This window comes from Leptonychotes weddellii, chromosome 9 (assembly GCF_054177405.1).
Source record: "Leptonychotes weddellii isolate Sample4059 chromosome 9, ASM5417740v2, whole genome shotgun sequence".
Lineage (NCBI taxonomy): Eukaryota > Metazoa > Chordata > Mammalia > Carnivora > Phocidae > Leptonychotes > Leptonychotes weddellii.
In genome coordinates, this window is record NC_138377.1 from 87,108,715 (window position 1) to 87,180,302 (window position 71,588).

Genomic DNA, 71,588 nt, shown 5'->3' on the forward strand with positions numbered 1-71,588 from the left:
AAGACAAGGATCATTACTTTATATTGACAAATGTTTCAAAAGAAGGCCCAGAAAAAAAAAATAAGAGGAGGCCCGGAGAAGGCAGGTGGTTTTGCTCACGATCACCCAGCTTGGTTAACGCTGGAGCCAAAGCTGAGAGATGGGTTCCGAATCCACTGCTCTGACACTGAGTCAACAGGTTTAGAGGTGACTTAATTTCACCTGAAACTTTGAAGATATTTAGTCTTCCTGACTTTCTGGCTTTTTTGAAAGTCATTTTGAAGATTTGGTGTAGGTTCCAGAAAAGGAAATTATGGAGTTGGAAGAACCTTAAGAGCTTAGGTATTAATGGAAGGAGAAGCCAAAATCTATTCGCTCTGAAGGCTCTTTATTAAGAGCTTGGCATTGAGCCTCTTCCTTTTGAGCCTCATGAATCTCTCCTTGTCTGTGGCCCTCAACATAGTTCTTCCCCCGAGGGAGACAGCCCAGGAGACAATGATGAAGGACGGAGACAGGACAGAGACGACATTGGTGAAGCACCTGGTGTCGCTGGGCGCTGTTAACTGCTTTCCACATGCTTTGTGTAATGTGGAGGCTAAGAGCGGAATCAGACTTGCCCAAGTTTGAACCCTAGATCTGCCTCTTATTAGCTGGGTGATGCTGGGGAGCTTTCTTAGAATTACAGAACGAGGATGGTAGCTCACCTACATGTGTGTGACCGGGCAGTGAGAGTGCAGAGAACGTGCCTGGCATGTTTCTTAACCTCTTAAGTTAATGCCCTAGGAATTAGATTGTCTTTCTCCCATTTTATAGATGGGCAGACTGAGGTTCAGGGGCATGAAGGAGCCTGCCCAAGGTGACAGTAGAAATGGGTAAGCCTGAATTCAAAGCCTGGGCTCTTAACCACTGTGTTTGTGGGAAGGACGAACTGTGTTTTCATGTACTCTGTGTTTGGGGAGCTGCCTATAAAAGTCATGGCCCACAGGGACCTGGGGGTAGATTCAAGCTCAAGAGTCTCCGTGTGGGGACAGCCGAGTAAATGGGCACTTGCCCTGTCCCCCTCCTGCCTTCCTCTCCGCAGTCCCTATGTGCAGCTCCAGCCTTACGATGGGACGTTTCTAAGAACTTCCTCCCAAATCACAGCTCCCTGTGGGAGGAATCACACCTTCTTCCCCAGTGAGATCTGAAGCGAGTGTCCTGGTGGGAGCCCGTGGGTCCAGAGAGGGGAAGAAGATGCTGACAGGAGAGGCAGTGCCCACCAGCGCCCCCCCACACCCTGTGCCCCTCAAGCCAGCTCTCCTGCTAGTAGATTATGAAAGCACAAGGGGATCCTGTGCGTAGAGAACAGCATTACACACGTGGGGGCTTTAATGCTCGGTTCTTAAGCCCCTCTTGCCCAGACCCTGAGATGTGGATATTAGTCCACATAGTAGATTTGGTGGACGATCCCAGGAAGCCCCAGTAGAGGAGGGTGGGGGGATGAGTCAGGGAGAGGATGGTGCCTTGCTGAGGAGGCTGCCATCGTGGGCAGCCGCAGCTCACTCCCACTGGGGGGTCTCCAGGAGACGCTACGCACTGGCCTCTTGAGTTGTCCTTACCTAAAGGTCAGAGAGCTGGGCCTTGGTCCACTGACTCCCTCCTGCCATTGGTTGAGGCCTGCTCCTGGGGGATGCGGGCAGCTGTGGCCGGCCCTCAGAGCCAGCCACAGTCAGGTGGTTAGAGTTTATTTCTTTGTTGTTTCTGTTCTTATTTTTTATATCTTCCCAGGGCTGTTTTACTAATTTCAGTGTGTTCTTAGAGTTAACATCATTTTAACACTTTCCAGACAGGTGCAGGGATCTTTCAGATCCAAAGGAGACAGAATAACTTTTCTGAGTAGCTAAGGTCAGAGGCTGCTGATTCTCGGGGGGACGGGGGTACACTCAGGATGAGGTGGCTTCAAGGTGATTCAAAGTCAGGACCCCTTATCATCGTGATGCACTGACCTAGTTTTCAGAACTATTAAGAACTATGTATTCCCTATTAATATTTTACCCTGCTTTATTGGGCCAGGTAGATAGATTTCATCTCCTAGGAGATGAGAGGTTGAGTTTGAGTACTTGGTTTTCCTCTTCAGGCTGCTTGCCTAGTTTATTACGGTACAAACACACTGTGGACTGTTGGTTCCTTGTTAACTGTATGTACCTGCTAATGGCAGTGGGTCTCTGCCCCTCCTCCCACCTGGTTCTTGTAGGATTACCAATGCCAAGCAGTCCTTCCGTGGGCCCTAACGTCCTGGGATGGCCTGACTTATAATTCATTTTGTAATTCTTTCTTACTCGACACAAATTTTATAAACAAACATATAATTAATACTCTATAAAAGAAACTACATCACCTTATATATTAATGCTTTCTAGTTTTTTTTTAATGCTTTCTAGTTTTAAAAATCAATATAAATTGTGACATAGCTTATTATGGTCACCCTTTTTTCTCTTAAAACTATCTTTGTGTACACTCTCTATTAACTTTCCCTTTGAGAGACACTGTTGAACATAAGGTATTTCTCAGACCACCTTGTTTCTGTAATAATAATTTCCTTCTCCTCCTCCTTTTTTTGATGCCCAAATTGTCACGACTCAGCTGGCGAGAGTTCTCTTCCATCAGCTTCTTTGCCTCTATCGCAGGGTTCCTGATGCTTCTGGGTTCATTCTTGCCATCCTCGTTTTTGTCCGGTTTCAAGATATGGTATTGGCTTGTCTCCAAGGAGGCCTGGTTCATTTTAGTGGTGAACTATGTTGAAAACTACCTGGACATGGGAACTGGTCATGGCTAAAGCACTGTGTCTACTGTTAGGCCGATTTTAATCACGACAGAATTGGGGGCAATATGTGTCTTTCTGAGATTATGAAGTCACACTGACATTTTCCAAATTTAATTATATCACTTTACAATACAGGGTTCTGTTGGCCACTTAGAATTTCTATGCTCTTGGCCTGTTCTAACACCAGTCCTTTTTATACCACAGCTTTCCATCGCCTGCTTTAAACCAGAATGATGCCAAAAGTGGTATTTCAAATATCCTTGCGAAGTTTTGATAGACATATCTGGTAACCTCTTATATTCCATCTTATTAATAAAGTAGCTACCTTTTATTAAGGGCCTAATTGCGGACTCTGGAGATAGGCTGCCTGAATTCTCAGCTCTGCCACGTACTAGTTATGGGATCTTGAGCAAGTTACTTAACTGCTCTGGGCCTCTGTTTGCTCATCTGTTAAAGGGAGTCTTCTCTAAAATGGTGTCTTCCCCCATAGAGTTGTTACGAGGATTAGTTAATATTAAGTGATTCGAAAAGTACATGGCTCACTGTAAATGCCATATGTGTTTACTGTTTTTCCAATTGTCTGGGCCCCAGGGTCTCCTTTCATTGTCACTGATACACATTTCTTCCTCTTCCTTCTCCTCCCCACCTTCCTTTTTAAAATAGAAAATGTGGAACATTTTGGTCTCTGAATCCATCATTGGTATTTACTGATGCTTACTCATCAGATTTTGAGCCCCTAGCCCCACCAGATCCCTAGAAGTTTGCTCAAGCCTGGCCGCATCAGACTGCATTTTCATCAAGCAATGCAAAATCTTCCTGATACAAAAATATGCTCATTCTTTTTTCTTTTTCTCCCAACAATTTATATTTGCCTGCCTCCTGAAGAAGGAATATCCCATTCCCTATTTCCGATATAGAAACTGTTACTGAAATAAAATCATAAGTATATACCTCCGTAAAGTAGATCAGCTTTCTGAAACTCTGAACTGATTCCATTCCTTTTTTCTCTGCTGAAAATTCTGAAGTTACAGCAAAATTTAAAGGTCAGAGGAAAGGAGTCTCATGTCCCGGTTTTGTTCATCCTGCATGGAATGTGTGTTGTATGGTACGTAAACCTCTCAGCGTGTCCATTGTGCATTCCTGGGACGATTATTAATTTTCCAGGGTACTAGCGGGGCGGCAGCTCCAGGCACCGGGGCTCCATGTCCGCATTTTATTGGATGTACATTCTTGTTTAGTGCATGTGCTACAGCTCCAGCCGCTCCCTCCCCTGGGTCCGAGAGAGTTGAGGGAGGAGGTGGCTGCTGTACATTTGTGATGTAATTTCCAAAAAATGCCAAGAGGTGCAGTACCAGGTCCTTGGTTCCTGGAAGGCATGCAGCCTCCTGAGCTGCATTTCACATCTGAACACAAGGGGGCGGTGTTTGAAAGCAGGAGAACCGTGGAACTGGAGGCTCAGTCCCAGAAGCAAACAACCTTGTAGGGAGCACAAAGCCAGGCAGTAGTGAGGCTGCTCTTTGTGGGTTCGCTTTAGGTACAGTCTGTGGGACGGAGTGCAGAGTCTCTGTCTTCCTGGACTGAGTCCTGGCACTTTTCGGTTTTAACTATTTCTTAATCTGTCCCTCTTCTAACTTGTCTCCTACTGCCCATATTCAGGCTCTCACCTTTTTTTTTTTCCTTGTCAACCTTGTGTATTCAATTACATAAACCTCATCCGTGTAAAGTGTATAGTGATAGATGGGAACTAGACGTATTATGGTGGTCATTTCACAGTATATATAAATAGCAAATCATTTTGTACACCTGAAACTACTATAATGTGATCTGTTGATTATAGCTAAAAAAAAATAGTGTCTAGTTCAGTGACTTTTGACGGTTGTATGTACCTGTGAAACCACCACCACAATCTAGATACAGAACAGTTCCACCACTTCCCAAAGACTCCCTGTTTCCCTTTCTCTGTTCCACTCCAGGCAGCCAGTGATGTTTTTGTTTTTTTTTCCAGTGGGAGGGGTCACTTTATCACTTTTTGTCACTATGGATTTGTTTGCATTCTCTGGTAAATGAAATCCTAGAGTATGGGCTCTTTTGTACTCGTTTGTTTTTAGTTTTCTTATTATCGAGTTTTAAGAGTTCTTTTTATATTCTGGGTATCAGTTGTCAGATACATGTATTGTGAATATCTTCTCCCATTTCATGACTTGCTTTTTTCTTTTTTTTTTTTTAATTAAGTAAACTCTACCCCCAACATGGGGCTCGAACTCATGACCCCAAGATCAAGAGGCACATGCTAACTGAACCAGCCAGGTGCCCGTCTTTTTCATTTTCTTGAAGACATGGTTTTTGGTTTTTATTTTTGATAAAGTTCAGTTTATCAACTTTTTCTTTTATGGTTTATGCTTTTTGTGTGCTAAGAAATCTTTGCCTACTACAAAAAATCATAGAGATTTTCTCCTAGGGTTTTCCCTAAACATTTTATAGTTTTTGCTTTTTAATTGAGATCTGTAATCCACTTGGAGCTAGTTTTTGTCAAACAGTGTGAAGTAAGGAATATATTTTTTTCCACATAGATATCCAGTTGTTTCCTTTTAGCTTCTCTTTGATCCCTATTATTTGTACCCCCCTTTCTTTGATCAGGCTAGCTGGGGGGTTATCAATTTTGTTGATGTTTTAAAAAATTAGAATAGTTTTTGGCTTTGTTGATATTCTCTGTTGTGTTTTCTATTGTATTGAGTTTTGCTCTGATATTCATTATTCCCTTCCTTCTAATTAATTTGGTATTACTTTGCTCTTCTTTTTCTAGCTCCTTGAGGTGGACATTAGGCCATTGATTTTAGAGCTCTGTTCTTTGTTACTATCAGCAGCTATAAATGCCCCTGAACACTGTTTCAGCAGCACCCCTCAAGCTATGATAGGTTGTATTTTCATCATCATCCAATTTGAAATATTTTCTAATTTCCTTTGAGATCTTCTTTGACTTATGGATTATTCAGAAGTGTATTGTTTAACCTCCAAATATTTGAGGTTTTCTTAGGTATATTGTTTTTGATTTCTAATTTAATTGTTACGGTCAGAGAACATATTTTGTATGGTTTTAATTCTTTTAAATTTATCAAGACTTGTTTTATGGCTCAGCACATGGTTTCTCTTAGTGTAAAAAAAGAGGCATGCTGCTGTTTTTGTGTTCTATAAATATCAGTTAGATTTAGGTGGTTGGTAGTATTGTTTATCTGATTTATGTTCTTCCTGATTTTTGTGTAATTGTATCAGTTGCTGACAGAGGGGTGTTAAAAATCCATTATTATGGTTTTAGACCATCTATTTCTTTGTTTTTTTTTTACTTCATATATTTTGAAGCTCCGTTATTAGATACATATACATTTTTGATTGTTATGTCCTGGTGATGAATTGACCTTTTCATTATTATGAAATGTTGGTCACTTCCTTGTTCATATTCCGTCTTGAAGTCTCTCTTATCTGGCATTAATATAGCTGTTCCTGCCCTCTTAAGTTTACTGTTTGTATTGTGTATCTTTTCCCACTCTCTTTTCTTTTTTTTAATTTTTTTTTAAAGATTTTATTTATTTGCGACAGAGCATGAGAGGGAGGAGGGTCAGAGGGAGCAGCAGACTGAGCAGGGAGCCCGATGTGGGACTCGATCCCAAGACTCCAGGATCATGACCTGAGCCGAAGGCAGTCGCTTAACCAACTGAGCCACCCAGGAGCCCCCCCACCCTCTCTGTATTTAATGTGCATCTCTTATAGACCATACATAGTTAAGTCTTGTTTTTTAAAATATATTCTGATAGTCTCTTTTATTGGAGTGTATAGTCCATTGACATTTAATAATTGATATGACTGGATTTAGGTCTGTCATTTTATTATTTGTTTTCTGTTTACTCCCTCTGGTTTGTTTTGCTTATTTGTTCCCCCTTTCTTGTATTCTTTTGGATTATTTTTTAGAATCCCATTTTAATATATCTATTGGCATTTTGCTGTGTCTCTTTTCTCTAATATATTAGCCATTGCTCTGGGTATCACAACATAATTAACTGTTCCTAGTCCACTTAAAGGTAATATTGTACTACTTTGTGTAAAATGTAGAAATCTTGCAATGATATAGGTCCATTTACCCCTCCCCCTCCTGTCATAGTTATTATAGGTATCATATTTGCATGCATTATAAACCCACAATACATTATAATTTTTGCTTTAGTCATATGTACTTTAGAGAAATTAAGAGAAAATGCAGTCTTTCATATTTACTCATACAGTATCTATTTCTGATGTTCTTCATTCATTCCTGAAAATCTCAGTTTCTCTCTGATACCATCTCTTTTCAGCCTGAAGACCTTTTATGTAGCATTTTGTGTAGTGTAGCAACATGGGGACAAATTCACTTAGTTTTTCTTGATCTGAAAGTGAGCTCTTTCTTTCACCTTCATTATTGAATCATAGAGCGTTCAGGGATGAGTTTCTTTCTCTTAGTGCTGTCTTCTGACTTCTATGGTTCTTGATGAGACATCTGTGGTAATTCAAATTATTCCCCTCTATATATGTAACAAGATTGCTTTCAAGATTTTTTTCTTTGTTTTTTAGTAGTTTGACTAGGATGTGCCAAGGTAGATTTCTCTTTGAATTTATTCTGTTTGGGGTTTGCTGAGATTCTTGGGGTTTGCAAATTTATGTCTTTCACGAAATTTGGGAAATGTTTAGCCATTATTTCTTTGACTATTTTTCCTGCTCTAGTTTCTTTATCCTTTCCTTCTATGATTCCAGTATCCCTATGTTAGGCATTAGAAATTGTCCCGTAGTTCCAGGAAGCTCCATTTATTATTTCCAATCTTTGCTTTCTTCATTTTATTCTGATCAAATGATTTTTTAAAAAGATTTATTTTAGAGAGAGTATGGCAGGGGAGGGGCAGAGGGAGAGAGAGTCTTAAGCAGACTCTGCGCTGAGCATGGAGTCAAATGTGGGGCTCCATCTCATGACCCTAAGATTATGACCTGAGCTGAAACCGAGAGCTAGATACTTAACTGACTGTGCTATCCAGGCGCCCCTGATTGAATGATTTCCGTTAAGAGGTCTTCAAGTTTACTGACTCCTTCGTCATCTCCATTCTCTTCTTCAGTCTAGTGATTTTTTAAAATTTCAGGCAATGTATTTTTCTGTTCTAAAATTTCCATTTGGTTCTTTTTTTATATTTTCTCTTTCTTTGTGGATTTTTTTTTTACTACATCAGTTAGTAGCATATTTTCTTTTACCTCATTGAGCACAGTTATATAATAGCTGCTTGAAAGTCCTTGTCTGAAAATTCCAACATCCAAGTCATCTCAGGATTGGCATCTGTTGATTCTCTTTCTCCTTGGAAATAGGTCACATTTTCCTGACTCTTCACAAATTTAGTAATTTTGGATTATAATCGGGACATTGTAAAGGTTCTGTTGTGGAGACTTTGGATTGCTTTATTGTTCTGAACAGCATTGAGGTTTTTGTTTTAGCTAATGAATTTGGTTAGACCCACCTCCACCCTGCCGTGCTGTTGTGGGTGATGGCTCAGATCTCAGTTCAGTTCTTGAAGCCTTGGCTACAAACTTCTTTCATTTAGCCCAACACATGCATGGTTCGGGGGGGCGGGGGGGGGTTCCTGCCAGAGACTTGAGTCTATATACAGAGTTTAAAATTTCTGCCTTCTCTAACTCCCTCTTTGGCTTCCCCTTTACTCTTGGCAGTCCTGGTTATGCTGGACTCCTTCTACTATTTTGTATCTACCAGAAAGATGATCTTTCTGTTGAATTTCTAAAGTATCTGTGCTGCTGCCACGACGACTATACTGTTTTTGGGCAAAGCTGCAAACAAAAACAAACAACTGAGTCACAGAGAACCCATTCTAAGCATGTCACAGCCCCTCCAGCTTGCCTGTCCTTGTTCAGTATCCAAAGACCGTAATAGATGTTTTTTTTTTTCCTGTCCAGAGTTTATAGCTATTCTTTGTAGGAGGATCCATTGGTTATGTGCCCCACTCCTCAATGCTATAAATGTGGCTCTCAAGCCTTGAACTAGGAAATTGCAGTGGCCTCCTTGACTAATCAAGGAGTCATATTTCCTTTTGCCCAGATTTTTATTTCCTTCCAAGACAGTTTCCACCTGGAAGCCCAGTGACTGAAATAAAAATCTAGTGTTGACTCTGGGCTTATAGGGTTGGGTATAAAGTCCTTGTAAAGGCAGATGTAGCCCTTTGTAACTCTTGCTACCTGTATACTGCAGCAAGGTGCTTGTTCTCAATCTGGTATGTTCCACAATCCTGGAATACTCATCCCTTTCTCTTCCTCTCTTTCCCTTGCATAACTCCAGCAAACCTTCATGGAGTTCATGCATTTTCCCTGTCTTGAGTTCCACGTCCCCTCTGAGTTCTCCCTTACCATTCTATGGGTCTCTCTGGCATGGGATTTATGACTTTGTTATTTTCTGCTTGGTTGTCTGTACCCCCACAAGACCAAACTCAGGGGTTGCAAATCATGCCCCAATCTTTAACTGCTACCTAGCTCCCCTCACCTAACTTTACACACTACCTGATGCATAGTTTTTGAAATTTTTTTTTTGCATTGAAATTTAAGAGTACAGGTTTTTCATTTCAGCTTTTAGTGGGTATCTGCTGTGCACACATAGAGTTCCTCTGAAATAGAACAAAGGATTTGTGGCTCCTTGTTCACCATTCACTGTATTCGTTGTACCAGTAGGGCATATTTACTAACCTTGTCTTTCTTTCATGCCCCCTAACTAGAGGTAGTTAGCTCAGAATTGTGTGAAATCCTCATTATTAAACTCTACACTGAGAAGAGACAAGGCAGTGGGGTTTTTGGAGCTTGTTAATGCGCAAGCCTCTTCTGTCCGTGTCTTTCCTAATGAATGCGAGAATCCAACTATTGCTGGGAAAGCTGTGTGTACGTGTGTGCACTTGTGTGTGTAAATGTTGTACCTCAGGTAGCAACATTCTCCCATCCTGAGCGTTAGGTGATAGATTTGGAGCCCATCCATCTGCCATGGCTCGTCAGCTGCTGGGGAATCTGGAACGCATTCTCTCCCTATCCACCATTTCCCGTTTTTCCTGAAGGGATCCACAGACCTTTACAGAACATGAGTTTGTACGACAGCTGCTGCTCTGCTCCTTAGTATCACCTATTCAGAGCAGGAGCTACCGAACTGCACCCCACACTCTTTCTTTTGAAACAAATTAGTTTCTTTTTCAAAGAACTTTTCAACTTTCAGGTGTTAATCTAGTGTCTTAGAGGAGTGATTTAGCTTCAGGTCCAACTGAAAAGACAATGCTTTAATTTTTTTCTAATCATGCAAATTACATGCACCTTATAAAAGTATTTATACATTTATTTATTCAATAAATATCTTGCATCTCTGACATGCTATGCTCTGAGAATATAGCTAAGAAGATAGATATGGTATTGCCTCATGAAAATTTAGTCTTACAACAAGTGTTGGTGAGGATGTGAAGAAAAAGGAACCCTCTTGCACTGTTGCTGGAAATGCAAACTGGTGCAGCCACAGTGGAAAACAGTATGGAGGGTCCTCAAAAAATTAAAAATAGAACTAGCACTACTAGGGTAATCTAGTAATCGCACTACTGGGTGTTTACCCAAAGAATACAAAAATACTAATTTTTAAACTTCTAACTAAAGGGATACATGCACCCCTATGTTTATAGTAGCATTATTTACAATAGCCAAAATAGGGAAGCAGTCCAAGTGCCCATTGATAGATGAATGGATAAAGAAGAGGTGTTATATATTTATACAATGGAATATTATTCAGCCATAAAAAAGAATGAAATCTTACCATTTGCAACGACATGGATGGAGCTAGAGAGTATAATGCTAAGCGAAATAAGTCAGAGAAAGACAAATGCCATATGCTTTCACTCATGTGGAATTTAAGAAACAACACAAATGAACAAAGGAAAAAAAAGAGACAAACTCTAGAGAACGAACTGATCATTACCAGTGGGGACGTGGGTTGAGGGATGGGTGAAATAGGTGATGGGAATTAAAGCGTACACTTCTCACAATGAAAAAAATAAACTAGTAATATACAAAAAGAGAAAATTTAGCATTACAGAAAAATATAGAAGAACTTCAAAAAACTCAATACCCAGAGATAACCACTGTTAACCTCTTTCTGGATTTTGTGTATGTTTGCCCTTTAGGTGTCAGGCACCATTCCTTCTTCTGTTTCCATTCCAATAACCTCAACCTTCTTGCTCCTTTGTCCTTCATTTCCCCCATGGGGCAAATTTCCAATTCCTAAGCATCTAATCATCAACCTATGTAATGTTTGGCTCTGGCCTGAAAAAAAAACTATTTAGAATGCTAATTTTAATCCCAAGGAGCTTGTTCTACTTTATATGTTTGAGATTCTGAATTTTCCAAACCTATGAAATACTAATTATTAAGTTATAGAGGTATTTCCCACTAAATTAAATTAATAGACTTACTCATTTTATAGTTTAATAAGGGAGTATTAAAACATGAGCTGTACCTTATTTATAATTGCAAGAAGTGATAAATATCTAAATGCCATCAATAAGAGACTAGTTAAATAAATAACGTACATCCACACAATGGAATGCTATGAACCCATTAAAATAGCTTGTTGACATAAAAAGAAAACTAATAAACATGGCAAGATATTCACAACAAATTGCTGAGTGAAAAAACCCCAAATTTAGCACAGAACAGGGTATTTTGTTTGTTTTCACGGATGTAAAATTGGATACATATGTATGTACATGCACAGAAAACTATCTGTAAGGAGGCAAACAATCTATTTAATTCCTACTATGTCAGAGATGCTCACTAAATACATTATGATAGATATCCATGTCATAGGGGAAAATTGGATAACACATATTATCACGCATGTTTGTGGGGGAACCTATTTGCTTGACTAAAAGTACTTTTTTTCCTCCTCCCTAGAATAATGAACTACAAAGCAGGTTGGACTATTTAACAGAAACCCAGGCCAAGCCTGAGGTGGAGACCAGAGAGATTGGAGTCGGCTGCGATCTTCTCCCCAGGTATCTGGAAATTTCCTATTTTTCTGACTCAAATTCCTCTCCTGACTTAAGAAAATACTTTACGGGGCTGTGATTATCAGAATTGCATTCTTTCTATCAAAAATATTTTTGCAAAGATAAATGGCAACTGCCGAGGGGTCTGGCTCGTTCCTGTGGGAGCGGGGGCATTGTGCAGGACAGAGGGGGTAGTGAAGAGAAGGCTGGGGAAGCCACGTCTGAGAGGCACAGGCCCTGTCAGGAAGTGCATGCGTTTGATCCCCCATCCAGTCATTCATTCACTCAGCAAACATCTGTTGAGTACCGTCCCTGTGCCAGACGCTTATGGAGAGGAATGAGATTTGGTTCCTGCCCCACATGCAGTCTGGAAGGGGAGACAGACTTGGAGGCAGACATTTACAACAGTGCGAGAGGGACCTGCGAGGGGCTTTGGTAACATAGAGGAGGGAGGGTCTAAAGCTTCAAGAAATTCATCTCTTCCCCGGTGCCGGGACACAGTCTAGCCAAGCACTGGCTCAGCGTCACAAATAAATCGATCTGTTTCATTCACAACAGATGAACGGTAACCACAACCTCGTTTGTTCAGTTGCGTTTCTGAGCTCGAGGGCTGACCTGTTTGTCTTTAAGCTGCTCCCCATACCCATGCCTGGGTCTCTCCCTAATAAGATTAGAATCTGTGATCCAGTAACCAACCCACCACCTCTAGGTGCTCGAAACCATGCTCGGCCCGAAGAGGACATAAAACAAGGTGATGATGAGGATGCCAATGGCATGTGGCTTGTGATTTAGGTAACCAAAGTCACAGAGTACCTCGTATACTCTGTGTAGGAGGGTGAATTCCTGTGTGATCAGGGGCATCCTTGTGTGTTGTGTTTGATATTAGGCCAGAAAAATGCAGAATCCTGGAACCTTGAATGGTTAGATCTGGTGGGAAATGGGGGTGAGCCCATCACCAAGCTGGGATGTCAAATACCTTGGGTCTAGTCCTCCTCGCTAGCAGCAGGGTGCATTCAGGTCGGAATGTCTTTGCTGGGGCCTCCGTTTCCCAATTTGTAAAAAGTCAGTGGTTTTGAGTAGATGATTTCTCAGGTTTAAGCAGCTTAAGCAGGGAAAAAGATACGTAAATAGACTTGAGGTCTCATCAATATGGGGGACAAAGTCCATGATAAAAATATAGCCAAAAAAAATGGTCATGTCCAGGGACTCTCTGAAATATAAATAGTTTCGCCATTTCTCTCCTTTTTTATTTTTCAGGAACCAAGTGGTTTAGTCCACTTTAATTGCCCACATAATAAATCTTGTTTGGCTTAAGACGGGTACAAAACTGTGTCTGAAACCAATAAATTGTTTTGTTTTCTAATTCCCACATTTTGGCTTAAAACAAGGTTTTCAATTTGCATGCCGAAGGATAGCCTGAAGCAAACTTTTATGGCTAAGTTATGAAACCACAAAGCGGTTTTCATAATGGAAGTGCTGACAGACCCTTAACTTATGGCCATGGTGAACCTGGAAGCCACTTCAGCATCTAAAAGCAGCTTTTCCATAAATGTAACATTTGGTTTCCCCCAGGATCCATCTTAGCGCTTTCACTGCGTAGGTCAGTCAGCAGAGGAAATGAAAGCTACATATCCGAGTTTCCGAAAAGGCAGGGTAAGATTCCATTCGTTTCCTCTCCGATATTTATTAAGTGCCCACTATGTGAAAGGGGCCACGCGGGATGGAGTGGCAAGGAGCACGGCGTCGTTAGATTTCACAGCAGTAGTTTCTCACCTGTGCTTCTTGGAGCTGCCTTGCTGGGCTCTGGGCTCTGTGCTTGGGGCTCAGGGAGAGGCCTCCGGATGCCTCAGGGGGCACAAGGTGAGCAAGGAGCTGGCCTGCGGGGGGGACCCTCCCCCTCCTGAAAAACAAAACGACACAAAACTGAAATACTCAGCTTTTAGTGTGTTTTAGATGTTGGACCCCAAGTACGATTTTGTTTGAATAAAGAAACTGGAACCCCCTGGTGGAATTTAATCCCCATGTTTTGATAGAGAGCAAAATCGTGGCTCAGAGAGATAAATGATTCACTGAAAGCCACAAAGCCAGGATTAGAACCTGGTGTGGTACTTGTGTCGTTTTAAAATACTCAACAGAGTTGCTAAATTGTATTGTGTATGTTCTAACAAAATTCCTGGTTCTTACTTGGGACTTTGAACTTGCATCTAATACAAGATCTTATGGTGTTTTCCAGAATATTTTGAAATGGCCTCCTCTGAAATGTTTTAGATGAATAAAAGTATTGCATTAAGCCTTAATTCTGCAGATGAGTTTTGTTCTCACTACCTGTTCTCTTACAAAGAACCTGGCAGTGTGGTCCAGTTGGGGAGCCTCAGGCCGTGGGGCTTCGCTGCCCAGCTAGCTGTCAGCCGAGCACAGCCTTGGGCGAGCTACTTAATCGCTCTGAAGCCTCCATTATTTCATTCTTAAAATGGGAATGAAGAGGACAATATCAAATCTCATAGGGTTTCTATGAGGATTAAATGAAAACATGTATATACAGCATTTAGCATGGTAACTGGTTAAGTACTTACTTAAGAATAGCTATTATTAACTACACCAAAGCTCTGATTTTTCATGTAAGACACCAGATCAAATATAAGTGAATTTGGGTGTGCTAAGACAATTTCATTAACTTATTAGTGATTTTGTTCAACGGATTGATAGTGCTTCAAGCCCATAATGCTTCAGTATGCATTAAGCTCTCCAATTAAACTCTCTGTGGTTTGGAGCCCTCTAGACAGTGCATAAAACTCTGGAAGGCCCCGTGGTGGATGAGGCCCCTGTCAGCTGAGATGTCAGAGTGGTCGCTGCGTGTTCCGGGTGCTTGCGCACGAAGCCTCACGGGGGGAGGAGTGAGCTACCTCGGACTCATTTCTCCCTCTACCTGGAGGGCTTTCATGCTGTGCTGCTAACAGCGTCTGACTTATAATTATTGCTGCTTGATTTTTATGCTGGAAAAATTCGAAATCAGCCTTTTCTTTACTTACAGAGCCAGTAAACCCCTTTTGTGACCTCCTCCCCACATCACCACCACTTCCCTATTTGTGTCAACTCTGTGGACTCCAGTGGACAGGGACCCTGGGCTCTCATCCCCTAGCCTAGCACTTTCTTGATGCTCCATAAACATGTGTTGGCTGATCTGCCTCTCGCTATATCTACAGCTTTGGGCAAATCCCTAATCTCTTTGAGTCTCAGTTTCTCAGCCAGAATTGGAAGATTCTGACAGTAATTACCTGGGTGGCCTGCCGGGCTGGTGAAGTAGGATACAGGCATAAAGTGCCCAGCGGAGTGGGTGCATTTTCCTATTTCCATTGGGCTGCCACGACTTTCCCGGGGCCCTGAGGTCCGTTCTCTTAGGACACCTGTGCCCCAGGACAGCCTCAGTGCCTGTACAGGGCTGTCCCCCTTTAGTCCCACTGCCACCAGGCTGCTGGAGACCTGGGTTCTCTAGGTCTAGGCGACTGAATACCACCTTCTGTCTCCAGTTTCTCCTCAACTCCTTCCTCTCTTCATCTAACCCTTGCATTCCATTCGTTTCTAGACAGCAAGGATCTTACAGCAGAGCAAGGAGGGAGGGAAGGGGTGAGAAGGCACTCACTGTGATTTCAGAGACTTTTAAACACCTATTTTTTTTTTAAAAGACTCAAGAGTTTGATTTAAAGGTTTGATACAGGTTAATGAAAGCCGCTGAGAGCAATTTCCAGTCTGCTAGCCTGCCTTCAAAGAGAAAGATGAAAAACAAGAAACAAAAAGAAAAGAAACTTTTTCTCCTTGCCCCTTAGTGACACTTGGTTTCCAGCAAGCTCATAAATTATGTCTTAATAGGTGTGATGTAATGAAAAATATTCCCCATCGTCATAAGTGCCGGGCACATAGTAAGCGCTTTAAAATGCCAACATTTTTATACTTCTGTTGTAGAGACCAGAACACAAAGTAGCTTTTTGTCAAAGCTTTATTTGCTGACTCTGCTGTTGTTTCCCCCAGGAGACCTGCCCCTTTATGGAATAATAAAAGGTTACCAATAGCCTTAAAGAAAATGGTTGAATTTCAGTTCTGTGGTTGAAATTATTTGTGTTCTTGAGATCCTAGTGATCAATCACATAAAATACCTCACTTCTTTTTGAAAGGTTGGGATATCTGGAGCCTGTTTTTGAAACCCGGAAAGCTCACCTTTATAAATATTTCTGCATTTTACGGGCTTTTAGGATATTATCACCAGAGACCATTTCCTCTACGTGGAATTTTCAGTGGTTGGCAAAATCACCATCTGGCTTCTGCCCCGGCACTCCACTAACCTGCCTGGTCAGGTCCCTGGGGACCCCTGAATTCCCAGATCTGTGGCAGGTGACACTCTGACCATTCACTCCTGGAAATCCCTTGTCCTCTGGTTTCCTTCCTCATCCATACATTTAGTGATAGTTCTGTGCCCGGCCTGAGTGAGCTGCTAGAGTCATGAAGAGGAGTGTGGTTTTCAGCCTTCAGGAAATTGTGACTAGCAGAGGATGTGTAGACCAGAGGGGACAATGGGGTGCTTCTAGTGGTATGTCAGAAGCCTAGGAGTGCCTGGGTGGCTCAGTCGGTTAAGGGTCTGCCTTCGGATTATGATCTCAGGGTCCTGGGATAGGCCCCCATCCAGCTCCCTGTTCAGTGGGGAGTCTGCTTCTCCTTCTCCCTCTCCCCCAGCTCATGCTCTGTCTCCCTCTCTCACGTGCTCTCAAATAAAATCTTTTATTTTTTTTTTTAAGATTTTTATTTATTTGACAGAGAGAGATACAGCGAGAGAGGGAACACAAGCAGGGGGAGTGGAGAGGGAGAAGCAGGCCTCCTGCCAAGCAGGGAGCCCGATGCGGGGCTCGATCCCAGGACCCTGAGATCATGACCTGAGCCGAAGGCAGACGCTTAACGACTGAGCCACCCAGGCGCCCCATAAATAAAATCTTTTAAAAAAAACAAAAAGGAAGCCTGTATGACAGTCCTTCTCAAGGTGTATGTGGGGAGATAGTTTGGAGAGCATGGAAAAGACATACTGAATCTCTTGGGGAGACCAGTGAAGTTTAAAATTTCCCCCAAGCTTCTAATACACCCCATTAAGAAGCTATATGCCAACTACAGTTAAAAATCACTGCAGCGTAGTGGGAAGTGTTAACTGCCGGGAAAATTTTGCAAAAGTGGACCTTGTGGAAGCAGAAAATTGAGCACCACTACTCAAGGGAACAGACAAAAAGAGGAATGCTCATTTCTATCACTGCGGTGGGGAATCTGGGAAATTGTCATATAGGAGGTGATATTTGGTTTGAGTCTTGAAATATAGGCAGGAATTCATCAGATCCATTGGATTGGGGAAGCAGTCAAGGCAAAGGGGATAACATGAGAATGGCAGTGTGGCTATGGTGACGACTGTGTTTCTTAGCAAGGCCAGATGGGAGATACGACAGGAGACAGCAGAGGGCCTTTAAGACCATACACAGGAGCTTAGACTTCATCCCAGAAGCAATGGGGAGACTTTGAAAAGTTTTAAGAATGGTATTATACTTCAATCATCAGGAAGATCTCTTTGACAGCAAGCTGGGTAGAGGATTTGAGGAGGAGGAAGACTCTGCCAACACCGAAGGGAGGGAGACCATTTAGAATACTATTCCAGGATTCAAAGATAGATTCTGAGAGCCTGAACTAGGCCAGGGGCTCAGGGAATAGAGAAGGCACATGACAAAACAGTAGTTAAGGAGGTAGATTCCATATCACTTTGTGAATGAGAGGCTATGGGCCGTTCAGGGAAGGGAGCTGACTCCTATCTCACACACGCAACTGGTCACTGCATTAGCGGGGAGAAGGAATGCAGCTGCTGTAACAAAAAGCCCACAGACCTCGGCTTAGCAAAATCAAGACCGATTTCTCATGTTACAGTGCAAGGCCAGTTGGCATGGGCCTCACGGCACATGGTCATTCAGAAGCCCGGATTCCTCCAGCTAGTCACCCTGCCTGGGCTTTGGAGTCCTCTTGAGCCCTCCACTATATTCTCTGCATGAAAGCGAAGAGACTGGGCATGGAGGATTATGTAGGAGAATTTTATGGGCTAAACCTGGAAGTAATATACATCATTTCTGTCCATTTAGTCACATGGCCCATCAAATTGCAAAGGACACTGGGAAAGGTAGTTGTGTGTCCAGGAGGAAAAAGAGATGGGAGATTTTCTCCATCTCAGCCACCAAATCCTGGTTAATTCTACCTCCCCAATATCTCCCTACCCTTTCCTTGATACTTCACCTCCAGTGTTACAGTCAGAATTCAAGCTCTCATGATCTCTCACCTCCTAAATATAGAAAAAAAATCTAACTCACCTTCTGCCTCCAGACTAACCCCTCTGCAGTCAACCCTCAGTGGTGCCAAGGAACCCTGCTAGAATAAAGAGATGAGCATATCCTGCCCCTCCTTACAAATCTTTAGTGGCTCTGGGTCTCCTTCTAAACTCCTTAGCAGGGCACACAGGCCTCGTCTTCTGCCACTTTCCACCAAGAGCTCTTTGCTCCAGTCCTACCAAACATGTCTCCTTTCCACACCCATAGCCCTTATGCTCACCCTTTTTGGCCCTTGCACACCCTATCCCTTCCACTTGAATTCCCATCTCCTCCTTGACCACTTGAGGACCGCCTAGGCACCCTGCAAGATTCCCCTCTTTGTGCACAGTTCCAGATGCCCTCCTAAGTGCCGCTAACTTGTTCTGCCCTCAGTGTGCCCATAATATGTTAATTCTTGTATTGCTCGGGGTCCTGACAGGACAGGAAGACTGAAGAGACTAGGATGAAGGGACTATTTATGAAGGTTTGGGCAGCGCTGAGAAAAGTGAATAAGGGACAGTGGCGTACTCTGGAGCTGGCACAGTGGAAACTGTTACCAGCCTGGGCCTGAAGAGGCAGGGGGAGAAAGCCGGGAGGACAGGCAAAGGGGAGAGCTGTAAGCTGTGGTCTTTGCTAGGGCAATGCGGCCAACTTCCAAGCTGCAGCCTGGCCAGAAGGGAACAAAGGTCCTGACCTCTCTGTCCTTGCAGTCTCTCATCCCCTGCTACCAGTTCCCAACTGCTCAGAACCCGCTGGGAGCTAAAGGGTAAGGGAACCCATGGACACTGACCTTCAGGTCAGCTTCCCAAGGGCACAGAGTGAGGTGGAGACAGGGAAGAGTAATCTGAATGGGCAAATGGAGAATATCCAGCACAGCTCATTATGTGTCTCTTATTACAGTTATTCATGTACATCCCTTTCCCACCAAAATAGGAGTTCCTTAAATACATGGTTTTTTATTTTTCTGAATTATCGATGCTTAGCACAACCTTTGAAAGTTGCTAAAGGGTCGCTTGCATGGCTCAGCCAGTTAAGCGTCTGATTCTTGATTGCAGCTCAGGTCATGATCTCAGGGTCCTGGGATCGAGCCCCACGTCGGGCTCTGTGCTCAGCAGGGAGCCTGCTTAAGATTCTCTCTCTCCTCTCTCTGCCCCTCCCTCCTCTCAGCTCTCTCTCAAATAAATCTTAAGAAAAAAAATTGCTAAAAATAAAGGCCCCTCTTATAATATTTGAATGGAAAATTCAACTGACACTATCAGTTTATAAAATTTTAGGCTGCAGTGGTGGCAAAACCACTTCCCAGAGTTGTCTTACATGAAGAATATGGAGAGTTTTGTTCCATCTTCCTGACCTGCCTTTTCTCATTTCTCAGCCCAACAGGTAGGACGCGTGAAATCTCAATGCCTTCCAGGAACTATACCCCATACACACGGGTCCTGGAGTTAACCATGAAGAAAACACTGACTTAGGCACCTGGAGACACACACTTTGTACAGATGGACAAAAGCCCTAGAACCATTCGTCTCGAGGTCTGGGAAGGGTGACTACTGCTTCCTCCTATGTAAGTTTCAGCCAGAAAGGAGACTGCTGAGGTTCTGATCTACTTCTAAAACATGAAGGAAAAGTGAGGTGGAAGGGGAGGGCAGGAGAGAGAGCTTTCAAGGTCATATTTCAAACACCCAACCACGCTTTACTGGGCCATCGTTAGCTTTCCGAGTAGACACTGAAATTCTGTCAGAATTCCCTCACAATTTATTTTCTGGTTTATGAGCCTTTGGTTGGGAGGAAAAAGGGCATTAATTTGAAATTTCATGTTATTCACACCAGGATCATTTGTTACAGCATGAAGGTTTTATTCACCCATAAAAGTATTAGAGGCGGTGTTTCTCTGGTGCCCAGAAGCCTGTCCACAGGCGCAGGGGCACCTGGGGAGACCTGACCCTGCCAGGGAAGGGTGCTCTCTCCTCTTGGTGGCCAGGATCTGTGTGGGGTTGTGGGAGCCACGGGTGGAGACTGGCCTCTTGCAGGCACAAGTGCCTCATTCTGATATGCTAATCCCTTGGTTTAATTTGTGCCTTATGCCTTCATGGGGCTCACTGAAATCAGTGTGTTTATTTCACCTGTGATTCTTCTTTTTCCCTTTCTCACTTTAACTGAAAGAGAATTTTGTATGTTGTGGACATGTAATCATTTCATGTTTTCAGTATCAATTGGTGTTTTTGTTAAATGAATAATTTGTTCATGCATGCTCTACTTTGATATTAGAACCTGTGTCACACGTTTAATAAATGCCATATATTTTGTTCTACCTACGTTGTCTCTGGATTTCATCCATGGCCAGGTAGAAGGGGGTAGAGAGCAGAATGGGGCTTGGGAGTGTCAAAGTCAGGGCCCCGGGATTTTTTGGTCAGTACAGTCCACAGAAGCATTTATAAACCATAAGATTGGGGTGTGTGTGTGTGTGTGTGTGTGTGTGTGTGTGTGTGTGTGTGTGTGTGTAAAACATCTTTGTATGCGAGCTTTTGTCCTAAATAAAAAAAATAACATCCTAGGTGGTGCCTGGGTGGCTCAGTCGTTAAGCGTCTGCCTTCGGCTCAGGTCATGATCCCAGAGTCCTGGGATCGAGCCCCACATCGGGCTCCCTGCTCTGCGGGAAGCCTGCTTCTCCCTCTCCTACTCCCCCTGCTTGTGGTCTCTCTCTTGCTGTGTATCTCTCTCTGTCAAATCAAATAAATTAAAAAAAAAATCTTTAAAAAAATAAATAAAAAATAACATCCTATAATAATGCCTCTATCAAAATTTTCATTTCAGTCCTTCTTGGCTTTCTTAAAACACACACACACTATTTTGTTTTGTTTTTAAAACACATATGGCACTACTGAGAAGCAGAATCGTGGTATTTAGGAACGTGGGCTCTGGAGACTGAGCTCAGTCACTAGTGTGTGCTTTGGGCAAGTTATAGAACCTCTTCAAGCCCCTATTAGATGGGATCCGTGATAGTTCTTTCCTAACTGGAGTTGGTGGGAAGATGAAATGACTTAATACCCATTAAGTTCTAAAATAGTGCGTGGCACACAGTAGGCACTTAATAAGTGCTACTCTCATTACAGACTTTGTAACCTCTTTTCACTTACTATATTATGATCATTCTATACAGATATGGATATACAGATCTATGCCACTGTTTCTTACAGTTAACTGGATTCCGTATTATTGATGTACTATGATTTACTCGCCCTACCCACTCATGTTGGAATTTGCGAAGTTGTCTTTACTTTTCTTAAGCAGTCCTCTGATGAATCATCTTATACATACACCTTTGTACACTTGCCTAATTACTTTCTCAGGATAAATCCCTACAAGAGGAATCACTGGGTCGGGTCAAAAATCATGCAAACTTCAAGTTTTTTGGTGCATATGGTCCAGCTGGGCCTGTTGCCATTTGTGTCCATGTAAATTCTTACAACAGGATGAGAATGAGGTTTCCTGACCCCTTTGCCAACACTGGGAATGAGAAATGAAGGAGTGTATAAAGTTGCTTGTTTTAGGCAGACCTGTCCCCCAAACAGGCAGTGAACAAAGTTCCTCAGGATATTGCCTTCGGATCCCTGAGCTGAGGGACTGTGCAGGTGTGAGCTGCAGGCCTGTAGGCGTCCCCAGGGCCCAGAGAGAGCATGGGCAGCAAACAGGAAACAGGCCTGGGCTTCGAAGGAGTGGGCTTTCTCCTAAGATCCTGGAATCAGAGAAGGCCTGCTGCTTAGTCAGAGGCAAGAGCCAGCCATGGAGGCAGGAAAAATTCAGGCCATGCGACTGAGTCTGAGTCTGAGTCTGGGTGGGACCTGCCCTGGAGGGCAGGCTTCAGGGCGGGGCAAGAGGGACATTTGGGAAGTGCTTGGAGTTGAGTGATGATGACGTGCCCTCCTCCCACTAGAGGGTGCACCAACCAAGGCTGGCCCCTGAGCTGGTGGTGAGTCTACCCTGGGAACCCTCTTCCTCCCCAACAAATGCTATCTTCCTGCTCCAGGAGCTCCAAGGTGGTCCCCCAAGGGCAAGGGGTGGGGTGGGGGGCATGTGACAGGAAGGGCAGGATTCCTTCCTGTCTTGGCTCAGGCCACATTAGACCACAGCACTCTTGATATCAAGACTTGGAAGCCCAGTTCTGTACAACCAAAGCATTACAGGTGCTGCCTGCCCAACGCGGGGGAGACAGGGATGTGCACCTCGAGACGCTTGCCTCTCCAAAATTGTTCCCGGAGAGTCAGTTTCCTCCTGAGCTTTACTGTCTCTGAATCCCAGGGGGACTTTTTTCCGAGACTTCTCTTGTCTTCTTACACCTAGTGACTGATCATGATGTCCATTTCCTGTCTCTCCCGAGATGTGAGCTCCTTGGGGGCAATTTCCCATAAAGGAGGGGACTCATTTCCACACCTCGATAATCATGAAGAAATCTACAAATGGAAAGTCTTCCAGAAAGAGCCATGGCTGGGGAAATACAGGAGACCAAGAGTTACTGAGGTAGGCCCAGCATATATCCACTAAATCTTTGCAACCACTCATTCTGTGTAAAAGAGGTTACTAGTGCCATTTTGTGGACAAGGAAACTGAAACTCAGAGAGAGATGAAAATTGTCTGAAACCACGCAGGCCTGCTTCCAGAACACAGGTGGGAAGCCTGGAGTCGGTCTCAAGTCTACCACTAAGTCACAATACCCGTTTGGTCAGGCCACTTCAAACTCAGTGCTCCCATAAGCAGTTTTGCCTAGAAATGGAATTACATCCCCCTCATAGGTTGGCTGTGCAGATCACGTGAGAGAGAATGGAAAAATTTTCCAGCACTGCACCAGAGACATGCCAACAGTTGATACTTGCCATTATTACTTTAATTATTGGGAATTAGGTGTTGCATCACGAATATTTACAGATCTAAGATTTCCTCTTATTGGACACAGACTAGAGACTCAGTGAATATTAGTGGGACTGTGCAGGGGGAAATAGGGAAAAAAATGTTCCTGGATAAACAGATTAAATAAACTGTAGTCTCCTTTTCCTCATACGTGAATTTGAGAATAACCCATTTGAATTTGTCAGAGAAGGGAAAGCCCCAAAGGGAGACTGGAGATGTGTTTCCGGGAAGAGAGGCCAGAGGCAAAAAGACCAGAGGGAGACTTGCCGCTAAATTTTGGGGTAATTTGTTGGACAGGATTAGATTATTAATACATGGTGTAGAGTATAAATTGTTTTAGCACCATTTGTTGAAAAGACTACCCATTTTCCCCTGATTCGCTTTGGTACCATTGTCAAAATCAATTGGCCATATTTGCATTGGTCTATTTCTGTACTCATTACTTTGTTATATTGATCTATTTGCCCATCTTATTCTAATAAGCCTTGAAATCACGTGGCATAGGCTGACTTTGTTCTTCCTTTTCAAAGTTGTTTTGACTCTTCTAGATCCCTTGTATTTCCATAAGTTTTACAGTCTGTCCATTTCTATCCAAAGGCTCTGGGACTTTGATTGGCATTGCACTGAATGAATAGATCACCAAGGAGAACACCAAGACTTCACCGCTAAATGGGAAGCCTGGGTGGCTCAGTCGGTTGAGCAGCCGACTCTTGGTTATGGCTCAGGTCTTGATCTCATGGGTCCTGGGATTGAGCCCCACATTGAGCACCGCAATTGGGTTCCCTGCTCAGCAGGGAGCCTGCTTAAGATTCTCTCTCCCCTTCTCCGTCTGCCCCAACCCCCACTTGCATTCTCTCTCTCAAGTAAGTAAATCTTAAAAAAACCCCACAAAAACCAAAAAACCTCACTGCTGAGTGTCAGGCCAACTTGGAGCAATATCACGGCCTAGCTGGTAGTACTAGGTCAGATCCTGAATGGTGGGGCTGTTTCTCCCTTCTTCAGTTGGGAAGGTACCAGGTAAAAATTTCCATAATGTATTTTGATAAAGGTATAGTATAATCTTTGTGGAATTCCGAACAAAATATTCTAAGAAACATTAATTTGTGCCCAAGGGCCATAAAACTCATGTAATTTGAATGCAATAAAATATAAATAAATAGCAAACAGTTCTTAGGGGTTTTCTCTTAATTTTTCAACACATACTTTCGAGTTTTAACGTATAGCATTTACAGCATTCACCTTCCTGAATTAGGGGTGGGAGGGGGTTAAGAAATAATTAGTAGGCAATTTTTTGGCCCTGGAACTTTTCTTGTAAATATTTTCTTTGGCAGCCATACTCTTGAGAACAGGAAGTTACTCTCTTGTTACAGATTTAAGACTTTTCTGAGCCAAATAACAGAAAGCTGGAATAGTTCTGAAATGAAGAGGGGGGAAAAAAAACAACTGTAGGCTCTTGCTGGAGATTAATGACATCTTGCAAATATTTTAATTCTCTGCTTTCCTCTTAACTTGCCACCTCCTAAACAAAACACATTCAGCCTGAAAAAACTTAACTGGTCACTTTGTGGCCCAACCCTAAAATAAAATATCTTTATGGTACCCACGAATTTATTTAAACATTTTTGGGGGGCTGGGGAAGGAATTTAGGACTGTCTCAAGTTAACCTTTTTTGGTCCCCAAATCCCCAAAATGGAATTGAAAATAGAAAATATAGTCATAAAGATGCTGATGTTTCCATGGTGATCATAAAGATTTATCATTTTCTTTGACTGTTTAAAATGTTTAATAGAGAAAAATGTTATATCAAGCTTTGTAAAAAATGACTGAGATGCGTACAAATAATTTTTTTTTTTTTAAGATTTTATTTATTTGAGAGAGAGAATGAGTGAGAGAGCGTGCACATGAGAGAGGGGAGGGTCAGAGGGAGAAGCAGACTCCCTGCTCAGCAGGGAGCCCGATGTGGGACTCGATCCTGGGACTCCAGGATCATGACCTGAGCCAAAGGCAGTCGCTTAACCAACTGAGCCACCCAGGCGTCCCCGTACAAATAATTCTTTAGGAAATGTTCAAAATAACAGAATTATAACCTTTAACTATAGCACTTATTAGTCTGACTATAAAACAAGGCAACTGGTTTCCTCCCAGAAAAGGCTGAGTCTTTTTGAGTTAAAATTTACCTTTTACACTGAATTCTAGAGAAAAAAAAAAAGAAAAACCTGTAATCTCAATGAAATTTATAATCTAGGGGGACATTAATGCTATAAATTATCAGAGAATCATTTGTGGGGATTCTTGTTTTGTTTAAAAATTTTATTTATTTGATTTGAGAGAGAGAGTACTCAGGAGGGGCAGACGGAGAGAATCTCCAGCAGATTCTCCACTGAGTGCAGAGCCCCACGTGGGGCTTGATCCCAGGACCCTGAGATCATGAGCTGAGCCGGAATCAAGAGTTGGATGCTTAACTGACCGAGCCACCCAGGCGCCCCATTTGTTGGATTTGTAAAACATAGAAGACCTTAGGAAAACTGACATTTGGAGGTAAAGAACACTTTACTATAACAAGTATATATCTTGTACTAATGACGTAGAAGTTTCTGTGGGATTAATTGTAGCCTCTCAGAAAAGAAAAATGTTGGGCAAAATTTTTCATTTATACTTGCATGACACACCCAAAGTCAAATGCCCTGGTGGCCCAGGGTCTGCACAGAGGTGCAAAGGTCTGGTGTAGGCTGCTTGGGGGAATGTTCACGTAGATGATAAGTACATGCCCATCTTAAAGTCACTCAAATTCATGATTTTGAGAAACTCGGTCTTGCCAAAAAAATCCATTTGTAGATTGGATGTGGCCACAGACCCACAATTTGCAACCCTTTATTTACCTTATCTAATAGTTTTTTTCCTATGCATTATAAAAAAAAAATACTTATTCCTTCAAAGCACCCTTTTCTCTTGTCTGCTTGAAATGATGTTCCTCTCACATCATTCATTATAGTTTGCTTGTCTTCTATTTTGACAACTCCAGGGTTTTTTTTTAAACTTTATAAACAATCTTAAATTACTCAGAGCCGTCATCCATTAGATACAAAAATTAAATTAAGCTCAAGAATTCTAGGTGATGGAAGACACTATCCAGTTCCAGAAGATATGAGCAAGTATGGGAGTACAGCAAGGGTTGATAAAACCTGAAACATCATCACTGTTGGATGAGTATTTATTTAAAGGGAGCTACCTGCTTCCTGGTTTACTGCATACCAAATATTTCTTCTCAACATTTATGAGCTTAAATAGATGCAGATGTTGCCAAAGAATGTATCATAACATTAATCATCCTAGAATCATATAATTTAAGCGTTGAAAGGCATCTTGGAGTTTGTCTGGTTCAATACCCTCATTTATAAAACAGGAGAAAACGGAGACCCAGAGAAATTAATGGACTGGCCACAAAGTCAGTGGTACATAAACCCTCTCCCCACAAAAACACAGTTGGGGATTGACAACCACCCCTTCGGTTCTTGGATCTGTATCACCTTCACTGTCCTATATACTAGGTTTAACGGTTTTCTCCTCCAAATTTTTAGGAAGAAAATCAAGGACTTTTTCTTTTTCTGAATACTCCCAACTATATATTCCATGGGTGTCCCTTGCGCCTCCCCCTCCCCCCACCTCCCCTAGCTGAAGCTTTTCAGAGCTGTGTTCTTTTTCGTGCAAGACAGAACATTAAAGGTGACCAGACACTTGATTCTGGTCAGGTCTCGTGAGAGGAGAGGCACAGTCAGCTTTCTCTGATGCCATCCTCCTGCCGGCCACCAGGGTCTTTATTTCATAGCTTCTGATAGACATCAGACTCCAAAGAGTGAGATATATGGTGTGCTGACATTGTAGTAGAGTTTTGGTTCTTCTTTCCCTCCACGAAATGCACAACTCTGAACTCCCTGCCCCGTAACACTTGAAAGGAAATTATACCATCTCACCCTTTCATGACTTTGCAAATTACCTCCGTTACTCTCCTTTTCTATTTTCTGATAAATACATGTGCAAACTATCTTTCCTTGAGCACAAGTGTAAACATATCTGAGTGTATTTTTTAATGACCTTACTTTATAGCCATCTTTTGGTACACAGCGTACTCCCAAGTTTAATGAAAGATCTTTGACAAGGTCCATGTATGTATAGGAGGTCTGCCCTCCAGCACGGAATCTGAACAAATTCCAAGCGAAGTTTGGTTTTGACATTCTCCTTTTGCCTGCTCTCCATATTTTCCAAATCCTGGATAGGCGGTCCTCTGGGGTCTTCCTGCTATGTAAACCCTGTTGCAATACTCTCTATGGTCTACTCTTCCTCTCCGATTGCTCAAAATTCTCTCAATTTCCTCCCTTGCCCTCCTATCAAATTCCACTCTTTTAGTGTAGGTTATCACCTCAGCTAGCCTTTTGTCAGATAGCCGTTTGGAACCAATTCATACTCATGTGTAAATGGCTGATAGGCCACAACCCTTTTAGAAATATCAATGGTCTCAAAGGAAGATCCTTGTTAACCTAGTAATCTTATTGCTGGAATTTCAGTCAGTGTCAAAGGGAAGTGAAATAAGTCAAGGGGAGGGGGAAGATATTTTAAATCAAGAGTCTATCTTGATTCTAACAAGATTCTTTCTCCCAAACTGAGAGGAGGGGCCTCAGCTACAATGTCTATATAGTCTGTACCACTTACAAGAACGTGATCTTACAAGAATATTTTTTTCTGGTTTGTGAATTTTTTCATATGAAAAAATCACAGAAAGATGTTATTCAATCACAATTAATCACTATCTAACCAATAATCTTCATTAAATTTGTTAAAGGTAAAATTACATGAAATTTTTGAGAATCAAACATTTAATTATTTTTCCCCTAAAATATCTCTTCCCACACTATCACAAAAATCATAAAACACTGGTGGCCAGAAATGGGAGATTTGTCACCAAATAACACTCAACCATGTGAAAGTCTAAAGAGAAAAGAATTCTTTCCCTTCAACTTGAACCTTATTTGGCTGGGATTTTCTCACCAGAGTCTTCCTATTTTTTTTTCCATGGGCAACTGCCCCCTTGATTAATCCCATTTCCCTCAGTCTTAGTTTTTCCAAGCAGCTGAGCAAACAAAGATGCAGGCGTCCATTTTAACGTGCTTCCTCCCTCAAGCCCTCTGGGATGGCCCGTCTGTTCATCCTGTTCATAAACCAATGGTCTGAATGTGCTTGGAGAAAGCAGCAAGGATCTTCTGTCAGGATTAATTTTAATAGGCCACAGTCTGTTACCCAGGAACCACAGCCCCGGTAAATGGCTTTAAATTACTATTTGCTGATAAAGAGGGAGATATGAGTTGGAAATTTGGTTCCTCATTTCAAACAGTTTGGATAACTAATGCAAGAATTTACTTTTAGTGTGGAGTACATGCACTTTACAGCCTAAGCCCCTGAGTAGCTGAGGAAAACCTTTTGTTGCAGTGGGATCACAGTAAAATACAAAGAGGGGAAATGTGACATTTTGTAGTATAGAATTTTAGAGTTGGAAGGGAAATGAAGAATTTATCTGGGAATTTCTCAGCATAAGGCTTCTGATGAAGCTTTCGGTTTCTGATTTCTGTGCAGAGGAACTTTATCCCTACACTGCCCCTTCCACTGTTCTGTCTCCCTCTTTACCCGTTCCTTTCCTTTCTTCACTCTGCTTTTCTCATGCCTGATTCCACTTCCCTGTTGCCTTCTTTATTTCTCTCCCCTAACTGGCCAGGCTCCTGCCAGTTCTTTGCGAAGCTCTGTGCTGAGGCACAGACAGATAAGGCTACCGGACAAGTGGCAGGAGGTCCTAGCATTCGGGTCTCCCTCTGTAAAGTGGGGCTAGTCTCCACTGCTCTGCTCATCCGCGAAAGCAGTGTGGGGACTGACTGGAGGAGCAGGTTTGGTAAATGGTACACAGATGTCAGCCATTATTATTCAATGAAGTCTAAGGTTTACCATTCTTTAATTTTTCATTAGCTATGGCTGCTATGGTTTGTTTGAAAGTTCAGCATGTTCCATTCCCAAATGAATGCTTGAAAAAAAAAAAAAAACCACGAAAGAAATTTGCTTCAAGCTTCTTTATGACTCGTTTCCCATGTCTTCCTCACATACCCAGCACATAGCAGGGGGCACAGCAAAGGTCAGCTTTCCCTCTCCTCAGTCAGCCCTCTCCCCCTGATGTCATGATGGACCCTTGGTTTTCCTAACAGATTGATGCTATTGGGCTCCATACCAGTCAGAGTTCGTCAGAGAGACAGATGCAGTGGCACGTGTGTGTAGATAATCATGGGAGCCAATTCCTTAAAATGAATCTCAGAAAAAGAGATTTGGCTCACATGACTATCTCTGCAGGTAGGCAGCAGGCTGGAGAGCCAGAGAAAAACCACTAATGCAGTTCAAGTCTGAAGGTTGTCTGCTGGCAGAATTCCTTCTTGCTCAGGGGAGGTCAGTCTTCATTCTACTAAGGGCTTCAACTGATTGGATGAGGCCCGCACACATTATGGGGGGCAATTTGCTTTACTCAAAGTCCACTGATTTGAACGTTAATCTCAGCCAAAAAACACCTTTGCAGAAACATCTAGAATGTTTGTCCAAATATCTGAGCACCATAACCTAGGCAACTGACACATAAAATTAATCATCACAGGTTTTTCGGTGATCATTGTTCCCAGTGACTTTGTCTGGTTCAAATATCTGCCTGTCCTCTCCTTTACATTTTCTTGAGGGACTAACCTCCCACTAACCATCATTCTGCTGCCCAAGTTCCTGCTATTTAACTGGAGCTGGGCTACATTTTTCATTTATGCTTTCATCACCTACCACCGCCATTGGGACCACACACCACTGTCAATTCTAGGCAGAGACTGGGCATGCTTGTGTGTGCCCCTGTGGTGCTCCCCATCTAGACCCTCCAGTGATCCCAACACGGTGGCAGGACCATCTCCGTGAGCTGAGAGGCCCAACAAGTGTGGAACTGAACACTTCCAGTTTTTGCTACATTGATATTGGTATTTCCCTCATCGGTATTCCAAGTGAAGGAAGCAAAATTAGATTTTTTTAAGGAAGAAGGCTATCCAACTGCAGTTAGAAGGAAAAGGACAGATTAGGCCAGGATAGGGAGACCTTTTAGGAATTGTTAGAGCAGTTCGCTCAAGGACTTGGACAGAGGCAATGGAGTCAATGCTGGGTGTGTGGGGAGGTGTTGAAGCAGTGGAAAGAGGGACAGGGTCCAGAGAAGACGGTATTTAGACTGTTGGATTGAGAAAAATAGCTGGGTATGAATACTTAGTTTCTGGCTTGGGCAACTAGGTGGATGGTGATGCCACTGGGGGGAGGGAACATAAGTTCAGCTTCGGACGAGCTGAACCTGAGGAACCTTTGGAACTTCCAGGTAGTAAGGTCCTAACACTGGCTCTAGTTCTGGCCCAAGAGCAAAAACCGCTAGAGCTGAAAATCCTGGAGAAATTGGTAGCATGGAATTTATGTTAGGAGAGTTGTAAGAAGGAGGAAGGGGTCAACAGGTCAGAGGCAGCAAGGAAGAGAGAGACTAAAACCTGCTTCTTGGGTTTGACCCCCCTGCACGAGAGGGTTCATGGCACTGGTGGGAATGCAGAAGATGGAGTCAGAGGGTGCAGACAAGTTTTTTAGGCAGCTCACCCATGAAAACAGAGAAGAGGGTGGAAGACAGAGGAGTACTTTTAACAGCTTCATTGGGGGTATAACAGAGCTGCCATGTACCAGACATTTTAAGTTTACCTTGGGATAAGGTGTGACTTATCAAATGAATACACTCACATAACCATTGCTACAATCAAGATAATGAACACAGCCATCACCCCCAAAAGCTTTCTCCTGCCCCTTCATAATCCTTCCCTGTAGCCTCTGCCTGTCACCCCACATCATTAGGCAATCACTGATCTACTTCCAGTCACTAAAGATTAGTTTGCATCTTTCAGACTTTTATGTAAATGGAATTCTACAGTGTGGACTCTTCCTGGCTTCACTCAGTATAACTGAGATTCACTGAAGTTGTTGCATGTAGGACAGTATTCAATTGTATGGACATACTAGAATTTGTTTATTCACCTACTGATGGATGGGTTGTTTCCAGTTTTCAGACTATTACAAATAAAGCTGCTATCAACATTTATGTACAGGTCTTCAGATAGACACAGGCTTTTGTTTCTCTTGGGTAAATACCTAGCAGAGGAATGGTTGGGTTATGTGGCAGGTTTTCAGGACCTACCCAGTTGTTTTCCAAAGCGGTTGTATTATTTTACGTTCCCATTAGCAGAGTAAGTTCCAGTTGTCCCACATCCTTTCCAACACTTGGTATGGTCAGTCTTTCTCATTTCAGACGTTCTGATAATTGTGTTATAGTTATCTCATTGTATTTTTGTTTTTAAAATTTTGAGAGAAAGAGGGAGAGAGCACAAGTGTGGGGGAGCAGCAGAGAGAGAGGGAGAAGCATGCTCCCCGCTAAGCAGGGAGCCCGATTTGGGGGGGCTTGATCCTAGAACCCCAGGATCATGACCTGAGCAGAAGGCAGACACTTAACCTACTGAGCCACCCTGGCTCTCTGACTGTGTTTCTAATTTGGATTTTCTTAATGGCTAATAACACTGCTCACCTTTCACGTTCTTATTTTTAATTTGTACACCTTCGGTGAAATGTGTTCAAATTTTTTACTACTTAACCTCAGAAGTGACACCCTGTCACTTTCACCATTTGTATTACTTTTTACCATGTAAATTTTTACTATTTGTTAGAAGTCAATAAGTCCATTCCACATTTAATGGGAAGGGATTACAATAGGGCAGGACCATTGGGAGCCCATCCTAGAGGCTGCCTACAACAGATGGCTTCCCATTTCTCTCGGAGCAAAATTCAAACTCCGTATCCTGGTCTAAGCCCTGCAAGATCTGGCCCTGGCCTTTTGTTTGTCTGTTATTTGGATATGCTGAGCTCCCTCTCCTTTTAGTACCTTAGCATTTGTTCTTCCCTCTACTTGGGATGCTTTCCTGTCAGACTTTCCCATGGCTAATTCTTATCATTCAGGTCTCAGCTTTATAAGCTTTATAATTGCCTTCTCAGAAAAACCAACCTCAGCCACCCCTCAATCACCTCAATCAAGGTAGCCTCCCAATCACTCCTTAACACTCCAGCTATATTAATTCTCTATGTGACACTTAGTACCATCTAATAGAATGTAAGTTTCAGCATGGCAGGAGGCTTCTCTGTCTCACTCACCATTATATCTCCAAAGTCTTGAATAGAGTCATACACACGATAAATAATTATTTGTTGAATGAACAAATGAATGAGCTCTCCAAGGAGGCAAAAAGAGATGGGATGCAGATCACAGCTGGAGGAATTAATCTTGATTAATGCTCCTGTTACTGCTGCTATTCAACAAACCACCCTAACCTTAAAGGTATAAAACAATAACCATTTTATTATGCCCCCGAATTCCGTAGGTCAAGGCCTCAGTTTGGGAGCCTAGAAGGCTGTTCCAGTCGGGGGCTAGAATCATTCAAAGGTTTGTTCACTCACATATCTCGAGGTTAATGCGAACTTTTGGCTGAGTCCCCAGTTTAGGCTGACAAAACACCAAACACCCACACAAACTCAGGTTTCTGCATAGCTGGCTTGCTGGCTGGGTTCCCACAGTAGGTACCCCAAGAAAATTAGGCAGAAGCTGCATCACCTTTTACTACGAAGACTGGAAAAATCACTTTTGCTCTAGTCATAGTCTAGTATCCATTTCTTGAGAGGAGGAGAGTTAAATTCACATAGTAAGAAGAATATGTGGGATGGGAAATAGTTTTGCTGCCACTCTGGAGGACCTCAGGCATACCACGGCCAGTTTTGTGGCCTGACAACCAGTGGGAGAAAACAGAGAAGAGCAGCCTGGAGATTCTGAGGATCAATGCTACCAATTTTACAACTGATTTCTAATTTTTATCTTCAACTCTAAGGACAAATGGAAATCTTTCCCAGGTTTTTTTGGTTTTGTCCTTTTTTGAGAGAGCACACGTGCATGCGAATGGGGGTAGGGTGGGGGAAGGACCAGAGGGAGAGGGAGAGAGAATCTTAAGCAGGCTCCACACTCCTCCCCTCCCCCCCACTGCCCCAGCACAGAGCCCCATGCGGGGCTTGAGCACAGGACCCTGAGGTCATGACCTGAGCTGAAATCAAAAAGTCCGATGTTTAACCGACTGAGCCACCCAGGTGCCCCCTGTTCTTGTCCTTTTCAATTGCATTCAAACGACACCTTTAACAGCTTGGTGGCAATGGGATGGCTAAGTCATCCTGGCAGCACTTCACATGAAATTGTCCTCTCCTTTAATTCTTCATTTTGAATTTTTCTTGCTAACAGTCAAATTCATTAGCTTACTCTGAGGATAATTAATACTCTTGAGATTAGTCCAAGTATCATTGGAAAAGTGATTTACACTTTTTTAAAGGGCACTGAAACCCCAAAACAAAAACTAAAAATGCTTGTCTAGCTTCAATTTTTAACAGATGGGCTCTTGATATGCAATTGGAATTCTTCAGCAGAGATTAGCTGCCTGTGGTTTGTGGGCTACGTTTCTTCTCAAGTATTTGCCTGGTTCTGGCTGGAGATAGTTAAAACCTACGGCATTCACTGTTTCTGTTAAAGTTCTCCATTTTACATCACTTCCCCCCAGACACTGCTGTTAAAATCTGTGTGCTAAAACTTATCGTTCCTTTGTTTGTTTGATGGATTATAAAAGAATACTTTGCCTCCTTTCATTCTGAAGTACAAACAGCCTGGTTTTAGGTTTCAAGGTGATGTTTCCTCACTTGCCAAACCTCTTGGTTAGTGACAAAGCTAGTCAGTTTGTGTATGGGTGTTGTTAAAAAATTCAGATTTGTATGAGGACACCTTGAAGTCCAAAGCTATGTTGTATAAAAGATTCTATCCCACACCACTGAAAATATCTTCACAATCACTATGGTTGATACTTAACATAAAACTCTTAGGATTTACATATACAAAAGGGACATTTCATTAAGACGAAGAGGAACATGAGAGAAAGGCTGTGAGAAAAATTAAGAGAGGGAGATTCCATTAATTAATACCTGCCGTATGCATTTGGAGAGAGAAAAGTACAAACATAACTCCCTGACAGAATTCCCTGACTTCCCAACTTTGTTAGAAAGGAAAAAGAAATCACCATGCATGACACAATTGGAGAAGCATAATATGCTTCATATACTGAGGTTTGAGCTCTAAAAGGTATAGTTATGCTCAAAAGAGCGAGCAAATGGGGTTGGAATAATCTAGGAAGGCTCAGGGAGAAGATGAGGCTTGAATTTAGATTTATAATGGGCTAAGGGAGAAGGGAAAAGGGAGAAAGGACAGCTTTCCACAAAAGGAAAACAGTAGGGGGCAAAATTCTGAGTCCTGAGAGAAAGGCATCCTTGCCTCGAGGACACCTGTGGCCCAGGACCAAAAGAAGGGGTTCACTACTGTGGGGTGAATAAAGGCCTCCAGCTGTCGCCTAGGAACAGGATGAGGGAGGCTTTGGGGGAGCTTGCTAGGGACAACTACCTGACTCAAAGGCCTTACTAAAATAGCTCTTATTTAGCAGGCTGGAGCCGGTTCTTGATGTCTTTGAAAGCAGGGCTTACACTGAGAATTTTGATACTTTAGTTAATCTGATCAGAATGGACTAGATTGGGAGGATACAGAAATGGCTTCACCTGGAGTAGTTTCAGATTTTATCTAGAGCTTCTAACTGGGAGGGAACTGCTGTTTCTTATAGCACTCTACATAGGATTGAGAAAATTAAAATTTTCCGTATCAAAGAATAGGGAGGTGGTGTTGGTTATGGGGGTGTCCAAACCTCCCAACTGATATCTGTTGTGACTCTTGTATGCTTCCTATTCTTTCCTTTGGGACACAGCTCTGGCAGCTGAACTGTAAAGAGAAGGTAAGAGCTGTTCGGGATGCTTAAGACACTGCTGTACTATTCTTAACAGCCTGAAAAAAACCTTTTCAACAATTTTAAACATTTGGAAATAGGCATAAAGCGAAGAATGAGATTTTCAAATTGGTGTGGTAGAAAGAGTAGCTGGGCATTTGAGTGAAATCTGGCGCTATCACTAAGTTTTGTGCCCTGGGAATACTTAATTGATTTTGTGCCTCTGTTTTTCTACAGGCAAAATAGGAAATGAGGAAGGAGAGGTTCTCAGCTGGCTTGTCCAGCACCTCCCACCATCATCTCTTGCGGGCCTTTGGAAAGGTGTGTGGACTGGCAGGCCGAGGGTGGGGGGCGGAGGGGGAGGTAAAGGCGTTCTGGATTGTTCCGAGTTGGGAATGCCATAGAACTAGCGGGCGCAAGCCAGACACCAAAGGTCTTGCAATGCCTGAGGCAGTGCCACAAATTAAGAGAAGTCCTGCTCCAAATGCCACAGAGTCCCATTAAGAAATGCTGACAGTCCCTAAGGATCCCTCCAACTTTGAGGACGTCATTAAGCCTTGGGCTACGAGGCAGCACCACAGACCAAGGCCTCTCGAGCCCCGTCCGGCACATTCCCCCAACTTCACCAATGGCTAACCAATTCATCACTCAGCTTCGACTTACAGTTCACTTCTCAGAGGCACTTGCCCTGGTGCCCATACCGATCTTACTATTACACTGTTTCATCATTACCTGATTAATGTCTGCCTCCCTCCACCCCTCGGTAAACTCCATAACGGCAGGAGTCGCGGATATCTGTCGGGGTCACAGTGGCGCTAGCAAACACTTTCTGAATAAACCTGAAGAGCTGACGAACCGACAGAAGACACTCGGCATCCAACGCGCGCCCAGTCGCGGCCGGACGCCCCGGCCCGTAAGTTCCGCCCCTTCCCTCTCCTCCCGGCGCTCCCTTCTCCTTGCCTGTGTCTGTTTCCGGTGTTTGAATAAAGCTCGATTCGGCTCGAAGAAGACCTGTTCTTCCGGGAAAATGGCGGCTCCCGCTCGTGCCTCGGAGTCCACGCCGGCAGCGGATCCGGCGCTAGCAGCGGGGGCTGCCGAGGAAGCCGAGTGCCCGCCGCCTCGCCAGCCTCAGCCCCCGCAGAATGTCCTCGCTGGCCCGCGGCTTCGAGCCCCAAGTTCCCGAGGACTTGGGGCGGCGGAGTTTGGCGGAGCTGCGGGAGATGTTGAAGCGCCAGGAGAGACTTTTGCGCAACGAGTAAGCTTGGGTCCCGCCGAGTCACCGCCAGGCTTCTTCGGTTCGGTCTCCCTGGGACGAGTTCCTTCCCCTCCCCCACATCGGGTTCCCTTCCCTGGAAGGTGACCTTGCCTCAGTCAGATCCGTTCCAGTCCCGCCGGCGAGTGGACGGCCTCCAGTCGCAAAGCGGACCGCGTCCTGGTTTGGCACGTACCGCGCGCGGGTGGAGATGGTTAGCGTGCTGAAAGGCTGCTTAAGAGTTTCAGCTGTTCCCTTAGCTCCTTGTTGGTTTTAATTACCCGGCTACTGAGACGGTTCCCTAAAGGGAGGGTCTGTATCCTAAATCCCTGTGTACCCCCGCCCCCCTTGCCGCCCATGTCGTGCCCAAAACATCTTTGTCAATTTCATTTCTAGATCCTGTTTTTACGGGACCTGTAGGAAAGGGAAAGAATGGGACATAGAGTGGTATATTAGACAAAAAGTTTGCCTCATTCAGCTGGCAGACTTAAAGACTTTATCAGGGGAACAATATAATGAAAGTGAAAGAAGCTTAATTTAGCAGCGTGGAAGGAATGAGAGAAGACAGCTGGAGGACATTTTCAGAGAAGTTCCCAGCAGGGGGGTTGTAGAAGGGTAGTTGTGGGACTGGGAAAACTACATCAGGCATGGAATAATTTGGATATGTATTTGAAGGAGATGGCTGAAGTTTCCAGCTTGCATAGAGAACCACTAATAACAGAAAAATTGGGGGAATAGCTCTGAGGTTGATTTTACTTAGGGAGGGGGTGCTAAGTTGAGGGAAGAGTTAATTACATGTACTTAAAAGTTGGAGAAGGTCATGAGGATCCGGAGAGAGAAGGCTGAGAACATACAGGAATCTCAACTGGAGAGGGATGTTAATGTTGAAACTGTGGGAAGGAATGTAAGTGCGAAAGAAAGAGTAGAGAGCCAGAGGTGTAATCTTCGCTCCATTTCTTATATGAATAAAGAACAGAGAATCCGAAAGGAACTTAAGTCATTCAGCAAAAGGGACAAATGACCATTTGGGAGCTTTCTAGTAGGGACAAGTACTTTGACTTTGTGAGAATGGGTTTTTAATCTATAGCAGCAAATTAACTTTTTGGTCTAAGGACCCCTTTATACTGTTAAGACTTCTGAGCATCCCAAGGAGCTCTTGTTTTATGTATGTTAAATCTACTGATGTTTATTGGTGTGTTAGGAATTACAGGTGAGAGGGGCACCTGGGTGGCACAGTAGATTAAGAGTTCCACACTTGGTTTCCACTAAGGTCATGATCTCAGGGTCATGAGATGGAGCCCCCAAGTTGGGCTCCACGCTCAGCAGGGAGTCTGCTTGGGAATCTCTCTCCCTCTGCCTCTCCTACTTATGCTCTCCATCTCTCTCCCTTTCTCAAAATAAATAAATCTTAAAAAAAAGAAAAGGAATTACAGGTGAGAGATCTTTAAAACACAAGAATACACATGATGAGCCATCAGAGCAATGATATATCATGTGGCCTCTGGAAGACTCTGCTGTATCCATATAAGAAAATGAGCATGGAAATGGCAAATAATGGCTTAGTATTATTATGAAAATAATTTTGACCTTGCAGACCCATCTACTTCCCCTCCCCAGGAAGGTCTTGGACATCACACTTTAAAAACTGCAAATTTTGGGGCGCCTGGGTGGCTAAGTCGTTGGGTGTCTGCCTTTGGCTCGGGTCATGATCCCAGGGTCCTGCTCGGCAGGAAGCCTGCTTCTCACTCTCCCACCTGCTTGTGTTCCTGCTCTCGCTATCTCTCTGTCAAATAAATAAATAAAATTAAAAAATAAAAACTGCAAGTTTTGGAGTATATTATAGAGTATTATATGCTTAAGATACTTTTGCTGAAATTCTAATTAGACAAATGAGGGGTATTCCTTATTCCTGCATCCCCTTGTTTTTTTAGGGTATTTAGATAATGACTGTTACTTCATTCCTGTTTTGAGGCAGTTGGAAATCAGATTTTTGACTTAAAGATAGATATTTCTCCCTTTGAGGATAATGCTTTGTCTTTATATCTTAAGTCTTAAAAACATGGCTCTAACAGATACATGTCTTTTTTCCCCCATTTAACAGAAAATTCATTTGCAAATTGCCCGACAAAGGTAAAAAGATCTCAGACTCTATTGCCAAACTGAAAGCTGCCATTGCAGAATGTGAAGAAGTTAGAGGAAAAAGAGGACTGTTTCATCCTGTTAGTTTAGACTGTAAGCTAAGGCAAAGAGCAGTTGCAGTTGTTGATGTGGACACAGGAAAGGCCCAGAATTCTGACCAGATACTTGATACTTCATCACTAGTTTGTGGCTCTTCCTCTGTAAGTAGCATCAAGTCATCTAAAACCACCTCACAACAGCGGGGACTTGTACAGCCTCCTCCGGAAGGCGATGAAGAGGCTCCAGAGGTTGAGTACACCGTAAGCATATGCCCAACTTCCAGCAGCAGGGCCAGTGCGCCTTCCTCCTCCGAAGCTAGTGAGCGTCTCCCTCAGCATCAGGTTTCAAGGCAAGCAGAAGATAATTCGAGCGGCTCTGACAACCTGTTTATTGATAGGTTACAAGGGATCACAATTGTGGACTCAGGTGAAGAGCACTCAGAAGAGGACTGGAGTGCTGAGAACGTGGCAAGGCTTGGTAGTGGGGCCCAGAAGAAGCCTCATTTCATGGAAGTGCTAGCAATTCGAGCCAAAAACCCGGTGCCCCCACCACATAAATTTAAAACAAATGTGTAAGTATTATCAGAAACAGGCCTGTCACAGGAACATACCACCTGTTAAACTCAAAAAATTGGAAGGATGCTTTCAGATCAGTGGACTTTGTGTGGGACCTACTTGTAGTTAGCAAAGAGCATATTGTGGAAACAGCCTGGCTGGAATGGAGGATGCATGTTGACAAGTACTTTAGTTTTTAGCCAAATAATTGAACAGGTTTCAAATAGGTGGAGTATTAAATTTCAGGGTGCTTAGCCAACATTTGATATTAAACCCAGAGTTAGAGAATTTATTATGACTATTTTCCACAACAATTTTTTGGTATGCAGTTCCCCCTTTGATTAGACTATAAGCTAAAGGAACAGCAGCTTTAGAAGCTGATAGACTTGTCAGCGAAGAATATTTGCTCACTATAGGTAAGCAGCTGGTGCTGGGGTGACACAGAAGTAAAGATCCTGCTCCTCAAAGAGTTCAGGATCTAGATGAAAACCCAAGGCCTACACACTTGGAAGAACCTTGAACTGTATCATAACAACTTGAGGGGGAAGGGAGCTGAGAAGGGGTTAAACTGAAAAACAGATTGAGGCAGGAGGGGTAAACTAACCTTGCTTCTGAGTTCCTTGTCATAGTTTTGTTTCTGAGATCTCCAAAAAAAAAAGCTTTTTGAAGAGAAAAGAATTTCCTTTACTTGTACGCAGATGTAATGTTCACAGCAGGGAGTAGCCAGCGTATTTAGCCTACCTGTCTGTATTTACCAGGAGGTGACATCATATACAAAGTTGAGTCACCACTGCCTTTCTTTGAAAAGCCAAGAACCTCTAGTTAGAAATGCCTAAAACTTTCAGAGAATTATTATAAAGTTTAAAGTTTAAAACTTTAAAGTTTAACCCTGCCATTTTTTTTTTAATTGAAAATATTTTATTTCTTCTCTATAGAAAAACCAGGATTATATTACACTAATTTTTAGGTAGGAATAAAAAGTAATCTTTGTACTCTTGATGTTCAAAGTTAGTAATCTCCCCATCTTGTGTGCAGTGAGGCGTATTTCCTCGCCTCCAGGAAGACAAAACCAGAAGCGTCATCTAGTCGATCAGAGGATACACTGATCCTGGTTCTTTACTGTGGTCATTTAGCTGGAAGTGGCAGTGGGGAGAGCCAGATCCTCCTGTGCAATTAGAGCAGATCGGGAAAGGCTGGGCCTGGACGAGTGTGGCCTGAGGGATTCTGTGCGTGAGCAGCCTTTGACTCCTTTTCTGCTCTTCCTTTAGCCTCCTCCATGCCCTTGTGGCTCCGTGTACCTGGGTGCTAGTGGCTGCCCCTCACCTCCCTCTAGCTTAGGTCTTTCCAGAGCTTCGGATTTGCATGGCCAGTTACCTATGAAACCTGGCTGTGTGGGTGTTCTGTGGCACCTCACATTTATCATGTACAGCATAGAACTCTTTATTTCTTCCCATGCTGACTTCCTCCCATATTCCCTAAATTCATAGTGCCACCACTTTTTTTTCTCCAAGGTGTCTTGTGCTTCATCTCCATATCTGCTGGCTATAAAGACCGACATAATACATTTTGTTGACTTTCATCTCTAATTCTTGTTTTCATCCTCCTGTCAGAGTGAAGGCTCTCATCCCTCTCTTGGGCTATAACTGGCCTGTTCTGGACTCTAGTCTTAACTCCTCTAGCCCATCTTCTCCATTGCTGCTAGAGTGAAATTCGTACGATGCAAATTTGAACCCATTACATAGAACTCTTCGCTGAGGACTGGGCCCGGTCTACTTGCCAGCCTTATCTCGCGGCCTTTCCTCTACACCCCACCCCCTGAACTTCCTTTGTGCTGTACCATGTTGCCCCTCACTCCCAGCTGGGATGCTCTCCTCCCCTCATTTACATGGTGAGCATTTATTATTCTAAGACTCCTCAAAGTTCACTCTTAAAGCTTTTCTGACAACCTCCCTGTCTCCCATTAGAACCAGTGGTTTCCTTCTTTATGTTCCAGGGTACCAGTATGTATAGTACGTATACCACCTCTAGGTAGTGTTACACGGGTGGTATTATGTTGCACGGAAGCTGTTCACAAGTTTATTTCCCTTTACTGGACAGCAGGCCCCTTCGTGCATGTTCTTTGAATGAAAAGATGGAAAGATGGCTTCAGTTCAAGTGTAAGGTTGGAAGAACGAAGGATAATGCAAAGAGCCTATCGGTCTACCTATTTGTTAAAACAGTGGATTGTCCTATTACTCTCCACAAAGGTGCCGGTTTAGATACTCCCCATTTCTGAAGTAAAAATGTTTAAAAACAGGAAAGATTTTTATCTATGAATATAAATATTGGTAAACTCCTTACTATTATCTTTGTAGAAGAATTAACTGCTAAGGTTAAAGGCCGCTTCTGTGTGGGAATGTTGTAAATGTGTCTATAAAAAGAAACAGTGTGATGATACAACAGATTTTTCCCTCCTTCAGATTACCTTCACAGCAAAATGATTCATCTGGTCATTGGCAGAGAGGAGGGTCTCCCGTCTCCTCGGAAGAAAGGCGGCTCAGGGATAAGAAGCATCTTGATGACATTACAGCAGCCCGGCTTCTGCCACTTCACCATATGCCCACACAGCTGCTCTCCATAGAAGAATCTTTGGCACTTCAGAAACAGCAGAAACAGAGTTATGAGGTATTTAGAGTTTTAAATGTTTCTTGTCTCTGTTAGATGCTGCTAAGTCAGAATTTACTCCAGGAAGTTCAAAGAGGACGGGACTTAATAGAAGGGTGCTCGAGAAATGGTCAGCTCATGCCATTCGCTCTCAGATGTGAGCCTCTAGTTTTCTGAGAGTCTTGAAGTTGCTGGATCCGCAGGACACAGCTGGCGATGATCATAGCTGCGTGCAACAGCAGAGCGGTTTTTGCCAGGAAATGTGGGGAGACCACTGCAGAATTCCCCAATCTCTTAAAGCCCGTGCTGTCAGGCTAGTAGAAGCCTTGCTTCTCTCTCTTCCACCTTGTAAGCCCCATGCAAGACGTTCTCAGTGGTAGACTCTAACCAAGAATCAGGGAAATGTTTCCAGGTTTCTGTCTCCTGCTGGACAGGGAAGAGCGTAACATTGGAGGAGTAGTGTGGTGTTAACCAACAGACATTTGGACACTAAGCTTAAAAGCACGATATGCAGGCCCTTGTGAAGACAGAAGAATCGCCTGCTTTTAGTGACTTAATTTAGTATAGCACTTACTTCAAAGATCTGGGAGTTCTGCATAGAACCTTAAGCGTGTATATGGACAGTTTGTGTACAGAATAATGAGATGGGAGAAAATAGGTGTGAAGACTGGAGGGAGAAAAGAAAGCATCCAATATACTTAGATAGTAGTAGTTTGAACCTCCCCGAAAATAGCAGCTTAACTTCCTAGTATTGCTTAGCTAGATTTTAATCAGGTACTAGACACCGGTCAAGACAGAACTAGGCTGTTATTCAGCCTTGGCACATGGATTGGCATTTTCAAGGCACTTCTTTTTAAAAGCCATTTTTCTTCCTCATTGTCTAGTTATGACTACACCCTTGGTTTTTAAATTGTCACATGATCTTAAGTGCCTGTCGTAAGATATCTCTAGGTTGAATTCAACTCCTTCGAAACCAGGTTCCTTGGCAGAGTGGTATTAGCTCCCACTTCATTCCTACCTACCCAGAATAATCATGGCCGGAGGGGAAGGACACAAAGACGTTCAAGTTGTAGGGGCAACAGCATGAGAAAAGCGAAGAGCCAGATTAAAAATGGGCATTGCCACCTGCCATCAGTCAGTGGTCCTGTCCTTGGGTGTCTATGAGCATATTGCCAGTGTCTAAAATTTACTTGGACTTTCTGTCATGTAGTAATTTTCATGGGAACTTAATTTGGAGACGGATAGTTGGCTTTTTAAAAGTATTGGTTTCTTGATTTCATTGTGACGTTGAAATGTAACTCTCAAGCCTAAAAGCCGTGATTTCATCTAGGAACGAAGATTTTTTTTAGAGAATCAACACAGCATTAATGATTTTTGACATTTGATAGTTGAAACTGCTCTGTGAGTGTGTATGTACACATGCATGTGTCCCCATACTTAAAAATCCGTCCACGTTTATAACTGTCATAGCGCTCAGCGGGTTCCTCAGTTTCCCACGGAGAGGTGGCGTATTTCAGTGCACTGTTGTCTGTGAATGGAAGTCTGACCATGACGGTGGCAGGCTAGTAGCCCTCACCAGCAATGTCCCCCCCACCCCCAATCTGTGGTAGGCACAGCCTCAGACTTGCACGCTGCTAGAGAGAGCACTGAGGGGAGTGGTGTGCCCCTTTATTTGCACTTCTCTTTAAATGACTTCTTATTGAAAAAATGGTAGGGAAAAGAATGTGAATGTGTAACGTTTTGCTTTGATTTTTGTTTTAAAGGAGATGCAAGCCAAACTCGCAGCACAAAAATTAGCTGAAAGACTGAACATAAAGATGCAGAGCTATAATCCAGAAGGGGAGACTTCAAGGAAGTACCGAGAAGTGAGGGATGAAGATGACGATCAGTCCTCTGGAGATGAATTCTGAAGATGGGCAATGGAATCATTGCCTAAATCTCTGCCTGTTGAGTTGTCATGATCTTATATCAGACTTTCAAACAAGTATCAAGATCGGTGTCAGACATTGTCGAGGGAAGGAATTTTTTTTAAGTTACACAAAGGTAGCTATAAAAATAGCCCAGTTTGTCTTTCAGAAGATGACTTTCATGTACTTAAGAAGTTTAATATTTGAATATTGTGTTTTAACCATATTGTATTAAAGTTTTGCAGTATGTTGTGTGTTGGTCTGATATTTTAGTACATAGTAAGCACAGTATTTTTTTCCTCTAAGCCAAATGAAGCAGGTAACTGCTCTTTTCCTGATTCTTACCTCTTTGGAATAGCATTTATTACATTTATTACATGTCTTTCAGTGAAATATTTGGTTGCCCCAGGCATCACCTAAAATGAATTAGGAAGATAAAGTTCCTTCCTTTTTCAAGTAATGGAGGGAGCAGTCTAGAGAATTTTATGCATGTTTGCATGGGGTTAATGAGGTGTATTGGATGTGAAATACCTAGGAAGACACTTAATAGAGAATTCTGAAATGTTTGTTTCCTCCTTCTGTCTTCCCTTAGGAAGAATGTTATCTTCTGATTAGGAATAGGAGTACTTTTAGTTGGTGCTAGAGGGTGGATGGTCTTTCTGGATGATCACATTTGCCTGGAGTGACACGAGGTATAGGAAAAGTCTAGGGTGACTGTAGATGAAGGGAGGAGCTGTTCTTAGGCTTGACCTGACTTGAGTTCATTGCCCTAAGAGGTGACAGGTTCAGTTTGGTAAGAGAACCAATTTTTTTTTTTTTTTAAGCTACAGTTGAATTGTCAATGCATTGCCTTTTTTCCCCCCCAAGAGGCATATATAGGCTACAGAAATCTCAGTCTCGTATGTATACACGTTTATGTAATTTTAAAGGATTACATGGTTGTTATCAGAGATTCTTTGTTTAACATATTGGAGATTTTAAACAGTGTTGAAAGGAAGAATAAAATATTAATTAGAGCAACTTCATAATGTTAATGGTGATGTTTTACGGGTGTTTAAGTTTAACTTGCTTTAAAAGAGACTTTCATATATGACATTTTCCTGCAAACAGACTTAGGAGTGCTAGGAAGGGCTCGGTTCTCTAGCATGGACTTCCAGGTACAGCTACTGCTTTCCGTCCCCCTCCCATCCCCTTCCCCCAGCACCCCTCCCCCCAGAAATGTAAAAATATACTGAGCTAACAAATATATGATTTCTGCTTTTAAAAACTAGCAGTAAATGTATTTCACAACATAAAATTATTCTTTAGAGAATAGAAGGATACACATCTGGAAAGCCAAGTAATGTGGAAGTGCTCCCATGCATGGACACACAGTCCCCTGTAGTCGGATCACCCAGAGAGCGCCTCTGTTAAGGTTTGGGTATATGCACTTTACATACTCTTCTATACGTTTCTATTTTCAATAATGCAATCATACTGTACATTGTTTCACAGTCTGCTCTATGTATGGTAAACATTTTCCATAATAGATATTTTGCCTTTGAGATAGCTACAGAATATTCAATTTTATGGGTGTGCCATAACTTTTAAAATCAACTTATTATTTAACAATTTGATCGTTACAATGTAAACTGTAAACAACGATGTGATTAACATCTTAAAAGATAATCACGTTGTACAAAAATGATTTCTTTCCAGAAGATACCTTTATAGAAGTGAAATTGCTAGTTGGGAGTATAGGTAAATTTTTGAGATTTTTGATCTACATCACTCACCACAAAGATTGTGTCCCTTCATATTCCTCCGAGCAATATCAAACTCCCAGAACTGAAAATTGCTATTTGAAGTGTTTGCAAACTGAATAATTACAGGAAAGGATGGTTTTTAAAATTTATGTTTCTTTGATTGCTTAATGAAGAGTATTTTTTCATGTTTATTGACCATTTATGTTCATTCTTCTGAGCATTGCTTATTCATATCTTCACTGAATTTTCTTGGAGAGTGTGCTGTTTTTATTGGTCTATAAATTCTTAATAATTAAAATGTCCAGCTTTTGTCCTATGTTCTTGTTTTAGTGTGTTATTTTCTTTTTAATACAGTTCGTGGTGTTTCAGTGTAGAAGTTTTCTTTAGGAGTCTACCTTTCCGGTTATGCCCGAGCATGCCTTCCCTCGCCCCAGGATGGATATGTATTCATCCTTCTTTTCTTCTGGGACTTTTTAAAAATTTCGCTTTTATACTTAATTCAAAAGGAAATTTTTAATCCATCTCAAGTTTATTTGGGGATGCTGCATAAGGTAAGATTAAATTTTTGCAGGTAGTTGACCAATTGGGTCAATATTATAAACCACCATTTCCCCACTGATTTGTAATGCTGTCATTAATAGAATATTAAATTCCCACGTATCTTGTGCTGTGGGCCTGTTTCTGGGCCTTGTAGTTTTTCCTGCACTATTTTAATAATTATGGATTTAATCAGCATTAATATTTAGTATACAATTTCTCCCTCATTCTTTTAAATTCTGTCAAATATAACCTCCAGAGAAGTACACAAAGCAGGCGTGCAGTCTAATAGGTAAAGCAAACAGCAATGTAATCACAAACCAGATGCGGAAAAGCTACTGCCAGTACTCTGGAATCTCCCCATGGCCCCTGTGGATACTCTTATTTATCTACTATCTGAGCTAACTACTGTCCTGACTTAGAGTAATACTTCCCCCGCCCCTTTAAAAAAAAATGGTCTTACCAGTTATGTATGCAATAATACGGCTAGTTTGTTTTGCCTACTTTTGCCTTATAAAAATGGAACCCTACTGTATATGCGTTTGGTGTCTTTGACTCAACATTGCTTATAAAATTCATGTCACGTGGGTATCTTTTGTTCATCTCGTTGCTGTGTAACGTACCACTCCGTCAATCCCACTTTAGTGTGGCAAGCACTTCTGTGATATTTTCAGGTTTCGGCAATTATAAGCAATGCTGCAGTGAGCATCTTTGTGCACATAAACATTTCTGTTGGGTATTTACCTAGGAGTTCAATTGGTGGGTTATAAGGTATGCATATCTTTAACATTTAATATTCCCACCATCCCGTCTCCAGCATGTATGAGAGTTCTAGTTCACTAACACTTGATATTACCAGACATTAACATTAGCCAGTGTGATGTTTTGATAGTAGGCCTTCATTTTAGTTTTATTTTGCATTTCCCTAATTAGGAATGGCTTTGAGCATCTTCATTTACTGGTCATTGGATTTCTTCTTTTGAAAAGTGTCCATTCAAAACTTTTGTTCATCTCTCTATTGTGTTTGTGTCAGCTGTCCTTTTCCTCACTGATCTGTAGGATGTATTCTTGATACTAATTATTTAGCTATATTTGTCGTAAATAACCTCTTCCTCTCTGGATTACTTTTCATTCCTTCATGGTGTTTTTGTTGGACAGAAATTCTTAAAGGCAAACTTACCAATCTTTATGTTTAGTGTCTTTTTTGAAAGAATCTTTCCCTATCCTGAAGTCATGAAAATATCTTTTTTTTTTAAAGATTTTATTTATTTATTTGACCGAGAGACAAAGAGAAGGAACACAAGCAGGGAGAGTGGGAGAGGGAGAAGCAGGCTTCCCGCCGAGCAGGGAGCCCGATGCAGGGCTCGATCCCAGGACCCTGGGATCATGACCTGAGCCGAAGACAGACGCTTAACGACTGAGCCACCCAGGCGCCCCAGCAGACATGTTTTCATCTGAATTGCAGGTGAACAGAAGTTAACTATTTAAAATAAATTTTTAAGGAAGGAAGACTTCACGTTAAAATTAGGTTTAAAGTAGGAAAATAGAGTGAATCTGTGGTCATGAACTCTTACCGTCAATTTTCAAGTGATGATGTTAAGGGAAGTGCTGAAGTTTGGGGCTTAACCTGAAAGGTGGGAGATGTTGGAGGGTTAGTCTCATTCTATACAGTCACCTCTAAGATAATTTCACAGCACCTGTGTCCAGTCCACATCACATTCTCTGGGGACCCAGGAGGTGTGTGAGTCAAGGTGGAAGGCAGATAGCTTATGGGATTATCTCTCCTGTAACTGGGATGTTGCGGTGATTTGCACAAGGTCACTCAGAGGCAGCCGAGAAAAGAACCCAGCCCTCAAGACTTCTGGGCACCAGACTGCATGACCTTGTGCACAAACCCACAAATCAAAGCTGCATGTGGGCTTTAGAAAGTGCTAATGCTAGGTGAGAGCTCAGATTACTCTGAGGGTATTTGTCATGTCTCTATGACTTATGCCACAGAAGGGCTTTTGTTCTGATAATTTTTGTGTTTGGAATGTTTTGTTTTTAATCATCTTAGAACTGTATGACCCCTTTGGTCACTGCTGGGATCTTCACTCTTCCCACCTCACTCGACACTTGGCTGCGTAAAACTTTCTAGGAGAAGAGATTCGAGGCAAAGTGACCTCAGGTATCCTAGGCTTTATTCAGACGAGCGGATAAAATCTGGTAGTTCGCCCTTTGCAGGCTTCAGGACAGTTTGTAATGCTAAAAAGAAAATAAAGTTGTCAGGAAAAAAAGGTTCTGTCTTTTGCCTCTGCTAAATAAATAAAAGGATTATATATCCTGCCTTAATGGAGAGCATATAGTCATCTACAAAATATGGCAAATTGCATTATTGACTAGCTCCTTGACAGGGAGGAGAAACTGAAAGCTGCTATTTTAATTTCTGGCTAAAGTGAGGGAGCTTTGATACTGGGTGGATGAGACAAACCTAGCGCCGGGTAATACTGAACCAGAGCCAGACCACAAATCAGAAGCAATTCTGAAAGCGCAGCATAAAAGCCTGAACAATTAAATATGATCTATTACTTCCCAAATGATTTTAGAAAACTTGGAATAAAAAAAAAAAAGGCGAAAAAGAGGGTAAGCCACTGGAATAGCATTAGATTATTAGATTTAGGATTTAAATGCCACTATTTCCTCTGAATCCGATGGGAAGTTATGCGCTCTCCTGACTATTAAGTCTGTAAGATGAGGTCAGCGACCCCTTATCTAACGTATGGGGTATGTTTTGAGAGAACAGAAATTTCAAAGTGTGGTCTTTAGAGAACACTTTGGGGCCTAAAAGAGATTCTATATGAAAACCTTATTGTAACGATGGTAACAATTATGATCGAAGTAGTTTGGGGAGGTACCTTTTGGCATATGAAGTAAAATGTTTTAAAATCACCACCATATGAAACTTTTAATTTAGTGTTAAAATTAACTTGAGAACAATAGAGACTCCCTAAAAAGGCTATTTTGACAAGGGGAAATTAGGACACTGAGCTAAGGAAAGCCCGAGCTTCGGATGGAAAATTTTCTCATTATTAAGGCAAAAGAATGAGAGTTGTAAATCAAGCCCTTATTCAGAGCACACAGAAACGCTTCTCAGAAGACGGAGACCCAGATTGGTGCTTATAAATTCTGTCCGAAGATATTGCTAGTAAATACATCACTGCTCCTAACCAGTACCACATATATTTGTATTAAATAGCTCTTCTAGGGACTGTGTGGTAAAAACGAAGGCGTATCTTCTATTGATTAGATTTTTAATAGGAAGGATTTTTTCTCCCCTTCAGCTATATTTAATAGGGTCAAAATGCAACACATGAGGAAACTCACTGACAATAGAAGGCTAATCTTATCTCAACTTAGGATCTTTAGTTCTTAGGGAAGGAAGCAAGCTTAAATATAATTTGTTCCACATCCTATAAATAGGGAAACTGAGGCACAGAGAGGCACAGAGATGTGCCTATGGTGTGCAGCTGGTTCTAATAGAGCCGAGTCTTTCTGCCCTAGCCCCGTGTTCTTTGCTTAATGTGGAGTCTTCTTGTAATTAATTCCTTAACACATTTTTGCTAAGTGACAAAAAAAGCACAGTGCCAGGAATGTATTTTCTACTTCTGAAACTACAGAAATGTTACGTAGTCTTAGGTAGCCTTACCTATTGCAACTGGGTTCAGTTACTATAATTTTCTTAAATAAAAATGGATAATGTATATTTTAAAAAGTGACATCAAAGGGATAATGTACTGCTCGTTATATTTATGACTCTCTTTCCTCTTTGCTGCCTTTTTTTTTTTTTAAGATTATTTGAGAGAGAGAGAGAGTGAGCATGTGGGGGGGAGGGGCAGAGGGAGAGAATCTCAAGCAGATGCCCTGCTGAGCACGGAGTCCCATGTGGGGCTTGATCCCACAACCCTGAGATCATGACCCGAGCTGAAACCAAGGGTCAGACACTTAACCAAGACTGTGCCACCTGGGCACCCCCACTTGGTTTGTTTTGAATGTCCCCATTTTCCCAACCTCTTCCTTCAGTCGTCAGCAGTGTGACTTCTGCCTACTTACCAAAACCTCTCACCATGTCTCCCACCACCTTCCGAAGGTAACAGGGGTCTTGGGTTTCTAGTATTATTGCTGGCTAATTAGCATAATTAACAAAAATTCCAGGAAGTCTAATGGCTTCTGTGAAGCAAATGGATTTGAGAGGAGTAAACCTTCCCGAGAGTGATGATTTTTTTTGGTTGAGGTATAACTGACCTATAACATTATATTAATCTCAAGTGTACAATATGATGATATTCTACACATTGGAGAAAGATCACCGCAATAAGTCTAGTTAACATCCATCACCACACATAGTTACATCTTTTTTCTTTGATGAGAAATTTTTTTTTTTTTTTAAGATCTACTCCCTTAGCAACTTTCAAATATGGAATACAGTATTTTAACTATACACCTCACCATGCTGTACATTGCATCTCCAGGACTTATTTTATGAGTAGAAATTTGTACCTTTTGAGCCCTTCACCTATTTCCCCCAACCCCCTAAATTCGACTTGAATTAAGATGTTAATGAAGTGTCGATGACTACAGTAAGGGGCAAGCTAACTTTTGCCCTTTTTTGTTCATAATCTTTCTGGGAACCAGGAGGACTTGGATGAAAGCTCTGTCCTTCTCAGAGCTTTGTGAATCTTCTGGCTCTGTCCTCCTTTGGCAGGCTAGTTTGCTTCCCTCATGTGCTGCTGGGCAGTCTCTGCCATCAATACCTTCAAGGAAGTGATCAGACGTGGAATGGAGGAGTGTGTCTTCCTCGCCCTACTCTGGTGAAGTCTCTGGTTATTACAGTCTTGTTACCAATGATCATTTCTTAGATTGTCTCTTTGTTGGTTTTTTAATCATTAAAAAAAAAAAAAAAATCATGGCTTAATTTACTGCCCAGGGGTAGGACCAGCATTGCTCTTCAAAGCTTCCACCTCTTAGTCTTATCCAGAAATGAGGTCTGGGTGGCTGTGGGATATGGGCAGATCTCAGCCCACAAGCTGTAACTTTGCTTGGCCTTAATCCTCTCGGGGAGAATACACTGAGAGTCTTATCAGTATGGGGGTCCCTCAGATAATTTACAAACAAAAGAAAACCATTTGTACTTTGGAACTTTATTATAGTAACACACTATTTAAGATGCCTCACAACTGGTGGAGGTTCACAGTGGGTCTTGATGTGTCCCTTGAGTAGCACTGCCCCAGGCAATGAGCTCAATGTTCTGCATCATTTCTTCGGTAGGAAGGTTATTTCAAAATAGAAAATTATATATTTGCAAATTGTGCTGTCAGTAGGCACTGGGTAGTGATGGATAAGGGACAATACGGTATCCCAGATTCAGTGTCTTTTCCTTCCTCCATTCTGTGGCTGCCATGATTTCCTTTGGGAGAAAACATTTTATTTATTGGAGTTCTTTGTTAAAATCCACATGATCCCGGAGGCCGCAAAACATCAGTGAAATTTTATTACTCTCTCAGTGCATATTAGTTCATTAGATGGCTTTTTTCCTGAAGGAAAGTAGGGCTTAAGGGAATGGGAGATAGAACAAGCAAACTTTGGGAGAGTGGGAGAAGGAAGACAGGAAATGGAAAATGGAGGAGGGGAAGGACAAGGATAGGAAGTGGGCCTAATGGACCTTCAACAGCCAAGGAGCAGCAAGGAAGCATAACTTGGAACACCTGTCTATCTCACTGCCTCAACTCCTCTCCTCCAGCTCTCCTAAATACCCTCCAATCTCAAGTGTTTGCTCCCAACATGCCCCCCAAAAAGGTCAAGGTCACCAATAGCCTTGCTGTTGCTAAATTCAGTAGTTAATTCTCAGTCCTTCTTCTTCTTGACCCCTCAGAGCATTTGGCATCGTTAATCACTCCCTCTTTCTCGAAACATTTTTTTTCTTGGTTTCTGGAATACCACTCTCTGTCGGAGGCACTTGATGACCACTTCCCGTCAGTCTTCTTTGAGGGTTCCTTCTCGTCTTCCCAATCGCTGAACACTGAGATGCCCAGGGTTCTTTCCCTGAACCTCTTCTCCATCTATGCTCACTCTACTGGGGACCTCATCCAGCCTCGAGGTTTTAAATAACTCTTGATACATTGTGACTCCCAAGCTCTATCTCTAGCTCTGAACTCCAGATTCATATTCAGCTGCAACAGAAGTGCTCTGAGGAGAGTCCTGCGCTCTTGGGCTCCGAATCAGGATATATTGGCGGTGGCAGAGTGGTGGCAACAGACTTCTTGCTTTGCTGTTCACAAATTGAATATTCTTGGCCAAGTCACTTAACTTCTTGGGATTTGAGTTTTGTGGTTTCTAAAACGAGCGTGTTGGACTTGGTTAGCATCACCCAAAACATGTGTCTTAAAACAGAAACCCTATGGAAAATGAGATTCGGTGGTCAAACAAGCTACCACCTCCATTGCCTGGTTGCTGGGGGGCCTCCTGTCTGATCTCCCTGCTTCTGCCCTTGGCCAAGCTTACAGTGCTGTCTGAACACACAGCCAGCATCACTCCGTAAAGACACCGTCAGATCAGGTCCTTTTTCTGCCTCAAGCCCTCCACAGGCTCCCATCTCAGAACAAGCTAAACGTTTACGATGGCCTACAACACCCCACCCGATCCCGCTGTCGCTTATCCGGCTGTAGCCCTGGGCCACATGGGCCTCCTTGCTCCTGCTGTAACAGGTCCCAAGTGTGCCCACCTAAGGGCCTGTGCATGGACAACTGTTCTCCCTGCCTCGAATGTTCCTTCCCCATACGTAAGCAGGCTAGTTCCTCATGTCCTACAACTATTTCTCCAAATGTCACCTTCTCAGGAATGCCAATGAATATAACTCCCCTCAGCTGCTTTATTTTTCTCCATAGAATCGTCCATTTTCCTGTCTGCTTATTATCTGACTTCCCCCACTAGAATAGGAAGGCAAAGATTTTTGTTTTGTTTATGGCTATATCCTCAGTGGCCTAAAACAATGCTAGACATAATGGGCACTCCATAAGAGAACGAATGAGTGAGTGAGAAGCCGAGCAGATGGAGAAGAGGAAGGGGGGCTTGGGGAGCCCCCCTCTGCACCTGCCCGAGAGCCACTGTCTTCAGTGGGAAACCATGATGCCCAACCCACAGCTGTGTGTGCTTTAGGACATGGTCTCACAGCTGGGGTCCCTCCTTCTCATACATGCCCTGTGAGGTAGGGATTATACCAGCGTTTTCCAGGAAGGGAAACTGAGGGTCAGTGAGGCAGTGGCTTCCTCAAAGTCATGCACGTGCGTCTGCCTTTCTCCAAGTCAAGTGCCTTTTCGGTTTCCCAGGGTGCCTTGCGTACTTGTTCTGTTTGCTTGCATTCCAGATAGCAAGTGCCTGGCTTTGCCCGTGGGGCTGGCCGGGATGGGTGGGGAGCACCCTACATCTTGTCACTAAGGCCTTCCACTGGGCCCAAGGGGGTCCCTCCCCTTTGGTCCTGACAGCAGTGCTGTGATGGGCTGTGCCTTTCACAGATATTTTCCTTAATGATGAGCGGCAACAGGGAGAAACAGAGGACAAAGAGCATGAAAACAGCCCGGGTGTGAGCCTTCTCTAGCTCTTTCCCTCCCAGCTCTTTGGTTCTACCTTCTACGGCCACTGCCTCTCCCCAGAGGACCACCCAGCACTCACTCACGCACCAGCCCGAGCCAGCAGTTCACATCCGCCACTTACTCCCAGGGTAGCTAATGTTCCTTAACTGCTCGGAGCCTCCTCATCTGAAAAGTGTGAATAGTAAGAACAGCCTCACTGTCAGAGGCTTGTCGTGAAGATGAGCTCGGTCTAAGTCTACAACAACTGTTAGCTGCTGTTCCTCCTGCTTCCAGCCTGTCTTCCACTCAACACCTGCCTGCCCCCACCCTCTGCACCACTGCTTCGTAGAAGAGAACAGAAGCGTCAGGTTGCCCCCTGCCCCAGGCCCTTCCAGGGGGCATGGCTTTGCCCTGTGGTCCTCAGGGGTGATCCTAATTTCACATGTCACAGAGACAGCAGTGTTTGAAGAGTAGGAACTAGACATTCCTTCAGTAATGGGGGTGGTTCTGTCACCTTGCAGGTCCTAACTTGGGGAACCGGGGTGGGAGGAGTTGGGGTATAGGAAGAGAACAGGTTTAGGGGATGACAGCGTACAGTCAGTTTTGGATTTGTACACGTGGGGGTCCTCACAGAGTGAACTTAACTAACCCTTGGGACTGGAGACCAAGGATGAGGTGCCTCCCTATGGAGAAGGTGGTTGAAGCCTATAATGCAGACACTCTGGGAGAGCCCAGAGCAGGAAGAAAAAGGACCAGTGACCTCGGGGAAGCACAATAGAGGGTGCACAGGGCTGGCCTGACATGTATTAGATTCAAAAGTGGACTGAAATCCTGCCCTCACCAGCCTTCTGGAGCTGCCACTTGCATACCCAATTCTTATCCAGAGTATACAGGGCCAAGTGGCTAACGGGCCAAGGACCCCATTTCCAGGAGGGGGCCAGGTAATCTCCATGAAGGAGGGCCTTTGAGCTGTGGGCGCCACGCAGACCGGTGGGCTGGGGTGATGGTTGGACACGTGGCATTAGCAAAAAGCCAGGAAGGGGGGAAATTCAAAATGTCTGGGAAACGACAAGAAGTCAGTTAATATCTGGCCAGTATAATGCAGAATTGGATTTGAATTCAAAAGCATTTAAAAAAATACATATGAGCCCTAAAGTGAAGTTTAAAAAGACTTCAAAATGTATTCGACTGTCATAGACCCTGAGGTGGAGGTTAGCATGCAGGACGTCTGTTAGGCGAGCTCCAGAGAGAAAAACCTGTGAACAGAGGACAAGGAAGCAGAACTGGGTTGGGAGGGGAGAAGTTGGGAGGGGCCGAGGTTCACAAAGCCCTCAGGCGACCTCACAGGGAGCTCGGGAGTCCGGATGGCCCTGCAGAGTGGTGTCCCCATGGGAGGTCTAGGGGTCCGAATGGTGACCCCAAAAAGATGTGTCTGAGTCCTCCCCCTCCGTCCCTGTGACCTTATTTGCAAATGTAATAAAGTTAAGGATCTCAAGATGAGATCATCCTGCAGTTAGGGTAAGCCCTAAGTCCATCAACCAGGGCCCTCCAGTTAGAGGAAGATTTCGACACCCAGACTCATGTAAAGACAGAGGCACCGCCTGGAGCAATGCGTCCACAAGCCAGGGCGGGCCAAGCATGGCCTGCGGCCACCAGCACCTCCAAGAGAACATGGGACAGACTCCCTCACGGCCTCCAAAAGGAGCCTTCTTGCTGGCAGTGATCTCAGGCTTCCGGCCTCCAGCTCCGTGAGAGACTAACTCCCGTGGGGTTAAGCCACCCAGTTTGCGGTGATTGGCTATGGTGGCCACAGGAAACTAGCACAGGAGGCCAGGCCTTTTTCACCCTGGATGATCAGTCACTGGATACGGAGTGCCCCGGAAGGAAGCATGGTCTTGGGTGAGCCACTTTTCTTCAGCAGGGGCAGACCCCAGAGAGGGCCGACAGCTGAGGGCCCAGGGCTGGAGGCACTCCCAGCAGCCTGGGGAAGATGTTCTGCCTTCCTGAAGAGGATCTGGGCAGCACATTCTAGTAGCCACTTTTCTGTCCCTCGGTTTTCCCATTGACAGAATGGGAGCGACAGTAAGACCTATCTTATAAGATTCCTAGGAGACAAAATTCGATGATAGCACTAGCAGCTAACATTTATGGGGCACTTACTGTCTACATGCAGGCACGCCTGTACTTGAGTTCATACTTGTATGTGGCCCCCCATGTTGGCTCTTATCATAGGGGGTGCGTCCAAGGTCACACAGGCCAAAGCCAGGATCAGAGCCCAGATTTCCTCTCAGGCCAACACCCCCTTGTCTGTAATAGGTCCCCTCTCTGCGTGTGCCTGATCGGGCCTTCTTTTCATGACGCTGATGGCATTTTTATGCAGTGAAGCCAAATCTGTGCTTCACAAAGGAAATGTTATTTGCCTGGTTATCTGAAGGGAAGAGCTTCGAGTTGTCTGAAACTCGTTCACACTCTCCCAGGCAGACTCTGTGTGACCAAAGACATTAATTTGCAAGACAGGCTGGGGCAGGAGGGGCAGCTGGGGCTGGGCACAGGTCCCATCTGCCCACAGCTCATTGGCTCGGCAGGCCCTGCGTCCCAGCATCTGCTGACACGGCATTCCTGAGATGTGGGGAGAGGCCAGACACGATCGCTTTACAGAGGACAACGTGAAGGACAGAGAGATTAGCCGATTTGCCCTCTTAATTATGTGGTGAGCTGGAGATGGAGCCAAGAATTGAATCCAGATTTCTCCAGTCCCAGATGGGTTTTTTCATCAGGAGGCCCTGCCACATTCCCTCCCTTGGAACTGCCCCTTCTCTGGATCCCAGGAATACATACCTGGGCTGAGTTCCGGGCTGTGTGTCTTTTGTGTGTTATGTCTCCCTTCACATTAGGCTGATTCTGAAAAAGAAAGAAAAGAAAAATCCTTACCCTTAACAATGATCGCTTAATTGAGAATAGCATAGATGATGCACACATTGCTTAAATGCTCTTAACCACATCAGAAGAATTTTGGCTGGGCACATCCGGCGCCCAAATAGAAGGGCCCTTCACATTTGACCCATGCGTTTCTTCCCAGAAGAAGTTGCATACAGAGACATTGTGCAAGCGATTAATGTTAAAAGGATTGTTCTCCTCCATTCAAAAATCTGAGATAAAGTTCACATTGACACAATCTGGGACTAGGAAGGGACAGTGGCTATCCAGAAATTTCCATATGCACCCCTCTCCACCCAGACCGGACTTTAAGAACATGACTGCGGGCTTTCACCACTAGAGGGCTTGACCTGAATTACACACTTAAAAATGTCCCAGGTACAGTTGGTAACACATTTCCCGATTTTCAGGCAAAGTGAGCTTTCCAACAAGGTAACTCACCAAGGATTACTGTTCCTGTTGACCTTAGATACATTAGCACATAACCCAATAGGGTTATGTGCCCCCCTCGCCCAAATAAATCTATATTTTAAAAATATAGACAAGACGAGAAACAAAACCAGTTTGCTAACTTTGATTAACTTGTTACTGACCACACAGTCTTGGTGACTTTTTGTGCTAAATACCATCCCTCGAGGCTGCTTGGTGATCATCCTGGCTGGCCTCCTCTGTCGGGCCCTTTGTCCCAGCCTGGATCTTCTTCGGAAACAGACACAGTTTTCTCTTTGTTTCTTCCGGTGCTGGTGGGCAGAGGGGTGGTTGGTCATTTTTTCCTTGAAAGAGCTGAGAAGTTCTTTAAGAAAATAGACAGCTAGTTGGCTTGTTCAGTAGGTCATTCATTCACTCATTTATTCAGCTGATATTCACTAACACCCGTGACATACCAGGCACTGAGATTTCTTGACCTCTTGGAATTAACTATTTAGTGGGGGAATACTAACAATTATAAATGTGGGAAGTGTGATGGAAGGATGCTATGGAAGCATGAATTCTACTCACCTCCTTAAAAAAAAGTCTTAACTGCTTCCTTCAGTCGTCCACTCAAAAGAGACACCATCTTGCTAAAATTATTAGAGTGCATCACCAGGTAATGTTGCATTATCTCAACTGTTGGGTTTAAAAGAGTGTTCCCTTTGGGGTCCGCTTCAAGCAAAAATAAATATATTAGCAAGAGAGCCATGAAAGTGCTCTGAGGAAGAGTCCTGGGCTATTATATGAAAATACATTAGGTGACAGGGATGAGGGAGGTGGGGAGAAGAAGGGAGAGGGAGTGGAGAGTCCCTGTTCTGCTATTATCAGATAGCTTGAGTGCCTGGCCAAGTCACTTAACTTCTGGGGATTTAAATCATCCCATTTCTAAAATGAAGACACTGCACCTGGTCAACATCTCCCAAAATGTGTCTCTTAAAACAGAAATCCTGAGAACAATGGAGTTTGGGGAATGCAGCATAATCTCTGCCCCCCCACCCCTTTACTCACTATCCCATGGGAATTCAAAATCACCTTAGCGTATGAAAGGTTTTGATAGGTCCTGGAGTGAAAAGCCTATTTAACTTTGTTTACTCAGCATTTCCCAAATGTATTTGCCTGGAGATCCAATTTTATGTAATTCCTATTAATATAGAAATGTTAGACTAGATGTTCACTGAAAAGCCAATAAACATTTATTGAGTGCCTACTTTGTGCTAGGAAGTTGCCTCTCGGGCTGTATTACATGAGTTTATGAATATTATGATTTAATCAAGTAAACAGTGTAGATGGAGATTTTTCCATGGACAATACCTTCTAATTAATCTGTCCACAATTCCCAGGACTTGACTTCCTTCCTTCCAGAGGGCACTGTTTCATATCATTAGTGGTTTTCCACATCAGTGCCAAATTTTTTCTTCAAATTGTATTAGAGTGCAAATCAGATTTAATTCTTCTAAATTAATACAGGAAACAGCAGAGGGTAAGTAGCGCTAACCTCGTGCTGGTTGTGACTGCCCATCAGATTCTAGTCCAGAGGACTGGACCAGACTTCAGATGCACAAGACTTTCTAGGAATGTACACCCAAACTTCATTTACCCACGTCACCTTTCTTTGGGTTCTAGATGGTTTCACAGTTTTTGTGAAATTCAGTTAGTTTGTGGAAGGAGGAACTTTTAGTACATGCTCCTTTGGTACAGCTGATTAAAAACAAAATCCTCATCTGGTCGACTCAAAAATATTCTGTCTTTTCCACTTTCACACCAAGGAAAAGGACATTGCATGTCTTTAAAATGTTCTCCCAGGTGTCTTATTCTGCAGAAACTTTAGGAAGTGAGTCTTGATAGAGAGCCTGGTTTCCTTTATTTTAAAGTCATCTTACTTTAGATTTTCCAATGAAGATAGGGCACGTGAGAGGGAGGTCGGGGGGAGGGGAAAGCATCTGGGCTCATGGTGAGAAATCCCATTGCTGGTTCCAACTTTGCCTTATCTAACGCTGGGGAGAAAGAATAGCCGGGAAGGTAGGATCTGCAAGCTAAAATCTAGATTCTGGATTCTTTTTCATTCTCTGAAATGGACTCTCTGCTGCTGATCGTAATGCCTAAATGATAGCTGCTGCTAAATATTATCTTTGTCAAGAAGTAGGGCATCATCAGATGTCAGGTCTGCAGACTAATTTTTAATGCAAGCCCAGCAGATTTTTGTGGCTATGGGCCAGGAATTTTAATGAAAGAAAACATCAAAGATGCAGAAGAAATGAGAATATTAGTCAAGGAAGATACACAGCGATGCTCTCTGATAACCCCTGTTATTGACATTAGAACTCTGTGGGAGCAACTTAAATAAACATCTGGACACTGAGTTTAGACATTTTCAGTGACAAACCCCAGACAGATCTTTTCGACTTGCAATAATAAATATTTCAGAGGCTATATGAATCAACTGAAAATTCTGTTTTCAATTATTCTAGTTTTATAAATAGAGCATAGTTAATTATTCAAGTATAGAATTTCTTTTGAAGATTAGGTGAATTTTATATTTCCTTTGTCCATGTTATACTTCAGTTTTATTATTCATATCAAATTTATGTCTGTGTGTTCAAAAATAATATAGTTAGCTTGCCAGATGCTATTAAATCAGAATCCAGCTGAGCTTGATTTTTTTATTATTTTATTTTCAGGAAAGACTCTTTTATAGGCCCTCAGCCCTGCTGTTCCATGAACTTGTTCAGCATGGCCAGTCCCAGTGAAGGACACCAGTGGTGGTAAAGGGGGACAGACGGACACCCTAGCTCTTCTTACCAGGTTCCATGATTGTTTGGACTCATTTGGCCATGATTGTCGTACGGCCTCGTTTGGCCATCAGTCCGTCAGGAAAGCATCAGAAGGACAGCATGCTGGTAATGCTTCAGGAGAGCCGAATTTTAGGAAAAACTTGACCCAAGTGCAAAGAGGTCTCTAGTCAGTGACCAAAGCTACTCGGATGGTCCTGTTGATTGCTGTTGAATATTTTATAAGAGGAATACAGGCTTTCCCCTAAAAATTGAAAATAAAAAAGAGAAATGTGATGCACTGCATATATATTATCTCCAGAGAGCCTAAACTTTCATGCCTTTAAAGTTAGCATCTGCAGTGGATAGCCCTCAGTATTTATGGCCCCTTCTAGTATTAAGAGTGTGGCGTGGAGAGGGCCATCTTGGTTGGGGGCTGGTTTAATAATATGGTTATGTGGTGCTTACCAGAGTGTACTTGGTGTGATAATTATGTTCACACTTGTTCCCCCACTGCCACCGACCCCGACCAGACTGAACCTTGTGGACTGAGACTAGCTCATCGTTGAGTTTGGCACAGACGATGCCCTTTTACAATGTTTTGAATAAAGAGGTCCTAGCTCTGCTGCTGGTAATTTTGGGAGGGAAAAGCTTTAGGCAAGCCACAATGTCTCCATTTGTCCAGTTTTAAATCTAGGAGGTGATAATAGCAGCCAACATTCATCAAGCTCTTAGGAGCTACATTGAAGAAATACATGCATATAATATAAAAAGTCAAATAGAACTGGAAGCTTTATAATAAGAAATAACAATCCCCTTCCCAACTCCATCCTATCCCTAAAGCAATGACTTTAGTTGTTTCTCCGTTATTTATCTCCAGATTTCTAAATAACGTGCTTATGGTGCTATTGTTTAACTTTTGAAACAGATATTATCTACTGATTGGAGAGTGCAGTGTAGTTTAGCTCCCATGCCCCACCTACCCTCTCACATTGCTGCTCCTCTCATCCTCCCAGTTTTTGATTAAATATTCAGGGTTTTTGTTATAATGACTATAAACAATATTTTCACAATATTGCAAGATTACATGTTCTTCTTTCTATGATTTGAGATTGCTCTGGAATTCATAATCACTTTATTTGTTTGCCTGATTTTCTATGTGCCTAGAAAAGGAAGTCTCAAGTTCTCCAACAGAAGCATAAAGCCCCTCTCTGTATTGTCAAACAAATCAAATAAACTTCTGTTCTTTCTTCCTTAGAGCCTTCCCTGCTAGAGCCCCTGTCTTGCTCTGCTCTGGGCTGCCTGGTCTCTTGGTCTGCCCCAGGCTGTGATCCTGAGACTCCTCTTCGCTCTCATCTTGGAATTCCTTTTACCTCCCCCTTGGAAAATCATCTGTTTTCTGGATCTCGTGTCTTTGTCTTTCTTGGTTTTCTGTTAAGTTTCGATGGCACACATCTCCCATGAAATATGGAAGCAGCAAAAGCAGCATAGGACATACATTTCGGATACCTTGCAGGTCTGATGGTTTTATCCTACCCTTACTCTTGATTCATAGTTCGGCTGGGTATAGAATTTTAAGGAGGAAATCATTTTCTCCTAGGATTTAGAGGCATCAGTGTCTTGACTGTCTTTTAGCTTCTAGCTGCTGAGAAATTTGATGGTATTCTGATCCAAAGTCCTTTGTATGTGACCTCTCTGTCTTGCTCTTACTTGCTCTCTCTCTCCTCTCAACATTTAGGGTCCTTCCTCCCCCCCAGGATACTGAAGTTCCATGATGATGTGTTTTGGTGTCAGTCACCCCCCCTTTCTTGTGGAGGTGTATGTAGGGTGGGTTGCTACTGACTGGACTTGTTCGATCTAGAAAAGTGTTTGTTGATTTCTGGGAAATTTTCTTGTAGTAGTTATTTGATAATTTACCCATTTCCACTTTCTATTTTCTCATGCTGGAACTTCTTATAGTCAGCTATTGGATCTCTTGGATGATTATTATTATATTCTCATTCATATTCATTATAGTTTTCTCTTTTTTTAAAAGATTTTATTTATTTATTTGACAGAGAGAGAAAGAGACAGTGAGGGAGGGAACATAAGCAGGGGGAGTGGGACAGGGAGAAGCAGGCTTCCCGCCGAGCAGGGAGCCCGATGCAGGGCTCGACCCCAGGACCCTGGGATCATGACCTGACCCGAAGGCAGACACTTAACAACTGAGCCACCCAGGCACCCCTGTTTTCTCTTTTGTTTTATTCTGCTCCTTGAGCTATCTGTTTCTTTCAAGTGCCATTTTTTCCCCCCCTGTTTGATTTTGGTCTTTCTCTCATGTTAGAGGCTTTCTTCTAATCTCTTCTATCCTTGCTGTCTAGTGAGTTGTTGGAAAATTGAGGGGGATCTATTTGTGGGCCTTGAGTGATGGGGGCACCCAGGCTTTCTTTGGGAGATTTCCAAATGTCAGCATCTCTCCATCTTCCTCTCACACTGGCCAGGTTCTTCAGAAAGTCTCCTGCCTTCAGGGTGTGCTCAATTGCCCACATTTGGGGAAGTGTCCTGGTATTCACCATTCAGCCTGTAGTCCTTCACTCCATTCCCCATCTTTAATAAATTGCCTCCCCATCCCCGTGCATCCATGAATGCCCTTGAGTCTACCCCTCTGTGGTCTCTGTCTTTAGAGGGGCCACCACCAGTTGCAGGGGCTGGGGGAGGGTTTCCCTATCACACTATCAGTGAATCCTCTGGTTTTTAGCTCATCTCTCAGACCGATTTGCCGAGCATCCCCACTGCCTCCATTTCTGGAACATTTCTGGGTTTAAGTACTGTAAATTGGCTTGCTTTTTATTGGTTTCTCCTCACTTGCAGACAGTTACATATCAGCTTTCTGTACTCTAGTAGGTGGCTGAATGCACGGGTTAGCATAATTTTTATTCTCCTGTCATCTCAGTAGGACTTCAGTAGAGAATGGATTTAAATGCATGTACTCAATCTGCAGTATTTAACTGGAAGTCTTAAGTAATCTGTTCAACAACGTTATGATGTAGGAACAATTATTATCCCTGTTTTACAGATGGTGAAACAGGCATAGTTTCCGGTCATGCAGCCAGGAAGTGATAGAGTTGGATCTTAAACCCAGCTCTGTCTGACCCTCTGCCTAGTGGTTTTTCAAAGCAGTGGTGCTCACTCTTGTTTGACAAGATAACCTCCCAGGGAGCTTTAACACATGCTAATACCTGGGCCACACTGAAACCAATCAAATCAGAGCTTCTGAGGATAGACTCAGGCACTGATGGTTTGTCACACCTGCCCTGGGGAGATTCCTGCATGCACCCTGGACTGAGAACCACTGCTCTGAATTCTCCTCCAGTTCCAGGATTCTTTCTACCACTTTCCTTTTGTAACAGAGGATCACCCTGCAGGGTGACCATCGAGATCTCTCTGTGAAGCTCCTCAGGCCCCTTCCTCAACTGTTCTCCATCCCTTCCACTTGTGTTCACTTTTTCACCCACTCTATTCAGATAGGGTTGCCAGAGTTAGCAAATAAAAATATGGGACTCCCAGTTCAATTTAGATCTCATATAAACAACAAATACTGTTTTTAGCCTAATGTCCCATGTAATATTTGTGACATACTAAAAAATTATGTTGATTCTTTGAAACTCAAATTTAATGGTGTCCTGCCTTTCATCTGGCAATTCTATGTTCAGAGCATCAAAATGGCAGAACACTCAAGATTTATAGAACCTTCCAGCTGGAAGCAGCCTGGCTTTAAACCTCTGTGCCCCTCTGGACTCCCCTTGGCATTTCCACCCCTCCTGTCATAGAATCCAGTGGGTGGGCAGAGCCAATGCCCCCACCTTGCGTTCCCTTCCTCTTATACACAGCATGTTCATACTTCTCAATGCCTGCTTAAATCCCCCCACTTCCAAAACATTTTCCTCTTTTCTCCTCTGTAACCCCACAGCATTTTGTTTGGAACTAATAAACAAGTTGGAGCTACTAAGTTCATTCCCCGTGTTGTGAGATGTCACTCGTCTGTTTCCCTGATTTGCCTGCAAGCAACCCCAGGACTGAGACCTTGTCCTGTTCATGGTCTAGTCCCCCCAGCACTTGCGTCTCTGGGTGTGGGAGTGAGGAACGGAAGCACTTAGGAACCAGTTGTCAGAAAATTGTGCTCTCCTTGCACCCTCTTCCCTTAGGCTGCCCTGCAGTCCCTTACTTTGGCAAATCTCTTATTGCCTTGCCAGGCGCTAGGGCATGTGATTTAAGGAGACACTCACTTTCAGTGTGGTGCAAGTACGACCCTGAGGTTGCATGACACTGACCGTGAGTACCTCTTTATGTTTTAAGGTGTCTTGCTGACCTTACCCTTGTCTGGCCCTGCCTCTTGGGGAGAGAACACTCACTGCGTGGCCCCAAAGAAAACTGGCCTTGGATCACCCAAGTGGTAGGGTGTGTTTCCCAAACTTCTCATGTTTGGCTTGTGTCCCCCTCCCCTCATCAGCAGCATGTGGATGCTGAGGTCTGTGTCTATCTCCGTGGGGCCACCAGCGCATTGCCAACACGTGAGAGCAGGTGTGTGAAACATACACCGTAGGGACACAGAAGAGTCTCTGAAACTTTCTGAAGTCTGCAGACAAATATTCAGGGAATATGTTGTAAGAAGGAAAATCCGTTCCTGTCCTTGAGGAGTCTATGCTGTGTAAGTGTCTCAAGTTAAAATTATATACCTCTCTGTCAATAAAAATACATTCTTCCCAAAACAAAACCACAAACCTTTCTGTATTAGCTTTAGCAGAAACAGGGTCTTTGATGCTATTAACTGGCCATGTTATTGTAGAAGTCACTTAACCTTTCGGACCTCGGTTTCTTTGTTTGTAAGATGATGGGGGCTCAGATGAGGCAATCTCTAGACCCCTTTGTGTTTTAAAACTTCCACGATTTCTTTTATCTTAGGATTTCATTCCCTCCTAAACTGGTCCATCTCTCCTGCCAAGTGACAGAAATATTTCTATTTGGGACGTCTTTCTGGATTTATCACTTATTTTAATCTAGTTCCCTATCCTGGCATACTGCTTTGTCTAAAACCTGTATTTTAATTTTTTAAATGCAATTTATAACTCTTTTTCATGTCCCATAAAAATGATGGATGGGGGAAGATAGATAAAGCTACAGATCAATCTTAGATTCTGATAATCTAATAAATGCTTTGAGCACCGATGTTGCAGTTTATGACCCCTTGCCAATTGATTTACGGCCTTGTAGTAAATTTTCTCTCCCACTTATCCAGTATTTATTGGAACATCTTGTTCTTAACAGACAAAGTACTGTATAAAACATCTGTCAAAACAAAAGGCAATTCAATTAAATATCTTTTACTTCCAAGTCTACTTCTCTGGTTCTCTCTAGCATCCAGATTACAAAACAAGTCATGTTACGCACAACCTTTGAGCAAGGTTTCAGGAACATAAAATGTACTTGAAAAATCATTACAACAAAAGTTGATGTGAAAGGAATGAAAAGTTCCTATTTGGTCCACATTAGAGGCTGGACCCTGCCCCATATTGACGCTGGCTCCCTGAGGGCCCCCCAATCTCTCTGTCAGTAATGGCCCCATTACTCATTTTCCTCTTACAGACCCCACCATTGGAAAGATTTTCTTCAGAAACAAACTTTATTTACCTGGTATGAACTAGCTTGGTTATTAATCTCAAGATATATTGACACCTGGTTCGTCTGTGATAATCCACATTCACTCACAGAGTTGAGATAATTCCAACCAAAACTAAAGGAAAAAACAGGTATGTGCAATTTCTTTAGGCATTTTGAAAAACTGAAATAAACTCGGGGTCTCTCCCTTTTACTGTTTTGAAGGGACAGCTAAGTAAATACAAACTGAGATGTTTTCACTCAGTTAGATCCTTTTTTTTCCTATTATCAAGTCCAGTCGTGGGGTGGGGGAGAAGAGCCTATTTCTCCAAGAATTTCAGTTGTGGGGGGAACCCTCAGCTCTTTGCAGCAGATTCATGTGCCTGTACTTCTTGTAATGTTTCCTTTGTGCAAGGGTGAGAAGTGTTCCGATCGGTGTCCTTGGCCACTTTCTTTAGACCTGCAAAACCCCGAGCTCTACTCCGAAGGTCATTTTATGGATGGTTTGTGTATGTGGCTTAGTGAGCCCCGGACTGCAACATTTCCATAGCTTAAACTTCTCCAGAATTCAAGGTTCCAGTTTCGTTATTGTTGCTCCTAAATGCTCCCCAAATGTAATGGGGATGGATGACATATTGAAAGCATATGTCTGTTTACCTCCATATTGATGTCATTTCCTATAACACCAAGAATTATATGTGAAGTACAGGGAGGTGGGGAGCACATGGGGGGATCTGACAAGCAGAAGCAAAGGCCAAACGCATTTTAGGAGAGAACTCCATAGTAGTTTTGATGTTAAAGTTGAAACCTGAAATATAGTCTCATCTCAAGGGGGAAAAAAATCCTGTCGATGGACATCAATAGTACCTGAGCCATTTTCTTCTTTATCCTAACTCAGGAAATTTTGGAAATGGTCTTAACGGCATACTTTCATGTTAATTGCCACGGTGGTGGCTATTTTTCCTCTGGGTTTAACCCTTCAATTGTGATGTCCCCATATTCACAGGGAGTAAGGATGAAATAGATAACTAGTCAACAGATCTCGAATTTGTTCCCCAGGTCTCTTACGGAAGTTGCTGACAGTCAAAGAGGGGAAAACAGCAGGTTAGAATAATATAGGAGCGGATTTTGGCACATGGCTGATTTTTGTCTTCTCTGGCCTGGGTGCTCCCAGCTCCGCTGTGGACAGAAGGTATTTTAACTACCATCTTTAAAACTCAGCCCCCGAAGCCCCCAAATGGCTTTTTTAAATGTTGCAAATTGTCCTTGGGCATGTAACATTTAAAATGGGAGCCCAGGGTTTCTCCAACGCTGAAATAACTCCAGTGAAAGCCAGCGGGACTGCGAGACCCTCCATTTGAGCCCCACAGCCCCCCAAACGCTCTCAGCGGTGCCAACCTCCAGAGTAGGTCTGGAGCAGGACTGTAAGGCGGCGGTGTATGCAGGGGGCCCAGGGGCACAGTTCCCCTTGTGCCCTGCTTTCTTGGGTAAGGCACAGCTGCACCAAAGGCCACTGAGCTAGGGTGTGCCTGTCTGTCCCAGCTGGGTCCCCTCACTGACCTGCTCTCGGAGGGCCCAGGGTCCCAGCCTCACCCAGAGTGCAGAGGCTCCCAGATCAGATGGCCCCCGTTTGGCATTGGCAGGCCGAGTGACCTTGGGCAACTTCTCCGTCTTTCTGTATCTTAGTCCCCTTACCCATAAAATGGGTTTTGTGAAGATCAAATATAACGAGGTATACGAAGCACTCAGTACAATGCCTGGGACTGTGAGGAGTGCAGTAAATAGTGGTTCTTATCATTTGTGTGATTAACAACATGGGAGTGGAAGTGACCGCGTGTGATAATGCCTCAGCACTTTCCACCTGCATTTCTACCTGCAGGTGCCTTAGGCCAGAGTACGGCAACCCTTGCGCTTGACTTAAAGCCACTGGTTGACGCTGCTTGAGGCTGGCGTGTGTGAAAGTGAAGGAGGCCATGCTGTCCTTAGCAGCCAGAACTTGAAAGGGCATGAGCTGGCCATGAAGTTGACCAAAGTGCTCTCGTGAAGGTTCATGGAGCACTGGCTGGGTACCAGCTGCTGGGGATCACGCCGGGGCGAGACAGAGACCGTTCTGCCCTCGAGGAGCTCCCAGTTGGGCAAGGGAGAGAGCAGCAAACTGATCACTGCCCTGCAAGTCTCCTGCATAATTTCCTTTCTATTCTACGGCTTACGGGCATGGCCTTTCCCCACGAGGCTCACTCCCCACCGTCTTCCCTCCCACCAGAACCTGCCCAAAGTTGGAGCCATTTCTCCCTAGTCTTTCAAGACCCTTCTCTATGGTAGGTCCGCACTGCACTCAGGCCATGATGCTTGAGCGCACCTGCCTATGTAGCTAAGTCTGGTTCCTGTACCTGTGGCTAGATGAGCCCAGCCGCCGGCATACAGAGAGCAGAGAGCGAGCTTTGTCTGGCAGATTCAGTAGTTCAGTCTAGGGTCTTCGGGTAGGGCCCATCGGAGTCAATTCCTAGGGAGGGTCCACCTCCTGAATGTTCCACTGATAAGTAGTAGTTTCCGCAATTCAAATAACATTCATGGAACTTTCAGGAGGTGAAAAGCACTGTGTTAAACACCGAGGATGCACTACCTCCCTTAGTCCTTTTATCCACCCTTGAAATCGGTACTATAGTTCTCCCAGTTTTACAGAGGAGGAAATCGAGGCATGCCCAGGCTGAGCAGCATCCCAGAGTTTGTCAGCAGCAGAGCTGGGGTCTGAACTGTTTCCCATTCTCTCTGTTTCCTGTTCCGCGAGGCTCTTGCTGGGGGCGCAGGTACTTCTTGCCATTGCTGGTGTTCAGCTTCCATTTCATCCAAAGCCTTGACTCTGGCGTTCAAGGTCTTCCACGGCTGGGAACCAGCCAGCCCTCTGCAGTCACCTTTCTTCTCCCCCTCAGTCATCCCAGGCTGATCCCCACCTCTGCACCACTAGCTGGCGGCCCTCCAATCAAACTCCCCCGGAGACCCCCCCGCAGCCTCCAACACCCGGCTCCCGCGGCACTGCCTCCGCCGTGATCTCCGGGACCTTGCCACCCCGATTCTCCTGCAACACTTCAAAAGTGTCACCTGTCCATGGGAAGGGGCAGCTCTGCAAGCGCTTGTCCGGTTCTTTACCCTCCTAGGCATTGGGAACGTGGGTACGATCTAGCCTCCTGCCCAGAGTCCATTCCCCAGTCAGTGCATGGTAAAAGTGCTTACCCCCACACAGGCTGTGGATCTGGCCACTGTGAATTCTTATCTCTAGTTTGCTTGAGTTTACTGTTGCCATGTGGACCAGTTAATAAATAAACAAAAAGAAATGGCTGGCAAACCATGCCATGATGCCCTTTTGGCAGAATGATGAAACAGGCAACGTTTGTCCGCTTTGTTGCTTGTCCTACGCCTTTAAGTTGTGCCTTTGTGAGCCCCGTAACTTGTCACTTATCCTTGGACACTGTACCCAAACCTGCTCGCAGAGCCCTCATTCTGCCCCCAGGAGTAACCGATGGCTGACGTGAGTCCTGGGAGGTGCCATCTGTTTTAGCTGGAACCGAAGCCTTAAGGTAAAGGAAGGAAGGTTCAATGGAAGGACTGCAGGCATCCTCAGGCAAGGGAAGTTTGCTTACCCCCCTGAAATTACATGTGGGCTTCCTGAGTTCGTCCTTATGTGGACATTTTCACTGTTCTCTAAGGGATAAGTTTTTGCGGAAAGATCTCGGGGTGGGGAGGCTGGGGCCCTGCTGGCTGTGGGAGTTCCTGTGCCAGCTGATAAGTCTGTCAGCTCCAGAAGAAAGGGGGTGCCCCACAGCCTGACCCGGCTCTTCTCCTCTTACCTCTTGGGCTGCCCCTCCATGGACGCCTCTCCTTCCCCTCACTCTCCAACAATGGGCTTCTTTCAGCCCCTCTCCCTTCCCTTTGCCATTCCCCCCTCTATGAGCTCGTCTCTTCTCATGGTTTCATCAGCACCTCTTTGCAGATGCCGAGCAAGTCGACCTTTTCCGCCATGACCCTTTCCTGTGCCCCAGACGGCATTTTCAACCGCTGACAGGACATCTCTCCTCACATATCCTGAAGGCCCTCGGCCTCAGTATGCCCATCTGCTCACTCCCTTCAAGATGTGCAGGTGCTTCATCTAGGGGTCCATTTCAGTCAGGGCTCTGCCAGGCTTTCAAGAGCTCCTGGCTAGGAACTGAGACAGCTATCAAGAGTCTACTGGGCGTCCATTGTGTGTCAGGCAACATGCTTGGGCTCGGGGTAGAGAGATGAATACAAATCACTGACAGATCTTAAGACAGTCGGTCTAGAGAAGGGGAGAGATGCATAAACAATGCACGGCAGCATTTGATGCATGTTTCTTGGTGAGGACGACCTCAGTCTTGGCTGGTCTTGACCTTCCTCCCCATTTCCACCACCACCATCTTGGTTCAATTCCTCATCCCTCATATCTAGATTATAGCAACTATCTCCCCTCTGTCTCTTTAATTGTGAATCTCTCGGTCACTAGCGAATTCTTCCAAAATACCACTCTCACTAGTTTACCCCAATTCTCAAGAAAAAAAATCTACCCTGGTGTCTCCTCTTTTCTCTGCAGCCTGGTCTCAGTACCGTGGTTAGAACATGGAGTCTGGTGTCAGGCTCACTGGGTTAGAATTTCAGCTCTACTACTTACCTCCTGTGTGACCTCCTTCAGTTCCTCGGGGAAACTGAACGGGGATAATAAGTCGGCCTCCTTTGTGGAGTTGTAAGCACAGAGTGAGTTTAATATTGGCAAAAGCACTGAGTAAGGTAGCCATTATTGTTCTTCGCTACCAAGTAGTAGGGGCCCTCTGTGCCCCTCAGACCCTGTCACAGGCCTTGAGGATAGCTGTCTCTGTGTTTCCCATGATGACAACCTTCCCTGAGACACCAGGCTTTTCTGGTTATGTTGCTCCTTCCCGTCTGTCAGACCTAAATCAGTTCCCTGAACCTGTGTGGGATCTGCCCAGCTTCCTTCGTTCCAGTAACTTCACTGTCATGTGGGCTTGGATCAGAGGTATAGTAGAGCCCCTTAGAGTTTTTTGGAGACTTCCTACATATACACTGCTCTTCCTTCAAGCAGGTAAAGACTCTGTCTGGAAGTTTAAAACTGGCAGCACTGAACATGAAAACGCTATTATCTCCTGCCCGGGTTATGGGCACAACCTCCTACCTGCCCTTTGTACCCTCTCTGACCAGGGGCTGGCACATTTTTCTATACAGGCTCAAATAGTCGACACTGCAGGCATCACAGGCCATATGCCTACAGCTCAATTCTCAACGGCTCAACTCTGCCATCTTCGTGAGAAAGCAGACAGAGCCAAGATGCGGCTGTGTTCCCATACAATTTTTGCATATGAAGCAGGGGTTGGGCCTGCTTTGGCCCACGGGCTGTATTTTGCTGAGCCCGGCTCCAGCTGAGAGCCAGCTCACTGGACAGACCCCGCTGCTCAGCGAGCCTCCCCGAAGTTTCCTCCCGGGGACAGAGTATTTCCTGTTGCTTGGACTCCAGGGAGCCCCAGCAAATGTTTAAGTGGCCTGGGGCATGAAGGTGAACTAGTATGCCTCGCCTGACAGCTTTGTTCCTGAGATCAGCCACAGCAAGGGGGGACAGGCCCAGGGGGGCGCGCGACGTTTAAGCAAAAGGAAACCAGGGGCTCTTCTCATCCCCTTTTTCATCCCTAACCCACGGCCCACTCACGCTGCCCTCAGCCTTAGTCCCAGAGGTAAATAAATATACATTTTATAGCCACTTCAGACAGATTTTTTATTATTAAGAAAGGAAATTAAAAGTCTCTGAAGTGTAGATAATATGGAGTTCACTGGACAAATTGACAATGGCCAGGAAATTTGAAACTGAGGGCTGCAGGTTCTTCCCCTGGAGGTCCTTCGGCCTGCAGTCTCTCTGGGCTGGGCTGGCCTCCGGGTGTGGTGGTATGGCCTTGACCATGCCGTCAGTGGGCCCCGAGCTTCTCTGTGGGCCAAGCTGCTTTGCCCAGTATCGATTTGGCATTTGTAAAGATCGCTCCACCCCGGGCGCTCTTCTCCCCTTTGCCTTCTCAGAGGGTTGGTAGTGAAGTCACTTGACTGTCCAAAGAAAACCCCAGTCGCTAAACCCTGGGTTGCTCTCTCTTAATGGAATCTTCCTTTGAAGGAGACAGACACATCTCTCTGGGGACTGCCCTGCTTACATTCTCCATAAC

At 43.7% G+C, this 71,588-nt stretch overlaps 1 protein-coding gene and 2 long non-coding RNA genes across 4 annotated transcripts; 2 read left to right on the forward strand and 1 right to left on the reverse strand.

The window, feature by feature from the left end:
- Positions 1-2,586: 2,586 nt before the first annotated feature.
- Positions 2,587-36,046, reverse strand: LOC145723523 (uncharacterized). Of its 2 annotated transcripts, none has more exons than XR_014148638.1 (2): positions 35,861-36,046; positions 2,587-13,765 (listed from the first exon to the last, which is right to left on the reverse strand). It is a non-coding gene; the product is annotated as an uncharacterized LOC145723523 (long non-coding RNA). The 2 variants fall into 2 exon arrangements; XR_014148637.1 differs by having other exon boundaries at positions 2,587-14,329.
- Positions 11,769-20,550, forward strand: LOC102745695 (uncharacterized). Its single transcript, XR_014148636.1, has 2 exons — positions 11,769-11,871; positions 19,615-20,550. It is a non-coding gene; the product is annotated as an uncharacterized LOC102745695 (long non-coding RNA).
- Positions 36,047-36,128: 82 nt separating the features above from the next.
- POLR2M (RNA polymerase II subunit M) lies at positions 36,129-45,723 on the forward strand. Its single transcript, XM_006744120.3, has 4 exons — positions 36,129-36,383; positions 38,482-39,129; positions 41,572-41,776; positions 43,519-45,723. The coding sequence occupies exons 1-4, from the start codon at positions 36,271-36,273 to the stop codon at positions 43,663-43,665; spliced, it is 1,113 nt and encodes a 370-aa protein (XP_006744183.1). The 5' UTR covers positions 36,129-36,270; the 3' UTR covers positions 43,666-45,723.
- Positions 45,724-71,588: the final 25,865 nt, after the last annotated feature.

Excerpts from the sequence above, each read along its gene's own strand:
- POLR2M (XM_006744120.3), top strand. The coding sequence starts at position 36,271 with ATGTCCTCGCTGGCCCGCGGCTTCGAGCCCCAAGTTCCCGAGGACTTG. Across the intron at positions 39,130-41,571 it reads CATAAATTTAAAACAAATGT|ATTACCTTCACAGCAAAATG; the intron begins GTAAGTATTATC and ends TCCCTCCTTCAG. Across the intron at positions 41,777-43,518 it reads AGCAGAAACAGAGTTATGAG|GAGATGCAAGCCAAACTCGC; the intron begins GTATTTAGAGTT and ends TTTGTTTTAAAG.